The sequence below is a fragment of the Budorcas taxicolor genome, chromosome 19 (genome assembly GCF_023091745.1).
Source record: "Budorcas taxicolor isolate Tak-1 chromosome 19, Takin1.1, whole genome shotgun sequence".
NCBI classification, from domain to species: Eukaryota; Metazoa; Chordata; class Mammalia; order Artiodactyla; family Bovidae; genus Budorcas; species Budorcas taxicolor.
Genome location: NC_068928.1, coordinates 41,321,955 through 41,389,989, shown reverse-complemented (window position 1 = coordinate 41,389,989; position 68,035 = coordinate 41,321,955). Strand labels below are relative to the sequence as shown.

The 68,035-nt window shown below is 51.5% G+C and overlaps 5 protein-coding genes across 5 annotated transcripts in view; all 5 read left to right on the top strand.

Annotated features, from left to right (window-relative positions):
* KRT15 (keratin 15) overlaps positions 1-3,726 on the top strand; it is a 4,201-nt gene extending 475 nt beyond the window's left edge. Inside the window, exons 1-8 of the mRNA XM_052657055.1 lie at positions 1-17; positions 810-892; positions 976-1,132; positions 1,618-1,779; positions 1,865-1,990; positions 2,193-2,413; positions 2,846-2,871; positions 3,632-3,726. The exon at positions 1-17 is cut by the window's left edge and continues 475 nt beyond it. Coding sequence (XP_052513015.1) covers positions 1-17; positions 810-892; positions 976-1,132; positions 1,618-1,779; positions 1,865-1,990; positions 2,193-2,413; positions 2,846-2,871; positions 3,632-3,726 — 887 coding nt within the window. The remainder of the gene's footprint in view (positions 18-809; positions 893-975; positions 1,133-1,617; positions 1,780-1,864; positions 1,991-2,192; positions 2,414-2,845; positions 2,872-3,631) is intronic.
* Positions 3,727-12,459: 8,733 nt separating this feature from the next.
* KRT13 (keratin 13) lies at positions 12,460-16,824 on the top strand. The gene is made up of 8 exons (XM_052657148.1): positions 12,460-12,954; positions 14,196-14,278; positions 14,595-14,751; positions 14,940-15,101; positions 15,191-15,316; positions 15,411-15,631; positions 16,247-16,269; positions 16,612-16,824. Exons 1-8 carry the CDS (start codon positions 12,460-12,462, stop codon positions 16,662-16,664), a joined length of 1,320 nt encoding a protein of 439 aa, XP_052513108.1. The 3' UTR covers positions 16,665-16,824.
* A 13,903-nt stretch (positions 16,825-30,727) lies between these two features.
* Positions 30,728-34,477, top strand: KRT36 (keratin 36). The gene is made up of 7 exons (XM_052658907.1): positions 30,728-31,186; positions 32,073-32,155; positions 32,423-32,579; positions 33,130-33,291; positions 33,393-33,518; positions 33,686-33,906; positions 34,306-34,477. The coding sequence occupies exons 1-7, from the start codon at positions 30,728-30,730 to the stop codon at positions 34,475-34,477; spliced, it is 1,380 nt and encodes a 459-aa protein (XP_052514867.1).
* An 8,177-nt stretch (positions 34,478-42,654) lies between these two features.
* On the top strand, positions 42,655-46,615 carry KRT35 (keratin 35). The gene is made up of 7 exons (XM_052657086.1): positions 42,655-43,125; positions 43,935-44,017; positions 44,212-44,368; positions 44,672-44,833; positions 45,125-45,250; positions 45,670-45,890; positions 46,468-46,615. Exons 1-7 carry the CDS (start codon positions 42,655-42,657, stop codon positions 46,613-46,615), a joined length of 1,368 nt encoding a protein of 455 aa, XP_052513046.1.
* A 4,207-nt stretch (positions 46,616-50,822) lies between these two features.
* Positions 50,823-58,385, top strand: KRT32 (keratin 32). Its single transcript, XM_052657580.1, has 7 exons — positions 50,823-51,197; positions 51,762-51,844; positions 52,029-52,185; positions 53,709-53,870; positions 53,951-54,076; positions 55,666-55,886; positions 58,256-58,385. Exons 1-7 carry the CDS (start codon positions 50,859-50,861, stop codon positions 58,383-58,385), a joined length of 1,218 nt encoding a protein of 405 aa, XP_052513540.1. The 5' UTR covers positions 50,823-50,858.
* Positions 58,386-68,035: the final 9,650 nt, after the last annotated feature.

Sequence of the window (68,035 nt, the reverse complement as noted above, 5' to 3'; positions counted from 1 at the left end):
ATGAACTCCGTGACAAGGTAAGGCCTCTGGTTTTAGGGAGAGGGGAGCAGGTAGCTGGTACCAGCTGCCCCGGGGGAAATCCTTTTCTGCCCAGGCAATGATGTGTAACCTTGGCAAGTGGGGGGAATGCGTTCCAGATGTGGATGGGGGCACACTTTGCTCAGCCTGGCAGTGCTGGGGATCCTGTGAATCTGGTCTGGACCAGTAGGGGCTGAGATGAGAGCACTGCTCACACCTGTGGGGCTCTGTCTAGAGCGTTCCTTTGCTTCTTTTGCAAGAGTAAGAGTGCAGAGATGAAACTCTGGTCCTAGGAGTCCTGAACGCCAGGACCGCCTGCCTCACCCTCTGAATGTCTTGGGTGGCAAAAGCTTTAGGAGACCTGGGACTGGGCATGGACTCTGCCAGCTCCTCACTCACCCTTCACTCACTTGCACCAGTTTCCGCAGCTGCCCTCCAGGTTCCCACTGACTGGAATGTTCTATAGATGCATGGCTGTGTTAAGGTGTGCAGGAGGCCAGCGACCATGAGTTGTCCACAGGGGAGGCTGGTGGAGCACCCCAAGAGGTCACCCTGTTCCTGGCCAGGCAGTTCCCACAGGGCATTCCCTGCCACCCTCCTTGGTCTTTCCTGTCCCAGAGACCAGGAGGGTGGCATGGGATGGCTGGATTCTGCCTGGGGACCCTACAGCCTACTGTTGCTGGTATCCAAGGGGAGATGGTCAGTGAGGGGTCCCATGTGAGGTGCACGGCAGGGGGAGCAGCAGGGAAGAGGGAGGGGCCCTCTTGACACCAGCTCCCTTTATCCTGCAGATCCTGGCGGCTGCCATCGACAACTCTCGGGTCATTCTGGAGATTGACAATGCCAGGCTGGCTGCAGACGACTTCAGACTCAAGTACGCTCCTTCCTCATTGTCCCCCAGCTCAAGTGGTCCAGACCCCTTAACCCTCCTCACTTGGGTTTCCTCTTCCTTTCCAGGTATGAGAACGAGATGGCCCTGCGCCAGAGCGTGGAGGCCGACATCAACGGCCTGCGCAGGGTGCTGGATGAGCTAACCCTGACCAAGACCGATCTGGAGATGCAGATTGAGAGCCTGAACGAGGAGCTGGCCTACCTGAAGAAGAACCACGAGGAGGTGAGGATCAGGCAGGGGGTGGGGCTGGTGGGAGGCAAAGTGGGGCCACTGGGGACTCTTCTTAGTTGGCTGAAGAGCTGAGTGGTTTTGATATGCACCCGCCAACACAGAGGTCCCCATGGAAGGAAGGATCACTGATGACCCAGACTCCTTATCTTCTCTGATACGTCGCCAGGCCAGGTGGCTGGTGGGTGCTTCTGTCCTGATCTGTTTCATGAGCTCATAGAAGGGCCCTACTGTCTGAGGTCCTCCCTTGGCAGGACCAGAGACTAGAGAGGAGGAGAGACCCTCAGAGCTGAGAGGCCTGTGTGATCAAACCTCTTCATGTGGCATGGGAAACAGAGGCCAGGGTGGGTATGGGGCAGAACTGAGGTCATGTGGTGCGTTAGTGGTTAGTGATGGAGCCGGGATTGGCACGTGGGACCCCAGACTTAGCTCTGGCTCCCGCCCTCTGTCTCTGAATGCCGACCCTCCCTCCCCTGAAGGAGATGAAGGAGTTCAGCAACCAGCTGGCTGGCCAGGTCAACGTGGAGATGGACGCAGCACCAGGCGTGGACCTGACCCGCATACTGTCAGAAATGAGGGAGCAGTACGAGGCCATGGCGGAGAAGAACCGCCGGGATGCCGAGGCCTGGTTCTTCAGCAAGGTGGGTCTGACTGGTGGGCCTCTCCTCAGCTTCCTGAGCCCCTGGGAGGCTCATGGAGCTCACTTCTCTTGTGTGTGACCTATAGACGGAGGAGCTGAATAAGGAGGTGGCCTCCAACACAGAGATGATCCAGACCAGCAAGTCGGAGATCACAGACCTGAGACGCACGATACAGGGGCTGGAGATCGAGCTGCAATCCCAGCTCAGCATGGTCTGGCTCCCTGCTATGCCCCTCTTCCTCCTGCCAAGCCTCCCCCTCCCCACCTCTGCCATCCTTCATGGCTGCTTTAAGCATTGGAGTTCCCAAGCTCCATCCGGGGGAGGTTCCATGCAATCCATTTGGCCTGTCTCCCCAAGCCCTCGATGGCTTCCTGGCTAGCCTGATGTGGTGTCTCTGGTCTGCTGCCCACTAGAAAGCCGGGTTGGAGAGCACGCTGGCAGAGACGGAGTGCCGCTACGCCGCGCAGCTGCAGCAGATTCAGGGCCTCATCAGCAGCATCGAGGCCCAGCTGAGCGAGCTCCGCAGTGAGATGGAGGCGCAGAACCAGGAGTACAAGATGCTGCTGGACATCAAGACGCGACTGGAACAGGAGATTGCCACCTACCGCAGCCTGCTGGAGGGCCAGGATGCCAGGCAGGGGCTGGGGTGAAGAGGGGGAGTGAGGGGTTAGGGTGGAGAATCATCTTAAGGGCACAGCAGTGTGTACAGTGAAAAGAGAGCAGAACATGGAGTCAGAGGTTCTGGACTCTGTGCTCTGGTCATCGGCTATTATCTTGGGCAGGTCATGTCACCTCTCTGGTCCTGTGTGCCTTCTGTAAATGATACAGCTGGGCTAGTAGTCTTGGATTTGATGCTGGTTCCACTTCCTAAAGGAAATGGATGGGTGTTATTAAAGATTAGAATCTATCTGCTTAGGGGTGGCAGGTCTGGAGGGCTTGCAGGATGGCCCAGCCTTTAGAGAAGTCAGATATGGGGGTAGGGGTGGAGAAGCCTGCTTAGCTGTCTCCCTGTAGGCAGACCTGAGCTTCTGTCCTTTGCTTACATCTGCTTCCATCGCTCTTGCAGGATGGCTGGCATTGGTACCGGAGAAGGTAAGAGGCTTAATTCTTTCTGATTTGAGCGGGGAGAGAAACTGTTGAAGTCACAAATACCCTTGGAATGGGGAGGAAGGAGAAAGAGACCAAGCATCCAAGTAGGGTGGGGAGATGCCCATTCCAATAGGTACTTCTTCCTCCAGTGGGACCTCTGTCAGTCCCTGGTAGGGCTGGGGTTGAATATTTATGGAGAATCTTCCAGGATGAGCAAACTTTATCCAGGGCATAGTCCCTGCCTAGGCCCCACCTTCATGTACTTTTGGATGCATGCACGCTAAGTCGTGTCAGTCATGTACGATTCTTTGCGACCCTACGGACTGTAGCCTGCCAGGCTCTTCTTGTCCATAGGCAAGGATACTGGAGTGGGTTTCCATGCCCTCCTCCAAGAGGTCTTCACGACCCAGGAATCAAACCCATGTCTTTTATGTCTCTTGCACTGGCAGGCATGTTCTTTACCACTAGTGCCACCTGGGAAGCCCCGTACTTATGGATAGATGTCCATGGTTACTTCCTGTTTACGTGCAGCGTAAAAGCTCTGACATTCTTGCTCACTGCAGGGCATACCTGCCGCTGCTCCCGTCCATCTCTTTGATGAGTAATTCAGCAGCAGTCGTCCTGGCAGCTCTGAAAGGATTGGCCGATGGCCATTCTCAGGGGTGCTGTCCAGTCTTCTCAGAGCTCAGACGAGGCCCTGGCCCCCTTGGGAAGGAGTACAGGGAGCGTCTCCCACTCTTAAACTTGCCCCTTCTTTCTACAGCCTCCCTGGGAGGTGGCGGTGGCGGCAAGGTCCGCATCAACGTTGAGGAGTCTGTGGACGGGAAGGTGGTTTCTTCCAGAAAGAGAGAAATCTAACACCCCAGTGCAGGGGAGATGCCCCTGCCACCCCTGCCCTTCCCAGGCTGAGCAGAAAGCTGGCCAGAGGGACCGGAAAAGCAAATTCCAGGCTCTGCCTTCAGAGGGTCTGGTCCAAGGGGTCCTTCGTTTCTTAGTTGGGTGCTTCCTGAGCTCTCCCCTCCCCCCTCCAGCTATCCTGCCTCCAATAGAGCAGGGAGGTGCAAGAAACAGCTCTGTTGTGTAACAAGCTCATGGTCTGTACCATGTCCATGCAATAAAGACTTGCTTTTCCTTTTGCAAATATCCCTCAGTAGTATGTCCAGTTTTTCTTGTTGGTGGCCTCTGAGAAAGGCCAAGGCCCCCCTGCTGCCATCTCTCCCCAACTTTGACCTCTTCCCTGCACAGTCACTCTTTGGGGTGTCTGGGTCGCCTCGGACAAGCCAGGCTGATTGGATGACTTGTTGTCTGGCTGACCCCATTTAGTGATCATGGAAGCAGGAAACAGGGTTCCTTAGAGTGGTGTGGTGTACTTAACACGAAGTAAACACATCGAGACATTGATTAATCAGTTACTGGATGATTGACTGCGTAGATGGCTCTGGTTCACCACTGTATGGTTGGCACTGGGCTAGGCACACCCACTCACGGGTCTCATTTAATACAACTGCTGGTGGTCAGGCCTTATTATGCCATCTTAGAGATGAGGAAACTTAGAGTTGAGACGGGAAACTTACAAATGAGGTGGTCAGGCTGATGATTAGTCCAGTGGCCTCATGGCTGGACGGTAAGTAGTAGGGCTGGGGCTGGGCCCCACACCTGTATGACTCCAAGTTCACGGCTTATTCTCGGATCCCAGGCCCTGGTTCTTCACAGCCAATTGCCAGGACCTTCCCCCTTGCTTCCAGCTCTCACCACATATGCTCCCTAATTTCCCCTCTTTCCCAGCTGGGCACACCTGACCTCTAGAATGGCTGAGCCACTTCCCATCTCTGTCCCCCTGCAAACCTGGCTCCCATCCCTCCATAGATGCCATCTCCCTACAAGGCACTGAAAGTGCCGAGAGGGAGAGACACCAGCTCCAGGAAGCCCTCCCTGATTTCTCTAATTCCAAGTCCAAAGCAACTCCAGCCCTTACTACCCTTCTTCATCCAAATCCTGCTCGCCTGTCCCCAGTTTCTACCTAAGGGCTCATTAGAGCAGCGGCATCCGCACACACCTGATTTGCTGCCTCTGCTCTGGGGCTGCTCCTCTGGAATCCGTAGCCCCTGCTGTGCTTGTGCTTAGTCACTCGGTTGTGTCTGACGCTGTGCAGCCCCATGGACTGCAACCCTCCAGGCTTCTCTGTCCATGGGGATTCTCCAGGCAAGAATTCTAGAGTGGGTTGCCATCTCCTCCTCCAGGGGATCTTCCCAACCCAGGGATCAAACTCAGATCTCCCACATTGCAGCAGATTCTTTACCATCTGAGCCACCAGGGAAGCCCAAGAATACTGGAGTGGGTAGCCTAACCCTTCTCCAGGGGATCTTCCCAACCCAGGAATCAGACCAGGGTCTCCTGCATTGCAGAAGAATTCTTTACCAGCTGAGCTACCAGGGAAGCCCCTAGCCCCTGATAGAGGGCAGGGAATGAGGAAGCAGAGAACTCTGGGCCCTGGTTGGACTGGGCTCAGGAGAGGATTGAGGGGAGAGGGGGAGGGGAGGGAGAACCGGTTTCTTTGTCCTGCTGGGAAGATCACATGGGAGGTGCTGCTGTTCTCCTGAGAATCAGATCATTTGTGAGGAGGGCCAGGCCTTCTGAGAGGCACCCCGTGGGTCTCACTGGGTGAAACTGCTCTTCCAGCAACCCTAGCTGGAAAGAAGGTGGCATCCACTCTTTCTGAGGGGGATTTAATCTAGAATGTGTCTCCTGAGTGCACAGATTTCCCTGGGGCTGGGGGGGAGGAAAGGGATTTTATTAGTGTCTGTACACTCCCATGGTAAGGAATCTGCTTGCAATGAAGGAAACCCGGGTCAGATCCCTGGGTCGGGAAGATCCCCTGGAGAAGGGAATGACTACCCACTCCAGTACTCTTGCCTGGCGAATTCCATGGACAGAGGAGCCTGACGGGCTACAGTCCAGGTGGTGGCAGAGTCGGACGCCGCTGAGCAACTGACACTGCACCCTGCCAGGCTCTGGACAGGGCATTCAGTGGATGGTGTCTCATTTCCTCTCCCAAAAGCTTTTGAAATTGAGGCCAGACTTGAGCAGCAGTTTTCAGAAGAGGAAACTGAGGCCCATGGAAGCTAAACCACAGGCATGAAGCCACAAGCTAGGGGACAGTGACGCTGGGTCTGGAGCTTTCTCTCTAATTCCAGACCCTTGCTTTTCCCTTGATGCCAGGGGGTGGGGGGTGGTGTGTGACAGAAGCTGGCGACACCTTCCTTAGAGGATGTGCTGGTCTAAAACTCATTTCTTGACCTCTAGGGGCAAACTGTTCAAGTGTCACACAGCCAATACAGTCAGAAAGATTGTCCTTACAAGGCACCTTGGTCTCTCATGCTGCGGTTCAAGCCCAGAGCACTGGGTGCCGTGTCTCTGACATCCTGGGGCTCAGCCAGGCTCCTTTGGGACACTCTCCCCCGCCACTGTTGAGGCTGGTAGCTGAGCTACTGCTCTTGCATCACTGATATCCAGGTCTCTTTTGAGAGGTCTCAGGCCTAAACAGCCACAGAAGAGTCTTCTTTGCAAAAATAACCACGTCTGCAAAAGTGCAGGGCAGAATGGGACTCAGCTGTCCCTCATCGAGTGAGCCTCCTCTAGAGACCAGACTCTAAGCTAGGGGGGAGAAGCCTGCTTCTCTCTTCTTGGAGCACCCCTGCCTGCTCTGCTGGCCTGCTCTGCTGGGATTCAGTGACGGGCTATAAGAGAGGCCCTTGCAACTTGCCAAGTTCTGTCCCCTGCCTGACCCTGAAGTGAGATGCCCACTCCCAGGGAGAGTGCATGCCTGGCTGAGCCCTTAAATTGTCTCCGGACATAGACAGCCACCTCCTGCCTGTCCCTGGATGGAGGTTGGGCTAAGTTTCCAGCCAATCCGGGAAGCAGGCAGCAGGCCTCCCTCTGCTGCTGAGAGGGCAGCTTTGGGACTAGGGATTAGGGCTCTGGGTGTGTCCTGGGTTCAGGCTGGCCTTCCCAGAGCAGGCATGGGGCATGCCCACCTTTCTCACTGAGGACTCTGAGTCCCTGTCCCCCTCTGGGTCTCAGTCTCCCCATCTTTACATGGAAGATTCTGATTGGACGAGATGATCTTGAGGTTCTCGATGCTGAGACCTCAGGGGGGAGCCTGACCTGGGAGACCTGTGGCAGCAGGGGCAGTGTCTGCTCCATGTACAGCTGAGTCCTCAGCGGGGCCTCTCAGTAAATATTTATTGCCTGAGTACATGACCTTTTTTCTCTTTTGCTTCTTCCTGCTATAGGCATGGCTCTGGACATTCCCTGGTGTCTTGGGCGTGTGCCCACCTAGGGGTCACCTGTCCCTCCATGGGCAACTGGCTGCACGAAGGAAAATAAAATGATGCCAGCTTTTCCCATGAGATTTGGAGCTGGGGTGACCTCACTGGATACCATTTCTGCTAGACATTCCTTCTCATTTAAAGCCAGCAGACAACGTGTCTCTGAAACAACTTTTCAGGCAGTTAGCCAGCACTGGCCTCTGCCAGGAAAGGTATTCAGAGGTATATTTGACAAAGCCCCTGTCTTCAGGGAATGTAGACTGAGTGGGGGAAATAAGACCAGAATGCCACCAGCTGTTACTTGTCTGGCTGCTGCAGGTGCCATGCTGGTGCAAGAACCAGAGAAGGAGAAGAAGCAATGAGTTGGCACAGGACGGAGGACCGAAGAATATTCTGATGGGTCATCTAACAATGAGAAGCTTGCATTTCCTCATTTGTAACAGGGAGGGGAGAGGAACCTTCCGCCTGCTGGGAGCTCCGGGGTGTCAGGTGCTTCTCAGATACTCACTCGTCTGACGCTTGTTTTTCTGTTATGGCCACCGAGACACTGAAAGGTTGAGTAACTTTCCCAAGGTCACACAGCCAGTCTATGGCAGACGTAGGGTTGGAACTCAGGTCCACTTAATTCAAAGCCTATACTGGCCTCTATGGGTTTCTGGAGAACTCGGGTGGTAATAACAGGGATTTTAGAAAGCTGAGCATGTAGAAATATAAAGCCCTGAGACTTTGAGGCTAATCTGAAGAAGGCTCCTGAGGACTGCTGTGTCAAGCAGGTGTCTCTGAGGATGCAGAGTGCCCAGAAAGCCTGGGTCCACCATCTGGGCAGGGGCTGCCTTTTACAAGGTGACTCTCTCCTGTCGGGGAACCTTAAGACCCGTTGGGAGGTCGTCAACCAGGCTGGGGGCTTCCCAGGCGGCTCAGTGAGTAAAGAATCTGCCTGCAGTGCAGGAGACACAGGAGACATGGGTTCGATCCCTGGGTCAGGAAGATCTCCTGGAGGAGGGCGTGGCAACACATTCCAGTATTCTTGCCTAGAGAATCCTATGGACAGAGGATGTTGGCAGACTACAGTCCGTGGGCTCACAGCGAGTCAGACGTGACTGAAGTGACTGAGCGAGCACATGCGTGCACAGCCAGTCTGGGCTCCAGACCCCTTGTGGTCCAGGGAGAGAGAGGAGGAGGCAGGAGCCTGATCCGAGATTCAAGCAAGGAACCCTGGTGAGGAGCTGGAAGCAGGGTTTAGGCCTCAGATCTACAGATGAACAGTCTGGTGACTCTGGCTAAACCTTTGAGAACCAGAGCCCCACAGGGCATTGCTGAAGGAAACTTAGAAGTCATCTCAGTGGAAGGCCCCCAATGAATCAGCGGTCGACCTAGAAATCCATGTATTTCTCTTCCTTTCCCATTGCCCTGGGTCTCTGCATTCCAAGTCTCAGTTTCCTCCACGTGTGAAATGAGGGGGTTGAATGGGAAATTTTCTACTGCCATTTAGGTTTTGACATTCTGCACTGAGTGAGTGCCCCGGAAATCCCCCGAAGTACCTGAGAAATCAGGTCAGACAGCAGACAGGCTGAGCACCCGGCCATCAATGCACAGGCCTAACCTCTGTGGGCTGCAGGACCATCCACCAGGTGGGTCTTGGGTGAGAGGAGGCCTGAGAATGGCGAGGGCAACAGGGGCTGGTCTCTGGATGGGACAGTGCTAGCACTGGCCCGAAAAGGATTAACCAGGCAGTGGTTAAAGGTGCAGACCCTAGAGCCAGAGGTTTGAATCTTGGCTCCGACATAGTCAGGTTTGGGCAATGCCGTCAGCCTGTCTGGGTCTTCATTCCTCATCTGCAAAAAGGATATGATTAAAATAGTAGAGTTGTTAAAAGGACCAAATAAAGTCATGCATGTAATGTGTTTCACAGAGTGTTCAAGATGTTAGCTAGTGTTATTTTTATTGTTTTTTAACATATACGGAATGGGATACTCAGAGATCAGACACTGAGTTTGCAGCAAGGATTGGTGACACCAACCGGTAGGGTAGTGAGAGCCAGATGCCAGCTTAAATCTTGACTTCACGGCAACCTTGGACTAGTGACTTAGTCTCCCTCAGCTGCTTTGTCTATAAAATGGGGCCAAATAAAACCCCTCACCTGTTGTGCAGACTCAGTGACAACTTGTCAAGACGAGCCTCTTCTGCAGGGTTACTCATACTTGGGGATTTCCCTCCCCCTCCCTGGAAACGTTATAGAGGAGGGGACTAAATCTGTAGTTTTGCCAGAAAGCAAAGAAGGGAGCTTTAGGCCCAGGAGCAGGGCCTCAGCCCCATCACTGGGTCCTGTCCCATCTGACCCAGGGCTGAGAGAGGAGAAACAGGGTCCCCCATACGGCTCTCTGCCCAGGTCCCTCTAGGAGGGCTGGCAGGTGTCCCCGGCTCTGTGGGTCCTGGGGTTCACTTTGTGGTCAGAGGAAGGCATTCCTGTGTCAAGGCATCACATACCCTCCTCGGGAGGGGTGGGGAGGGGCTGTGCCCTGAGCCTGTGAGAGAGGCATGTTCTGGCCACCGTGGGCCTCCAGAGGACCTGTGATTATTGTTCCTCTGAGGGGCGTTGGCTGAACCTGCTCTTCAGCCCCAGGAGGATCATCATTCCAGGCCTGGCAGGTTCCATTAATCACCTTCTTGTCTGTTTTGATCCCCACTGAGAGAGAGAGAGGGCTCCTGCTTTGGGCTGAATCACACCTTTTCAGCGAGAGAGCTGAGCCATCAGTTTGGAGCAGGAGAGCTGGGCAGGGTCAGGGGTAAGGCCAAATCCCTGGTCTCACCAGGTTTTGGAGCACCGTGGCCCACCCTGGCTCTCTCCCTGATGCTGACACCTGCGAAGGGAGATGCAGGCCCACTTCCCCACCTGAAGAAAACAAAGGCCAAGAAAGCCCTGACTCAGAACCTTCCTTTCTGGTATTGCAGAATCAGCAAAAGGGTTTCCAGGACAACCTCAACTCACCTCTCCCCAGCCCCTGGCCTATCCCACCAAGCCCTTCAGGCTGTTGTGGGCAGAGGGCAGCTCCCAGCAGGCCATTCACGGCCACCCATGGCCTCCTTGGTAAGTGGAAACTGGAAGCCTGAGTCCTGGGTCCACCATTCTCAGCCCTGGAAACTCTATTCTGGGCTTCTGAGAGGCCAGCTCAAGGCCCTTTACTTTTGGCTCGAGAAGGAAATGGCAACCCACTCCAGTATTCTTTCCCGGAGAATCCCGTGGACAGAGGAGCCTGTTGGGCTGCAGTCCATGGGGTGGCAAAGAGTTGGACATGACCGAGTGACTAGGCATGAAGGTGAGGCCTCTTCTGGTGGGCTTCCTAAGTGGACCCTGAGTCTCAGGCACATCCCAGGCTCCTCGGCAGGGACCCTGGCCTCAGGCCCTAGGTCATATCCTCTATGTGGCCTCTTGGTCAAACATGCACAAGCTGAGTCAGGCATCACGTGGTTGTGGGACTAGAAAGAGCTAGGTATTACAAGACTTCCTTTTTGGAACTGGCTATGCCTCTGAGGGTGCTGCTGTAATGAAATCATTAAATCCATGGGTCAGGCTGACCTAGGGCTTCTCAACCTGGACACAATTGACCTTCTGGGCTGGAGGATTCTTGGTGGCAGGGGCTGTCCTGTGCACTGTAGGGTATTCAGCAGTATCTCTGGTCTCTGTCCTCCAGACACCAGTAGTATCCCTTTGGTGTGATGAACAAAATGTCTCCAGACACTATGAAGTGTCCCTTGGGAAGCAGAATAGCCCCTGACTGAGAACCTCTAGATTCATCTATGGTGACAGAGTTGGAATTATTGTTATATTAGGGGAATGGGGGATATGGATGGCAATTGACCAGGAAAAGGTACAATGAGATTTATAGGAAGTTGGAAATGTTCTGAGTGGTGGCTTAAAGTTTCATAGCTGAGGATCCCACATTAAGATCCCCACAACTAGATCCCACATTAAGCCTGATGCTTATAATTTGTCTATTTTGCTGTAGGAAAAAATATGCCTAAAGAATGAGTCTAGTCTGATTCAGGTCAATGTATGGCAAAAACCACTACAGTATTGTAAAGTAATTAGCCTCCAATTAAAATAAATAAATTAATTAAATTAAAAAAAAAAAAAAAAAAAAAGAATGAGCCTAGCGTCAGACAGATCCAGACTTGGGTTTCAGTCCTGACTCTGCCCTTAAGGCTTAGTTTCCTTCTCTGTAAAATGAGGATAAGAGTAGGGTCAACCTTCCTGGGCCACTGCAAAGATTAAACAAGGTGTGCGTGCTTAGTTGCTAAGTCATGTCTGATTCTTTGAGAACCCATGGACTGTAGCCGAGGAGGCTCCTCTGTCCATGGGATTTCCCAGGCAAGAATACTAGAGTGGGTTGCCATCTCCTTCTCTAGGGGATCTTCCCTACCCAGGGATCGAACACAAGTCTCCTGCATTGGCAGGAGAATGGATCCTTTACCACTGAGCCACCAGGAAAGCCCCTTAAACAAGGCAGTCATTATAAAGTTCTTAGCCCAGTGCCTGCATATGGCAAGGGATCTGAGGGTGTTAGCTCTTACCAGGTGTGGGTCCCCTTGCCCTTTCTCCACCTCCTGTTCCCCAGCTGTGTCAGATGGTCCCTAAGGTCCCTTTCCACCGTGACTTTATCTGATGGTCTTGGAGCCACTTTTTTTCTCAGCCTAAACACCTTCAAGGTCATTGATTCTACAGGACCTTGCTGGAAGCAATGGAGTAGATGAAGTGCCAAGAAGCACACAGAACATCTCAGTCAGACTTTTTCGAAATAGGATGAAGGGAGGCGGAGGGCCACTTTGCCCCTTCCTTCCCTCTGCAGAGGCTCCCTGGCAGGCAGGTGCAGCTCAGTCCCCGTTCTAACATTGGGTGGGGCTGATGGGAGTGAGTTCCCTAAGCGGAGAGGTGAGACAGAATTCAGTTGTCAAAGGGTAGTCTCAAGGAGAACACAGTTCCCTCTGAATCATCCCTTTCGTTAAGGATTAAAAAAAAAAAAAAAAAGGCCCCTTCCCCCAGAGGCACAACCCACCCTGGAGAACGGAGGTAACTGAGCTTGTGGGAAACATACGTGCAGTTGGCACCAGTCAGAGGGTGGGGAAGGGAGGAGAGAAGAGAGTGCCACTGTCCAACCCCTTGGAAGGTGTATAAAAGGCATCCACTCCGGAGGAGAGCCACAGTCCTCGGCCAGACCAAGCCAAGCTCCTGCCGCACCTGCTCTCTGCCCATCTCACTCTCACCATGAGCTGTCGCCTGCAGAGTTCCTCCGCCAGCTATGGAGGTGGCTTTGGGGCTGGCTCTTGCCAGCTTGGAGGAGGTCGCAGTATCTCTACCTGCTCAACCCGGTTTGTCTCTGGGGGATCTGCTGGGGGCTTTGGGGGTGGTGTGAGCTGCGGCTTTGGTGGAGGGGCTGGTAGCGGCTATGGGGGTGGCTTTGGAGGCAGCTTCGGAGGTGGCTTCGGAGGTGGCTTCGGAGGTGGCTTTGGTGGGGGTTTTGGTGGAGGCTTCGGTGACTTCGGTGGTGGAGATGGCGGCCTCCTCTCCGGGAACGAGAAGATCACCATGCAGAATCTCAACGACCGCCTGGCCTCCTACCTGGAGAAGGTGCGTGCGCTGGAGGAGGCCAACGCTGACCTGGAGGTGAAGATCCGAGACTGGCACCTGAAGCAGACCCCGACCAGCCCGGAGCGTGACTACAGTCCCTACTTCAAGACCATAGATGAACTCCGGGAAAAGGTGAGCCCTTGCAGGTTGAGCAGGGTTCTCTTGCGAGCAGGGCAGAGACTCGATGGCCACGAAATGCAGGGTCTCCAGGGACCAGCAGATGCAGTGTGGATGGAGTTCTCACCCTTCCTTTGGGTGAAAATCTAGGCTTTTACTGCCTATCAAGCCTCTCTTTTGTGTTCCAACACCTCTCTGCATGGTCTTTCTCATGCTACGCATTTTCTCTCATTATTCATTTTTATTGTTCTTACTCATGCCAACTTTTTCTTTTTTTTTTTTTACTGCTTTCCAAACAGTTATGTTGTTAGCGACTTGATCTCTATAATCCTAACCCACTGGGTTATTTGGAAACCGTGACAGCTTTAAAAGCCACTAAGAATGGATAAAATCAACAGAGAAAGGAATACATGTTCATTCATTGGTCTGGGAACACTGGTTTGTTTTGTAGGGGCCCCCTCTAAACTGGTGTTCTCAACTGGCCTCAAGCAGGTGGGGGAGATGCAGGCAGTGCTAAGCTGAGATTCTCTCACTCTGTGAGGCCAGCTTGTTGGAACAGAAATCCACCTGCCTGGGCTGGGTCCCAGCTATGTGGGGTGGATTTTAAGTGCTTTGGAACACAAAAGTTGAGACAGGAAATTCAAATGGATGGGGATATTTATTGAAATTCCACTCTGCTCAGTGGGGAGGCCAGCTCCAGTGAAGTTATGAACTGTAGGGAGCGAGGCTGATTCTTTCCTGATTTTTAAAAATTAGGTAATTAATTAGGCAGGTCCCAGTTGCAGCACAGGGGATTTTTAAATTGTGACTTATGGGATCCAGTTCCCCGACCAGGGACTGAACCCAACTTCCCCTGGGAGCTCAGATTCCTAACCACTGGACCACCAGGGAAGTCCCCTCTCCTGATCTTAAGGAGAAGGAAGGGGCTCACCACAGTGACCTTATCAGATTGCTAGTGTGGCTGTGGAGAATGACTAACCACAGACATCCCTGATGGGGTGGCTCCCCTGCAATGCACATACAGATCACCATGACCAGACACAGAACTCTGGAGTGACAGAATGAACTGGGGGGACCTATCTCATCCTTCACTTTACAGAGAGGAACTGAGGCCCAAAGAGAAGTGCCTTGTCCCAGCCCGCAGGGGCAGGGAGCAAGCAGGCAGAGCTGCACGGCCACCCGTCCAGCCCATGTTTCCTCAGTCCTCCCTCCCTGAGCTCGTGGACCCTCCAATGGTCACCTTCTCTATTTTGCAGATCTTGGCGGCCACCATTGACAACAACCGGATCATCCTGGAGATTGACAATGCCCGGCTGGCTGCCGATGACTTCAGGCTCAAGTGAGTTTTATTTCCCTCCTCCCGCTTTCTCAGCAGTTCTTGTTTTAGACGAATGTTCCTCTGATCAATGTAATCCTAGCATCCCAGCAGTAAAGGTCTTGGGGAAGGAGCAGAGTTCAGAGGAGGGTAGGGGTGTCTCCAATTTCATTTCTTTCCCTTTCTCTCTCTCTCCCTCTGTTTCTTTCATTTTTTTTTTTAAAATTTGAGCAGAGAAAGGTTTATTGCAGAGCCAAGCAAGGACTATGTGTGACTTCTGCTTAAAACCTTCAATTCCTAATACCATTTCTGTGTTGCTTTTCATTAAAAAAAATATTAGGTATGAGAACGAGCTGACTCTGCGCCAAAGTGTGGAGGCCGACATCAATGGCCTGCGCAGGGTGCTGGACGAGCTGACCCTGACCAAGACCGATCTGGAGATGCAGATTGAGAGCCTGAACGAGGAGCTGGCCTACCTGAAGAAGAACCACGAGGAGGTGAGGGGGGGAGCTGGGCCTGCTGTGGCTGAATCACCTCCAGCAAGAATGGGGAGCCCTCTGCTGAGGTCAGACTCAGCTCTCCACAGTGGAACCTCGAAGCACTTTCTGGAACATTCAGGTAGCATTCAGAGCCGAGGAAAGGCAGGCTGAGGAGTTTCACGTGTCTTCCTTTCCCATCCTCACAGGAGATGAAGGAGTTCAGCAACCAGATGGTCGGCCAGGTCAACGTGGAGATGGACGCCACCCCGGGCATTGACCTGACCCGCGTGCTGGCAGAGATGAGGGAGCAGTACGAGGCCATGGCGGAGAAGAACCGCCGGGATGCCGAGGCCTGGTTCCACAGCAAGGTACCTGGCTGTCTCACCCAGCCGAGCCAGAGGGTGCCTGGGCCATCCAGCTGGGCTCCTCCGTCACCTCCGTCCTGCTTGAATTCCAGAGTGCCGAGCTGAACAAGGAGGTGTCTTCCAGCACGGCCATGATCCAGACCAGCAAGACAGAGATCACCGAGCTCAGGCGCACGCTCCAGGGCCTGGAGATCGAGCTGCAGTCCCAGCTGAGCATGGTACACCGGCCGCCCTCTGCCCTGTGGCTGCCCCCTCGAGGCCCCTCCCCCAGGCCTGGCATCCCTCAGACCTTCTCCTCTGCTGTCCAACCAGAAAGCCGGGCTGGAGAGCACGTTGGCGGAGACGGAATGCCGCTACGCCCTGCAGCTGCAGCAGATCCAGGGTCTCATCAGCAGCATCGAGGCCCAGCTGAGCGAGCTCCGCAGTGAGATGGAGTGCCAGAACCAGGAGTACAAGATGCTGCTGGATATCAAGACGCGACTGGAACAGGAGATCGCCACCTACCGCAGCCTGCTGGAGGGCCAGGATGCCAAGTAGGTCCCACAGGAAAGGGACTGGGGGACTCTGTGCTTTCAGAACAGGCAGGGTCTTAGGGATCGGGTCTGGCAGGGGAGGGCATCTGTCTGCACTCTAACAGCTTGGACCAAAATCCAGGACCAGAGCTTCTTCCTTGTCCCCTGGCATCAGACTGTGGGGGCGTTTCCCTTAACCTTCTCATCTGGGCTTCTGGATTAGACTTGGCAGGGCTAGGGACCATGGAGAAAATATCTCATGCTGGAAAAGTATGAGCTTGGATTCAGGACAGCCCAACAAATCTGTTAATCTAGAGATTGAACTGCCTTCAGACTATTTGCAGGGGCCAGGCCATCGTTGTAGGCTCAAGGAAAGGGTAGAGGGTCCAGTGAAACAAAAGGAGGACAAAATTCCCAGCAAATGCTCAATAACATCTTCTGAGGCTTCACAGACAGACAGACAGACAGGACAGGTCTGGGTTCACCTGGTGCTGCTGCCCTGTGGCCTGGGGGCACAGCTGGGAAAAGAGCCCAACTCAGGGGCTCCAAGGGCTCCTGAGAAGCTCCAGGTGAGGACAGGTAAGCGGCCGCTCTTGGTTGCCTCCCGTTCACGGCTGCCTCTCTCCTCTCTCCCAGGTTGATCGGTTTCACCACAGGAGGTAAGAAAATAACCCAGTGGGAGAGGTGATCAGGCTCCTATTCATCGGCCTGGGGTGGGGGTAGGGGGCAGGCAGGAGGCAGGGCTGGGCTCCCCTGTGTAGGGAGGGAGATGGGGCTGGAGCAGTGGTGGTCACCTGCTCCTCCGTTTTCCTTGCTGCCCTACAGACGCATGGGGCTGTTGTGGAGAGAGTCCCTCAGACAGTAACATAGAATCCCCATCACCTACCCCTGCCCCTGACCTCCTGACCTATTTGGAGTTTGGGGCCCTCCTGTGGGGGGCCAGGCTGGCCTGAGGTGGGTCTCCTCCAGCCTGAAGGTCTTTTGCCTCCTTCCTTTTCCAGGAACCTCCGGCAGCAACTCCGGTCGCCGGGTTCCAGAAAACAGTAGGCCTTAATTCTGCCAGGCGGTCCCTCCCTCTGTCTTCAGCACCCAGAGGAGGAGAGAGCGGATGGCTCCCTGCAGGAGAGAGGGAGGCATTGCAAGGCGCCTCGGCCACTCTGCGCCCGGCCACTGCCCTTCCTGAGGGAGGCCGCTCGCTCCCTGCCCTGCCCTGCCCCCACCCCCAGGTCTGCTTCCTCTCCTCGCTGACCTGGCTCCTTTCTGATTCCTCTGCTTCTCCACTGAAAAGAAAAGCTAATTCAATAAAATTTCCCGGCTTCTTGCAAACGTATTTTTGATTCTGGCCTGGTTTCTGGGGGTGGCGCCTGCCAAGGCCCTGGCTGGGGATGGTGGGGCGAGGGGCTGGTGTGGTCCGGCTGAGTGGCCCACCCTGAGGAGGCTCGGCCCAGAGAGCTCTGAGCTGGGAAGGACACAAGGCACCCGGGCCGACCGTCAGCCACAGGTGGGATGCTGACAGACACAGGGACGCAGGTGGTTCGTGGGTGACGGCATCCTGTAAACATGGAGTTGCGGGGGCACTCGGGCCAGTTCAGTACCCTATAGGACATCTGGTAATAAGGAAGTGATGGGGTTCTGGTAAAGTCAGGTGATGGCGTGATGCGGGAAGAAGTATGCAGGGTTTGGGGCAGGGTGCAAGGGGCTAGGGCTGATGTAGGGAGAAGGAGACCGAGGACAAGCACTCCAGCTCCAACCACTGCCTCCCTGCTTCCCACAGAGAGAGCTTCCTTTGAGATTATGGGTGCCCAGGCCTGAAGTCCCCCCACCTCTTGGCTTGCCCCAAGTTCCTGCCATTCCAAGTCACAACTCAAGGAGGGACCTCAGTCCGTGCTGATACTGACCCTCCTCCCCCTGCTTCTCTGGTTGTCCCGGCTCAGACAAGCAGCCTCCACTGGCTGCACTTAACTCCTTCCTGGCACTGGTCACCTGGATTCTGATGTAGGCACTCTTCTCTTTTTCTTCTTCACCCCTCTGCCCCTTGGGGCATCTGGAACACGTCCGCAGTCGCAGTGTGTCCTGCTGACTCTCCAGAGAGGCCCCTCCTCTCTGTTCCTGTCTCACATGCCCAAATGAGTTGGCCATCGCCTCGTTGGATGCACTTGATGAAGGAGCACCCCTCCTTCTCCCAATTCTGGGCCTTTCCGCTCCTCCATCCCAGAGGACCCGGAGACCCAAACCATGGGCCTGGGAGTCCTCTTGGTTCCCTCTTTCCTTCACCTCCTTCACAAGTCCATCCCTGCTTTACTTGTAATGTTCTCATCACCTGTCTGATCTTAACTTGCTGGGCAGGTTGCTTTGGCCTCCCTGCCTCTGGTTTGAGCTCCCCCTTCATCCATGCTCCACACACCAGCTGGGGCGATTGCTGGAAATGAAAAGCCCTCCTGGCTCAGAGATGCTGCAAGAGCTCCCCGTGGGTCACTGAGGAAAGCCTAGACTCTTCACCAGCCAAGAGGTCACCTGGCTCTGGCCGCTTCTGGCCTCTCTCTGACCTTGAAATCCACACTAGCCTCCCCCTTGTCCACCCAGAGGTCCTGCCACTCCAAACTGCTCTCAGTGACCCAGCCATGTGGCTGGACCTCTCGGGCCCTTGTTCAGTGAGGGATCTCGGTGTAATCTGATCTTCTAGCTCTGTGCTCTATTATTGGAGACCAGGTGGCCCTAGTGGTGAAGAACCCCCTTGCCAGTGCAGGAGACATAAGAGACGTGGGTTCCATCCCTGGGTCAGGAAGATCCCCTGGAGAAGAGCGTGGCAACCCACTGGAGTGGGAAATTCCATGGACAGAGGAGCCTGGTGGGCTACAGTCCATAGGATTGCAAAGAGTCAGACACGACTGAAATGACTTAGCATGACATGACCAGGTTTTTTATTCAGCATTCTGATGGGGATGGCCACCCCCTCCTCTGCGGTGCAGGGAGAGAGTGGGGTGTACTCAGGTGTTTGCGCATCTGCACCCCCTCCACCCCGCCCCAGTGTTGACTGTTGACTGCATGTGCCGAGGGGCAGGCTGTGTCCAGCCAACTGCTGGGGCTTGGCCAATGCTTACTGAAGGGAGAGGCCAGTGAATGAACTGGGGGAATGCCTCTTAGATGCTGTCTGAGTTTCGTCGTGAGGTTGTAGGCCAGAAGGTACGGGTGCTCAGCACTCGTGCCAACTGCCCGTTCTCTGCTTCCTCTTTATTTTCTCCCTCACCTCCCCTCCTCCCATAGTCACTGCTCTCATTCATCAGCGTCTCCCTCCTCCTTCACCCCGAGCCTGTCTGAGCTCCGGCCGGTTGGTTGAATCCACAGTGGTCATTCAGAGGTGACCCGCCCAGCTTGTTAAGCCAGGGGAAAGCTGTGGCTGTCCACTCATCCCAGATCCCACTCCCACCCCCCCCGCCCCACCCTGTGGAATGAAGTGTGGTTCCGTTCTCTTCCACACACCCAGAGCAGTCCTGGGAGCTCAGACATCAAAGAGGAAGAGGACATGACCTCTACTCCCAAAACTCGGCTACTTTTTTTGTTAATTTATTTCATCAGCAGCTGCTTATGAAGTGCACCATGTACCAGATGCTATACTGGATCCAGCAGAGAGAAAGATACACACATATTTCCATCTTCAAAGCTTAGTTCAGGGTTCAGCTTCTGCCACAGATCTCCGCTCTTTCCCCACCACTGCCAGCCTCCCGGGTGTATCCCAAGGCTCCCTGGACTGATGGACACCACGGTCCTTTCAGGAGAGCAGGCCGTGACGTCCACAGGCTCTGGAGCCACACTCTTCTGGCAGGCGTCCTGACTGTTGCCGGCTCCATGTGTAACCCTGGCCAAGTCACTTACCCCTGTGGGCTCACTTTCCTCCCTGCTCAGTACTCCCTCGGAAGCTATGAAAGTCAAATGCTTAGAACAGTCCTGGCAAGTAGTAAGTGCTCAATAAATTAAGCTTTGTCATCCTCTTCCCTTCAGGGCAGGGATGGTTTCCTCCTCCTCCTTCTCCTCCTAACTAGGATGTTATAGGAGCTCAGTAAATGTGCTGGATGGAGAAATGAGGGCTGAATGAAGATAGGCTTTGGGAGATAAAGAGGTAGGCAAGCATTCTGTCCTGCAGGCATGAGGAAGGGGCTTGGACCAGATGAGATACTCAGAGCTGAGCCCCATCGCTGGTGCAGGGGCCCCTGGGGTCCATATCCCAGGTTTGCTGGGCTTGGAGCAGCCCCTCTCCCCGAGACCCAGACCAAGGATGCATGGGGGCAGCCTCCTCCTTTTCTAAGCCAGTGCTGGGTGGTCTGGTGGGGTGTGGGGTTAGTTGTCCATGTGAAACAGTGAAATGAGCTGGACGCTGGGCCTGGCAGGGGCTCCGGCCCGACCATTTCATCCAGACCCCAGGGAGGAGATTGAGAAGCTGGGCTCCATCCAAGGACCTCTGTGGCCAAATCAGAAATCCTGAGGAAGCTGAGAGGCAGGTCGGGGGAGGGGGCTTGAAGGGAGGGGGAGGGGTGTTAGTGTCAAAGCTGACTCGAGAGCCTTCCTGAGCTGGACAGGAATAGTCACCCCAGGGCTCTGGCCTGAGATGTGGGAGAGGCTTGGGGGTGTAAGTGTGCTAAGCCCCTTCAGTTGTGTCTGAGTCTGTGTGACTCTATGGACTGTAACACGCCAGGCTCCTCTGTCCATGGGGATTCTCCAGGCAAGAATCGTGGAAAGATTTGCTGTGCCTTCCTCTAGGGGATTCCTGACCCAAGGATCGAACCTGCGCCTGTTACATCTACCTGCATTGGCAGACAGATTCTTTACCACTGAGATGTGGGAGAAGCTTGGGGGAGGGGAGGGCAATCTGCTCTTTGTATCCAGGACTCATTTCATCCCCTCAGTCATTTGCATGGGGTGACCACTCAAGGGAGGTCAGTTTTATCAGGCCTGCTTAGTCGATACTGCCCCTTCCAGGGATTAGCCAGGTGCCCACCTGTCCCATCACTCCCCCAGGCTCACATCCTGCTTCCCAGAGCTGTGGCTGTGAGGAACAGCCCTATCTGAGGGAGCCTGACTGACCTCTTTGTCAGTGATTGGCAGTGAACACAGTTAATACAAAAGATGCCAAAACAGAGAGGATGCTAATAAAGGAGAAAGTAATAATGTGTCCAGCGTTTGTCTAAGGCTCCTTTTTAACCTTTGTTTTGTTTCATCTTTACAAAAACCTGAGTTGGCCCAATTGTACCCATTTTATACCTCTGCAGACTGAGGCTCAGACTGGTTAAGGGACCTACTCATCAGGGTAGCTGGGATCCATGTTCCAACATGCTTTCTGAGACTATGGCTGACCGTTTGTTAAAGTCAAGCACTCAGGTCTGGAATCTGGGGCAGAAGCCAAACTCTCACCTAAGCCCCAACACTTAGGGGTCAAAGATGTCTCGTGGAATGTGCCCGTGGCATGCCAGTGCCTCAGAGCTTGGAAAGGATGCACCTCCCCATGGCGGTGATGCACAAAGGTGGCTAATTGCTGCATGACTCTAGGCTGTACAGTCACATCCCCAGCGAGAGGTGCCTCCCTCTCCCAAAGGCTCTGCCCTGGGTGGAGGGACCAGTGCACTTTTGCCCTCCCTAATACCTCGCACTCCCTAATGGGGTTGTGCATCCTGCCTGGGCCCTGCAGGGGGCAGGCTCACTCCAGAAAGCTGGCCATGCCACTTTGGCCACTGGCTGGGACACAGAGTGGAGGGTCAGGGCACTTGACCTGATCCCAGCATGAGACCCTACCCATTCTCTACCCTTAGTGGAGCAGTTGGCCAGCAAGGCATGGCTGAGGGTAGAGCTGCAACCCCAAGACCCTTGGGTACCTGTTGTCCTTCTGTTTGGGAGGGTAGCCTTGAGGCTCCACAGAAGACCCTGAATATGAGATGAGGGTGTCCAGGGCTTCCTAGCAAGGGGAATCTCACTTGAGGGAAGTGGGGGAAGAGATGTCATGGGAGGGCTGTGGTTCACGGAGTGTGATGATGCACTGTCCCAGCTTCCCCATATCAATGACTGGTCCCTTCTTTCCTCCTGGCCTGGGTCAGTGCATCTCGGGATGGCTGGGACCTGCCGCCTGCTGGAAGGTGTTCCTGGGGCTGTTGAGGGCTGGAGTGGAGAAGGATATGCAGGATGCCTCACTCTGAGCAGCTTGTTTTGGGGGAAGGCCTCTCACACTGCTGAGCACACATCAGACTTTTCATCCTCCTGCAGAGCTTGGGAAGGATCAGGTGGGTGGGCACCTGTTGGTGGGGGGAGGGTTTGGGGGAGTTGGCAAAAAGCTGATATTCACGCTTCTGGCCCATTTTTATGAACAACCGTAATAACTCTGTGGCTTCTTTCATCTGAGGATCTCAGATGAGTTTGAAAGTAGAACCCCCAGTATAAAGCTTGGTTAATTACTGCCTGGAGCCCGCAGTCTGTTTTGCAGACACGCTGTTAGCAGGAAGAGAGTGAGGCCGACTGCACATCAGCCCCTGTAAATGCAGACGCTGGAATCCAATCAAACAGGGTGTTTGAAGAATTCGCTTTGTGGTCCAGTTAAGTGGTATCTGAATCAAGGGGACGCAGGAGACTGCAGTAGCAGCATCTCTTCCATTGGGTTTGGCTCTGTGTCTCCCACAAACCACAGATTCTTTAAGGACTTCAGGGAGAGCAGTGACAGCTCTGGAATTCTCCATAAAAGCTGGGTGGGGGGAGTTAGGGACTGAGTGGATTTGAGCGAGAGGCTCTGGACTCTTCCAGACAGGAACGGTCAGCCAGTGCAGCCGTGCGGGAAGAGCTGGCCCGTGGGCAAGATGGAAATGGCCTGGGATGCGGAAGGCAGAGCTTGGTGTGAGAGAACTGGAGAGGTATGGCTTAAGATCTGGGTCAGGGAGACTCTCTGAGCCTCCCGCAGGGCAAGAGCAGTTTGGAGCAGACTCCTAGACAATTGTTAAAACCATATTCCAGGGCAAGAGAAAGTACTTTTGTATTTTGGGGGAGATGCAAGTTCCAACATGAGACCCTGTCCAGTCTCCAGCCCTCAGGGAGGCAGTAGGGCAGCAGGGAGTCTGAGGGCAGAGTTACAGCCCTGAGACCCCCTTGGGTGCCTTCTGTCCCTCTGTTTTTGGGGGCAGCCTTAAGGGTCCACAGAAGACCCTGAGTATGAGATGAGGGTGTCTGGGGCTGTTCCAGGGTGATTCTGGGCCTGGTAACAGGATTGGGTCCTGGCCCAGTGGGTATTCAGAATCATCCACAGAGCGGCATGTTGGGAAGTTGGGTGCCCAGGAGCCTGGCAGAGCCCTAAGTCTGGGGAGGAACCAAGAGTCACTTCGCCTGCTCGTAGCACAGGCTCCGGGCCCTGGAGAGGGGCGGCCAGGGGGTGGGGATGACCTCCATGGTCCCTGATCCTGTGCACTGAGTCTGGTGAGGCCTGGAGACAGCAGGGGGTATGTACAAGTTTGGGGCACAGGCCGGGGGAGCAGGAACTGATCTTAGAGAGGGACTGAGCAGAGAGGGACTTGCCAAATCTTGCCGAGGAAGGTCTGAGTCAGCTGGTTGAAGGCAGTTGCCATCAGGTGGAATGTCACTGAGGTGGCCATGAGGGTGAAAAGACACCTTAGCTCTCCTCTTCTGAGTCCTGCTCACCAGGCTAGTGAAGGCAAAAATGGCAGCCATTGAGACTGGGGTACACAGGAGAGAGAGTCACGATTTTCCAGGGGAAGCTGGATATGCCTGTTCCTGAGACCAGCCAGTCATGGTGACAAGTCACAGGGGGAGGAGGGAAGGAACAGCTGTGTTTTGTTGGGTCAAAGTTCTCCACCAGTGATGCTTCCTTATGGAGGATTACCAGAGAAAATGCAGGACACCTAGTTAAACTGGAATTGTAAATAGACATGAATAATACTTTAGTATAAGCATGTCTTAAATGTTGCATGTATTTTGATTTGCTGAATCTAGCAACCCTACCCTCAGCAGGCTTGCTAACTGCCCTGAGTCTTCCACCATCAAAACCAAAGAGGCAAGACCTTTCTCTGATTCTTTGGACAAATTAAATTGGTGGCTAAAATGTCATAATTGAAGGTTTCCACCCCTTCTCTCATAATGCTTCCTCCAGCTTTGTGGACCTGTCCCTGCCTGTCTGTACTAGAATCTAACATCAGCTGGCAGCAGATTTGGCAGGAGCTTTTGATGTGGTTACTTGGCAGAATATATAGTCACCCTGCTTTTCAGAGGAGCCGGGAATCCTGAGTACTTGGTCGCTGGAACAAATTCTTTGTTCCAAGGAAAAAGCACTTGTGTTGAGGGGGATGAGATCAGTGGGGGTGTCCCTGTTTCTGGGTGGGTTCTGGGTAGGAGTCTAAAGAGGTGAACACGCGGACCGGGTCAGCCTTTTTTAGATGCCTCTTATGGTGGGAAATTTGTAGGACTTGAGTGTGTGGATGCCAAAGATGGGATAGGGAGCAGGAGAAAACCAGGAAGATGAAGCCTAGGCTACCAGGACACTCTGAGAAAGACACTGGGCTTTTCGAGTGGTCTCATTGCCCCTGGCTGCCCAGTGAGCTGGCTGCCCATGTGGTCCACTGTTCTGCTCCTGCCGTTGCCGCTGGAGCATTGCTGGCCCTGGCACTTCTGACACCAGCTCAGAGCAGCAGGGCTCCTTGGGTACACTGTGCCAGGTGGTGCCTTCTCTGTCAAAGGGACAGGTCAGAGCTGGGTAGAGGAGACTCAGGCTTGATTTCGTGGGTCTCTGCCCACAGAGAACCTTAGCTTTCAAATGGAGGCTCATTTGAGGGTGGAGATCTCGTCTCACCAAAGAAGGAGCCACAACTCAACCATTGATTTTGAAGTTGGTGCTGTCCAAGGTGGGCTTGGGGAAAGTGGAGGCATTTTCTGTTCCCACAGAGGCATCGTCCCTCTTCCCCTTGCCCCCCAGACTAGGGTCATGGTGGTCAGGGAGCATCCTGTTAGCTCTGTAGCCCCCAAGCTGGCATTTGTGCCTGCAGTAGTGGGTCAGGGGGCTTTTAGGAGTTTCTAGAGTAGAGGTTCCCTGGTAGCTCAGCTGGTAAAGAATCTGCCTGCAATGCAGGAGACCCTAGTTCGAGTCCCTGGGTTGGGAAGATCCCCTGGAGAAGCAACAGGCTACCCACTCCAGTATTCTTAGGCTTTCCTGGTGGCTCAGATGGTAAAGAATCCACCTGCAATGAGGGAGACCTGGGTTCAATCCCTGGGTTGGTAAGATCCCAGGAGGAGGGCATGGCAACCCACTCTAGTATTCTTGCATGGAGAATCCCTATGGACAGAGAAGCCTGGTGGACTACATACAGTCCATGTGGTCACAAAGAGTCGAACACGACTGGGCAACTAAATACAGCACACAGAGTAGGGCTCAGAGGCCAGAGAGTCTGGCAAGAATAGGGCTCTGGTAGCTCTGGACACAGTCCCAGCCACAAGCTCTCTCTTTCTCTTTTGTTTTTTTTGGAGGCACTGTGGGGCATTTGCAGATCCCTCACCAGGGATTGAAATCCTGCCGCTGGCAGTGGAAGCATGGAGTCCTAACCATTGGACCGCCAGGGAAATCCCTCAGCCCTAACCTTTTTAGGTGGCTGTCTTTCCTTGCAGAGCTGGGCTAGGCCTCTGAATCAGTATTCTATGAAACCAGAGTGAGCGGTTTGTGCCCTGGAAATAGCGTTCATCTGAGGCTCAGACCACATGGGATATAAGAAGAGTTTTGATCTTTTAAAATCCGTGAAGTGACTTCCTGTTTATCAAGCATGTTTCAATTTAGTTATCACAGTCCTGTGAATGTGGCATTATGAGCGTCATTCACCTTTTAGGAAAATGGAGGCTCCAAGGAATTAAGGAGCTGGAACCATGGTCTGGCTGAGCCCAGGCCCAGGGCTGCTGCTGTCCAGCCTGACTCCCTTCTTCTGCAAAGCCAAGACTCAGTTGGCTTTGTTAGCCAGCAATGTCATTTCAGCCTGGACATGCTGGGAGGCCTGACAAACGTCCTGGGGACCCTGCACTCTGAATGGGCCCTTCTGGCTACCGTCTGGGGACATGGGTTTGTGTTGCCTTTGCCTATGAAGGGAGACTGGGAGGAAGCCAAGCAGCTGTGCTCTCCTGGTTTTCAGGGTGGTGAAGAACGGCAGGAAGGAAACGTTCCTACCAAACTGAAAAGGCATCTTGAGACCAAAAAACGAGGCAGGCAGCTCCATGTAATCAATGGATCAGTTTATAACAGGGTAGCTTACTCACAGCATGGGATGGGGCTGACAGCCATCTGGAAGCATCTGCAGCTATATTCCATACTACTGAGGGGCCACTGGACAATTTTATAGTTTACTTAGGGCATGGGGGGCAGTGCTCAGAGACAGGATGGGCATGCATAAGTCAAGATTTATGAATGGGTAACGTCTTATGGACGCTGGGAATAGGTTTTCATCATTGAGGTCACCTGGTTCAAATGATTATTAAACAGTAGCTATTAGCTACAAAGTCCTTGACCACAGAGAAGTGATTTAGTGTCCACTACAGCCCTGGGTAGGGTCAGCGGGAGGACAGGAGGACCTGTAAGGGCCCAAGATGGCATCAGTTATGTTCACAGCCATAGAGAAGACCTGGAGGCGAAGTGAGACTGAGGTCCACGCAGGCTTGCAAAGAAGAGAAAATCCAATTGTGTTATGGGCTGAACCTCTGTAACTTGTCTTTGTTCTGTGGCCAGTGACAGAGAGGGGACAGTGGTTGGTGAATGAGTCACAGACATGTCCGGGTGACTCTTGGCTGGCTCCATAGGAAACACTCCTCAACACCCACACTGTCTGAGACAGAATGGTCTTGAGTTCATGTTGTCCAGGCTCTTCCTGTTCAGACTGGGACTCTGGAGCCCAGAGAGTTTGAGGCAGAGCTCAATCTGGAGTCCAGGCTCCCTGACACTTAGCCCAGTAAATTTTCAGAAACTGATTAATAATGTTGTGATAGTTTCAGGTGAACAGCAAAGGGACTCAGCCATACATACACTTGTATTCATTCTCCCCTGAACCCCTCTCCCATCCAGGCTGCCACATAACATTGAGCAGATTTCCCTGTGCTATACAGTAGGTCCTTGTCCGTTATCCATTTTAAATATAGCAGTGTGTACATGTCCATCCCAAACTCCCTAACTATCTTTTCCCTCCACCAGCAACCGTAAGTTCGTTCTCTAAGTCTGTGAGTCTGTTTCCGTTTTGTAAGCAAGTTCATTTGTATCATTTCTTTTTAGATTCCACATATCAGTTCAGTTCAGTTCAGTCGCTCAGTCATGTCCAACTCTTCGCGACACCATGAATCACAGCATGCCAGGCCTCCCTGTCTATCACCAACTCCTGGAGTTCACCCAAACCCATGTCCATCGAGTCAGTGATGCCATCCAGCCATCTCATCCTCTGTCGTCCCCTTCTCCTCCTGCCCCCAATCCCTCCCAGCATCAGGGTCTTTTCCAGTGAGTCAACTCTTCGCATGAGGTGGCCAAAGTACTGGAGTTTCAGCTTCGGCATCAGTACTTCACAGGGGGTGTTATATGCTATTTCTTCTCTGACTTACTTTGCTGAGTATGAATCTCTAGCTGCATCCATGCTGCTGCAAATGGTCTTATTTCATTCTATTTAATTAGCCAGTGCATTTTTGATTCAGGTTGGAAAGGATAGTCTCAGAATAGAACCTTATTTTGAAATAACACTTGGTGCCGGGGCACCCCTGATGTTCTTAACATTGTGCAGCTGAATTTTCTCCAGGGCTGGGCCACCATGGGAAGGGGTGAGCCGAGGTGGCTTCAGGAGATGAACAGACCTGTGAGTCCTGGCTTCTCTCCTTTGGTACAGGAAGAACGTTTTTTCCAGTGGGGCCTCAATCCATTCCGTGGTGGTCCAGACTTCTGAGGTGAAAGAGAGCAGAGGAGTTCCTCCCATGAGACCCCCTCCACACTTCCTTCTGAGAGGTGTCCTTGCTGCCTACACCATGGGGAAAGGCAGGGGACCAAGGGCTTCCAAAAGACTTTCTCTGGGCAGCTTGTTACCCACTCCAGGAGAGGTCCGTGCCACCCCTTGCAGCCCTGGAGACACCTGCCTGGACTCTGGCCCACAGTGGCCCTCTGGATGGGGACACAGCCAGAACAGCAGAAACATGCTCATTCAGTTGTCCTGAGAAAAACCTAGAATCAGCTTCAGATATGGATTGCACAGTGGAGGGATTAAAAAAAAGCACATGAGAACATTGACTTCAGATGTCCAGCAGACAGAGACCCCAGTCAGAGATGAGCTATGTTGGGGCAGGGGAGCAGCTGCCTTCTGGACAAGCATACTGTGTCACAAATGAGGTGAGTTGAGTCATGTGTGCATCAAGGACCTGCCTGAACGGGCCCTACGGTGACAGCCAGACTCTGCACTCGTCATCTCAGAAGACAAAGGAGGGGCTGCCAGGAGGTCTGGTCACAGCCTCAGTCCCTATCCTAATAGTCCAGTGGGTGTCAACTGGGAGCAGTTTTTCCATCAGGAGACATTGGGCAGTGTTGGGAGAGTTTCATATTGTCACGACTGGAGGAGGAGTTGCTACTGGCATCTGCCCAGGGATGCCGGTAATACTGTATGGTACACAGGAGGCCCCCACGCTAGGAATTATGTAGTCTATGATGTCCACAGTGCTGAGCTTGAGAAACCCTGAGACAGCCCCATCCTGGGCCCTGCAGGGAAGGTGGGCAGCCCGAAGGCACCACTGCTGGGCAGTCGAGCTCTGGAGGCCTGCTGCCCTTGCTGTCTCTCCCAGGAGGGGCTGCACAGCAAGTGTACCCCTGGGAGTCCATCAGGTGGCTCTTGGGCATCCCATCTGGGTATCCACTGGACCAGGCAAGAATGTGCACCACAGCCAACCCTCCTGAGTAATTTCACAGAGAAGCTTATAAAGTGTTTTAAGAGGTTGGTAAATTACAACTTCAGACGCATATAAATGCTTCTATAAACGCCAGCCTTGCCGTGTGTGTCTGCATGGACGAAAAGTGAGCAGGTTGCTCAAGCCTTGGGAAAACCCAGGTTGAGGGTGGAAGGCTGAGTTTACCTTTGTTCCTTAATCCTCAGGCTCTCCTCTTGGGTTGCTTAACTCTCTGTAGTGTCTCATCTAATCCTCTTATTCCTTCTCTGTCCTAAGGGTCTGCACAGACTGTTTCTGTACCCCGTTTAGGCACCAGACCGTTTCTGTACCCCGTTTAGGCACCAGTAAAGCTTAAAACTAAGATCATGGCATCTGGTCCCATCACTGCATGGCAAATAGATGGGAAAACAATGGAACCAGTAACAGGCTTTATTTTTTGGGGCTCCAAAATCACTTCAGATGGTGACTGCAGCCATGAAATTAAGAGACGCTTGCTCCTTGGAAGAAAAGCTATGAACAATCTAGATAGCATATTAAAAAGCAGAGACATTACTTTGCCAACAAAGGCCCATCTAGTCAAAGCTATGGTTTTTCCAGTGGTCATGTATGGATGTGAGAGTTGGACTATAAAGAAAGCTGAGTGCCGAAGAATTGATGCTTTTGAACTGTGGTGTGGGAGAAGACTCTCAAGAGTCCCTTGGACTGCAAGGAGATCAAACCAGTCAATCCTAAAGGAAATCAGTCCCAAATATTCCTTGGAAGGACTGATGCTGAAGCTGAAACTCTAATACTTTGGTCACCTGATGCAGAGAAGTAACTCATTGGAAAAGACCCTGATGCTGGGAAAGATTCAAGGTAGGAGGAGAAGGGGATGACAGAAGATGCGATGGTTGGATGGCATAACTGACTTGATGGACATGAGATTGAGCAAGATCCAGAAGTTGGTGAAGGACAGGGAAGCCTGGCATGCTGCAGCCCGTGGGGTTGCAAAGAGCTGGACACGACTGAGTGACTGAACTGAACTGAGGGCAGGGGTGGGGCTGGGGCTGGGGCAAGGGGACTGCCCAGGGTCCTGATTATTCTACCCTCTTAGGTTCAGGGAACTAGAGGCCACAAAAGAAATTGCCCTTCAAAGCAGTTCCACCTGAGGGCTCACAGCCACAACCCTTTGCCAGTCACAGCCACAACCCTTTGCCAGTCACAGCCACAACCCTTTGCCAGTCACAGCCACAAACCATCACCAAAGACTGTCCTCTTAGCTCAACCAACATTTCTACAGCACCTGAGGTGTTTCAAACCACGTTTACTTCTGTCCTGGTTTCGATCCTCCTTGGATCTGCAAGAAGCAGGCCCGTGAGTACACTGAGGATGCCCAGGATGGAGTGATGTGCTCAGCGTCACAGGACAGATCAACAGCAGAGCCGGAGTTTGAACCTAGGTCTTCCGTCCCCAAATTCTGGGTGCCTGCACTTGACCTTGGTTGTGTTGGAGAAGCAATGGGACGAGAGTGTGGCATTTGGGGTCCCAGAGCCCTGGTTTCCGATTCTTTGTACTCACTACCTGTTCATCTCAAGCAAGCTTTCTCTTTCTTTCCTTTTTTCTTCCTTTCTTTCTTTCAACCATTCGGAGCCTTAGTTTCCACACTGGTAAAACGGAGATGATACTGGCCATCTCCCAGGACTGTTGTGAGGTGTCCATGAAATAACTATAAGCCTGGCACATGATAGGTGTTCTGTGAATTTTACTTCCTTTTGCTCCCTTCTTAGCATCCCTGAGGTGAGCAGCTATGGTGGGTAGGGGTAGTGGTCAGAGGTGACAGGTGAGCAGCCTGGGCACCTGGAAGAAGGCTCGCAGAGAGGGCAGGTACCAGATGTCATTCGTGAGGCCACTCCCAATTTATGGGTGCTGGTGCAAGGACTTTGAAGAGGCAATAAAATTAATATTCTACCAGGAAATGACAACAGCTGACAGCCCTGACTTAGCAAATGAAATTCTACATTCTTTTTAATTTTTACAAGGTAAGGGATTTTGGATGTGTAGCAAAAGTCACATTCTAATGAGATTCTCCTGGAATAGGAATGGGCTTTCCCAAGTGTAAGATGGCAACACCCCACAGGCAGTGTATATAAATGCCTCCGAGAGGCCATGAGAGCCAGAACCTGAGCTCCTTGCTAAGGTGCAACCTTCTTTGCTAGCATCATGGCCTCCCAGCTCTGCTCCCCGATCTTCTCCTCTGGGTCCCTCAGGGGCCACTGTGGCGCGACCAGCGGCATCTCTCGGGTGTCCTGTGTCCGCTCCGTGGGCTCCTGCAGGGGGTCCAGCCTTGCTGGTGTTTCGGGGTCAGCCTCCTCCATCAGGCTGGGCCTCTCCAGCCTTGGGAGCTGCTTGCCTGGTTCCTTCCTGTCCTCTGGGTTCCATTCCTCCGGCTTTGCCGGGGCCGGGGGCTGGCTCTGCGAGGGCTCCTTCAACGGCAACGAGAAGGAGACCATGCAGTTCCTGAACGATCGCCTGGCCAGCTACCTGGAGAAGGTGCGGCAGCTGGAGCGGGAGAACGCGGAGCTGGAGAGCCGCATCCGGGAATGGTACGAGTCTCAGGTCCCGTACATCTGCCCTGACTACCAGAGCTACTTCAAGACCATTGAGGAGCTCCAGCAGAAGGTACCTGGGGCCTGGCCCCGCTCCAGCCCAAACCCTGGGAGCGGTCCGTTTCATCCCACTGCAGATGAGGCTGTAGCTCTCAGAGGATTCTCTCTATTAGGGCCAGCTTTTCTCTCTAGGGGTTTGGCTTCTTGGGGGACCCAGACCTCTCTCTGCTTGTAAACTCCCCTCCTTTCCAGCCAGTCTCAGCTATAGGAAGAGCAGTCACACACACCATGCCCTTACTGGACACAAGCTCTGCGCCTAATGCCTTCCCTTCCTTGTTTGTATATTCCTCATCTTGGAGAGATGGACATTACTGGTTCCATCTAACAGATGTGGAAGTTGAATTTTAGGGAGGTTTGGCCACTTTCTCAAGATACCATAGTCTGTCGGTGATGGAGGTGGAATCTGAATCCAGGCTGGCCTGGTTCTCTCTGCTCACCTTGGTGTGTTCCACTGTGCCTTTGGGGCTGCAGGTGTCAGGGCTGATGGCCATTGTGATGCCCCTCCTGGGACTGTTGTTGCTGGTCATTCGTTAAGTCATGCCCGCCTCTTTGCAACCCCATGGACTATAGCACACCAGGATTCCCTGGCCCTCACTCTCTCCTGGAGTTTGCTCAAACTCATGTCCATTGAATTGGTGATGCCATCCAATCATATCCAGCCATCTCATCCTCTGTCATCCCCTTCTCCTCCAAGACAGGAGGAGAGTCTTTCCCAGCATCAGGGTCTTTTCTAGAGACTTTCTGGGACGGATGCTCCCTCTATACCTAGGCGAAGAGCTCAGGGCTGGAAATGCCAAAGGTATTTAGAAGTACGGCCTCTGAAAGCTGGGCTGTCCCCTCCCACCTGCTCCTACTCTGCTGGGCCTTCTCCAGCTCACAAGACGGCCCTGGTTCCCCAGATCCTGCTAACCAAGGCTGACAACGCCAGGCTGGTCCTGCAAATTGACAATGCCAAGCTGGCTGCCGACGACTTCCGGACCAAGTGAGTGGCCTGATCTGGGAAGGCAGTTCTGTGCTGCGCCCTTGCCTCTGTCCTCCGCCTCTGGGAGCTGGTAACGTGAGAGTGAGGCCAGATGCAGCTGTAAGTGGGAAGTGTGGCGTCAGTTCTAGATCCTTTCCGGGTCAAGGGAGAGAACCACAGTGGTGCTGACCCCAAATCAGCCACTGTAGCTGGAGCAGTCCACAGGCCGCGGGCCCTGCCTGGGAGTGGCTGCCCTGCCGCAGACTCAGCAGGGCTCTGTGCGTGCAGGTACGAGACAGAGCTGGGCGTGCGGCAGCTGGTGGAGGCTGACACCAATGGCCTGCGCCGGATCCTGGACGAGCTGACCCTGTGCAAGGCCGACCTGGAGATGCAGGTGGAGTCTCTGAAGGAGGAGCTGATCTGTCTCAAGAAGAACCATGAGGAGGTGAGGCTGGTCCCACATACCCTCCTGATGGCTCCCACCGAGAAGGGAGCCACTGCTGAACCTTGGGTGTAACAACGGTGGCAACCACTTCCATAGTAACCCCAGATGACATTTACTGATGGCCCACCGTGTGCCAAGAACTCGACAAAGCACTTTGTATTTCGTTCTTGTTTCATGTCATCCTCACGATAATTCCAGGAGGTAAATACTATTACAAGCTCCATTTTATAGATGAGGAAACTGAGGCACAGAAAGGTTAAGTCACTTGTCTAAGGTCACATGGATCCCACACTCCTGGGCATGATACTAAATCTCCATTTGGAGGGTAGTGCCTGATAATGATTCTACTTACCTGGTATTTGCATCATCTTCCAAATTTTCCAAGGAGGCAGGTCAGGGTGCATGAGGAGGCTGAAGCCCAGAGAAGTTGAGCATCCTGTTTAATGTCACACAGCTGACAACTGAAGGAGGAGGGTTTTTACCCAGGTCAGTCAAATTCACATCCAACATCCTTGTGACAACCTTATGCCATCTTGCCTGATCTCTGCAGGAAGTCAATACACTCCGATGCCAGCTTGGGGACCGGCTGAACGTGGAGGTGGATGCTGCTCCCCCGGTGGACCTCAACAAGATCCTGGACGAGATGAGATGCCAGTATGAGACCCTAGTGGAGAATAACCGCAGAGATGTGGAGGCCTGGTTCAACACCCAGGTGGGGCTGGGCCAGCCCTGGACAAGCTTGTGGGGTGGGGTCACCCTTGACAGTGGCTTAACTTGCTCTGACCATGCTCTGGGTCCTCTCACGCTTTTCAGACCGAGGAGTTGAACCAGCAAGTGGTGTCCAGTTCGGAGCAGCTGCAGTGCTGCCAGACAGAGATCATCGAGCTGAGACGCAACGTCAACGCCCTGGAGATCGAGCTGCAGGCTCAGCACAGCATGGTGAGTGGCCCCAGCCTGAGGGGCTGGCCCTGCTCGTGGCAGGTGGCCCGATCCACCAGCCTCGGTTATCACGGGTGGTGATAAGTAGTGGTATGGAGACACCCAGGGCTGTGGGTCTCTGAGGGCGATTCCCTCCCATTGGCAGTGTGTCCTCTTTCCCTTTGCAGCGCAATTCCCTAGAATGTACCCTGGCAGAGACGGAGGCCCGCTACAGCTCCCAGCTGGCCCAGATGCAGGGCCTGATCGGCAATGTGGAGGCTCAGCTGGCCGAGATCCGCTGTGACCTGGAGCGGCAGAACCAGGAGTACCAGGTGCTGCTGGATGTCAAGGCCCGGCTGGAGTCAGAGATCGCTACCTACCGCCGCCTGCTCGAGGGAGAAGACTGCAAGTGAGTGGCCATGGGTCCTGGGGGTCCAGGCTTGGGGAAAAGGCTCACCTGGACCCAACACTGAGTACCATGGTGAGGGTATCAGTCCTGAAGTGGTTATTGTGCAGATGAAGGGGGGGCTTGATCACAGCCTCTGGAGAGACATTCCTTCTAGCCCTGGGCTTTAAGCATTTGCAGGTGGACAAGCTGGCCCCACTCACCGTACTTCTGCATCTATTGGTTTTGGCTGGGAGTTTCTGATCTTTGTCTATGCAGCCCTCAAGGGATTTCAGAGAGGCACCATCTGAGCCATTTGTCGTGGTCCCCCACCCATCTCACTTGACCCTCATGTATGTTTGACATGCCAGTCAGTTCAACGGCCAATGGCAAACATGTCCTGACATTATCTCATTTCCTCAGGCTGCCTGCCAATCCTTGTGTCACAGAATGCAAGCCTGCTGTTAGAGTTTCTTACGTCTCAAGCGGTCCCTGTGCCCCGGCCCCCCAGCTCAGCACCCAGATCCGCACCATCACGGAGGAGATCAGAGATGGGAAGATCATTTCTTCCAGGGAGCACGTGCAGCCGCTGTAACTGGGCAGGCCCTGGCCCACAGGAAGGAGGACACCCCTGTGGGTCCCGGCTCTAAACGACCCCCACCTCTCCTTCCCTAGAGGGACTCCCCGCTCAGCAGATTTTTCTACCAAAAAACTTCTTGGATTGTGTTTCTGGCTTTGACTGCTTTTATGCCGTGTAAAACTGATCTTCCCTGGAAATTTACCCAATAAAGTGTGTTCTCTTGGCATAGAAATCTCGCCTCTGTCTATTCTCTATGGTTAGTTAGAGGGGTGTTTGATCGAGGCTTGTTGCAAAAGTGTGGATTTTGGTTTTGGGTCTGTCTCTTCTGGCTCTGAGTGGTAGAAAGTGACAGGGTGATTCAAAATATTTCATAACAGGGATACCTGGGGGCTTGGTCCCTGAGAACAGACACTGACCCAGTCTGGATGGCTGTAACCTACAGGCTTGGGCCTGCCCATGGGGACCACCTGGAGGTGACTCCAAAGAGGCCAAGGCACCCAACTGTCCTCACTATCCCTGCCCTGTCTGGTGGTTCTCTCTTCCCTTCAGTTTATCCTCCCTTGTCCAGCACCTGCTGTCACCCTGCTGGCTACCTCCAGGCCTGACATGGGATAGTCTAGGAGAGGGGGTGCCACCCAGAGAGGCAAGCTTCAAGCAGACACCCTGGGTCAGCCAGTGACAGAGGGGAGTTGGGTGAGCTGGGAGATGCAGGTGAGAGGGCTGGGAGAATCCAAACCCCTAACACTGGACACAGGGCTGAAGTGAAGTAGGGAAGGGGAGGGCATGGTAAGATGCAGAGCAGCGGGGAGGACAGCCAGACTTCACTGTGGAGCAGAGGTCAAAGTGCCCTGGATTCCACTGGCTGAACCATGCTCGTATGGGCATCAGGTCTAATAGTGCCAGACTCTGGATGCCCCTGTGATCAGAAAAGTACAACCTGGAGCAGTCTGAGGGCCCCATGCCTCCTTTGTCCCTGTGACTCCTTCTTCCTTTGAGAACATAAGCCCAGAGAAGGCAGTGACTTGACCCAGGTCACACAGCAGTGAGTGGCAGGGACCAGGCCATCGCTTAGCTATTCTGGGTCTAATCAGGTGCTCCTCCCAGCCCACCGGTTCTCTGTCTCTGTCTCCTCCCTTCCTCACCCCCCACCTGACCCCTTCCCTCTTTTCTCTGCCTCTGGGCTCTTACCTGAGCCCAAGATCCATGGGAAAAAACTGGTCCTGCTCCCTGTCACCAGGTGGGCATAGTCTCTGTCATGTCCGACTCTTTGTGACCCCATGGACTGTAGCCCACCAGTCTCCCCTGTCCATGGGGATTCTCCAGGCAAGAATACTGGAGTGGGTTGCCATGTCCTCCTCCAGGGGATCTTCCCCACCCAGGATCAAGCCCAGGTCTCCCTCGCAGGCAGATTCTTCACCGTCCGAAGCCCATGTCGCCAGGTATTAGTTGCTAAACATCCATCTTTGACCTACTGGACAAGCCACAGGTGCTTCAGATATCTCCTGGACTTTGGGTGAAGACATTCTCAGGCGAACTGGAACAGCTGGCACTGAACCTGGTTGTGAGCCCTAGCCATGTCACGTGACCTCTCTGGTCCCGCATCTTTGTAAAGGAGCTGTGGGAGACTCCAATGTGTGCACAGCGCCTGGGAAGTGGTAGCTCCAAGTGCTGGTGTTAAATGAAGAGTCCCCAGGCTGAATGGGGGCTGGGAAACCCTACGGTGTGGGCTCAGGCTCTTTGCTTGATTACACGATGGGACACCGGTGGGGCCAACACTGCTGGCCAGTAGCACCCTCAGAGCTGGACAGTGAACCCAGTGGGCTCAGCTTCAGACCCTTGCTCTGCCCAGGGCTCAGGTGATGAGAGGTGGGTAGCCGGGCATGCTCAGAGAGTGCACCACACTCTTGTGCGCTGCTCCATAGAAACAGTCAGGGGTCGGGAGTGGGCTGAACCTCCATTCCTGCCACGGCTCCAGCTGCTTGGCTCCTGCGTGGAAGCGGTAGACAAGACTGTGCAGGCTTGTGACCTGATGAATAATCATGTTGTCAGCTCCTCGAACCACACAGTGTGTGCCCTGTGCATGCAAACGCTACAGTTTGTAGAGTATTTTCACAGCCTCATCACATGCATTCAGACGGCCTGCGTGTCAGGGGTGCTTTACTTATGTAGCTTTGTCTAACACTTTATCAAATTGTTCAGAGCATCTGTGTTGGTTAAGGAACCCCTGCTCTCAACCTCAAATGCACACCCGTTACTGAGTCCAGTGTACCTCTCCAGCCGTTCACACTAAAGTTCAATGCTGTTTGGAGTGGGTATTTGCACAGCAAGTGGCAGACTCAGGATCCCTTCTCAAGTGTTTTCCATCAACAGAGAGATGATAGAAAGTCTTACATTTGATCAAATTTCCCCAGAGTGAACATAAAATTCATTTCAAGGCATCTGATCTTGTTTGCACTTTCTAGCTATGACATCTGGCTGTCTTTCTCATTCACATGTACTCAGATCAATTAACCCATTGACAGATAAGTGCTGAGCACCCTGTGCATGGAAGATGCTACTACAGGAGTTTATGTCAGGTAAGCTGGGGTGGGGGAAGCAGCTGGACCAAACAGTGGTTAATGGGCACTGCTTGATTGTTACTGATGTTCCTGATGTGAAGATACCACCCATGCACTGCCACACAGCTTCAGAGATGGAAGGTGTGGGTGAGGGACTGGTTTTCAAGTTCTTAGGAGCAGGGAGATCATTAAGAGCTGGGGAGTCCAGGGAAGGCTTTAGAAGAGATTCAGAATTGATAAGGAACCTTGAAGGATGGGCAGCAGTAGCAGGAAGGAGGGAAAAGGGCATTTGAGGACATGGCCAAGTGTCTTCATGGTATATGGTGGGGACAGCACGGACTCCAACTGAGCAGGGTGCAAAAGTCCTGTGGAGAAAGTTACTAGGATACTTGCTAAAGAATCATTAGCTCTTGCTAATGAGGTTCTAAGTAATTATTTTGTTGTATTAAAAAGAATGCTAAGAAAAGTGGAAATAGATCAGAACAATTTCATAGCTTTAAAAATATTGCTGCTCAAGAGATACATGCACCCCAATGTTCGTTGCCACACTATTTCCACAGCCAGGACATGGAAGCAACCTAAATGTACATTGACGGGGAAATGAATAAAGAAGGTGCGGTACATATACACAATGGAATACTACTCAGCCATAAAGAGGAATGAAACTGGGCCATTTGCAAAGAGGTAGATGGACCTAGAGACAGTCATACAGAATAAAGTAAGTGAGAAAAAGAAATACAAATATTGTATATTTATGCATATATGCGAAATCTAGAAAAATGGTACAGATGAACTTATCTGCAAAGCAGGAATAAAGTCATGGACGTAGAGGACAAGCATATGGATGTCAAAGTGGGAAGGGGAGATAGGATGGATTGGGAGATTGGGATTGGCATACATACACCACTATGTGTATAATAGATTAATGAGAACTGATGGAGAAGGAAATAGCAACCCACTCCAGTGCTCTTGCCTGGAGATTCCAATAGACAGAGGAGCCTGGCAGGCTGCAGTCCATGGGGTTGCAAAAGTTGGATACGACTTAGGGTCTAAACCACCAAATGGGAAAGAAATCCAAGGAAAAGGGGATATATGTGTATGTGTGGCTGATTCATTTTGCTGTGTGGCAGAAATTAACACAACATAGTAAAGCAATTATACTCCAATCCAATCAAAACAAAACAAAAATATTGCAGCTCAAGGCATCAAATAACAAGATGGAAGAGAAGGGGGTTGCTGGGTGAACAGTGTAAAAACACTTTTCCTTATACAAATATTACTGATATGTTTTATAAAATTATCTAAACACACCGATCAAGAATTCTTAGTCACACCTTTGGCACCGGGTTGGCTTATGGGCTTGCCTCCCTCTGGCTTTTGGCCGAGAGAACACCTTGCTCTTTGCTGAAGGGCTGGTCACTCTGGGCAGGTGCTGCACCTCCACAGGAATGCTTGATCTCTAGCCATCCTGAGCCTCAGTTTCCCCATCTGTCAGAGTAGGGATAGTAAGGCTGACTCTGGAAGTATCTTTCACTCCCTGTTCTCTACTCACTTTTTATCTTCTTCCTTCTTCTTTCTTTCCCTTTCTGTGTTCCCTTCCTCTCAAAAAAATAAAATTCTTTCTTTGCTTCCTTATTTAGCACAATTCACCAAATGGAAAGCACCCATCCATCCATTTGCTATGAAACATCTGGAAGCCCAGTGCTTGACACTATGGAGGTTTCATGAGAAGTACGAGGTCAGCCTTGGCCTCCAAGTGCTTATGGTCTCCCTAGGCAGAGAGGTTGGAACATGAAACAATTAGAAGATATCAATGAAAGTGGAAACAGTGACAGATTTTATTTTCTTGGGCTCCAAAATCACTTCAGACAGTGAATGAAGCCATAAAATTAAAAGACGCTTGCTCCTTGGAAGAAAAGCAAAGACAAACTTAGACAGTGTATTAAAAAGCAGAGACATCACTTTGCTGAGAAAGGTCTGTATAGTTAAAGCTGTGGTTTTCCAGTAGTCATGTACCGATGTGAGAATCAGACCATAAAGAAGGCTGAGAGCCGAAAGTGGTACTGGAGAGGACTCTTGAGAATCTCCTGGACAGCAAGGAGATCAAACCAGTCAATCCTAAAGGATATCAACCCTGGATATTCATTGGAAGGACTGATTCTGATTCTGAAACTGAAGCTCCAATACTTTGGCCACTTGATGCGAAGAGCTGACTCATTGGAAAAGACCCTGATGCTGAGAAAGAGTGAGGGCAAGAGGTAAAGAGGGCAACAGAGGGTGAGATGGCTGGATGTCATCAGTGACTCAATGGGCATGAGTTTGAGCAAGCTCTGGGAGATAGTGAAGGCTGGGGAAGGCTGGCGTGCTGTAGTCCATGGGGTCACAGAGTCGGACATGACTTAGCAACTGAACAGCAACAAGTGAATGGAGGGCTAGTAGGTCAACCACTGGCCACTGCCTTGGGTGATCAGAGCCGGGAGGCACTGTGGGGCTGGGGTAAGGGGTGGGCTCTACGGGGAAGGTCAGGCTGGGGCTGGGTCCCCAGTGGCAATGGAATGGGCCTCGGTCTGGAGCCAGAAGGCTTGGGCTTCAGTCTCCCTGGGAAGAAGACTGTACTAATGTTGGCAAGCAACCCCTGCCCTGGAAGTCAGTGTCTTCCTGTGCTGCAGGGTGTGTGGGGGCTTAAAGGAAAGATGCACCTGGAATGCCTGTACGAATGCTAGTTCTCAGTTGCTCACCAGCTGTGGGACCTCAGGTTGGCTCCTGGAACATTCCAAGCCTCAGTTTACTCAACTGCGAAAGGGGGATATTGGTGATGCCATCTCATGAGGCTGTTGAGAGGTTGAGCAAAGAGAGTTTGGTGAACAATGGCTGGTCCCTTTAGCCTCATTAATAACAGGGCTGGCTGGGCAAAGGAACCCTTTCCAGGCAGCACAGCTGTGGGGCCCTGCCTGGGAAGCCATGTGGCCCTCAAACTGTGTAAACAGCCTGAGGCTTCCCAGGCCTTGGCAGCTGTAGCTTCTCTGGGTCCTCTGGTGGCCCTCGCTGAGCCAGAGCACGTCCTCAGGAGGTTGGGGCTTAGGAGGGCTTGGGTGGGGCCTTACACCCCCATGGGTGGGAAAGGCAAACACCTAAGGAGGTGCAGCCAGGGTTCCAGCTCAGCTGCGTCCTTTGCACTGGAGCATGGATTTCCAAGAAGGAGAGGCTGAGGCAGCCAATGGGATCCTGGGGTTGTGCCGGGCGGGTGCTGGTCACACCAGGCCCTTGGATGTGGGAAGGGCACAGTGACTCATGGGCGCTCTACACCTGAGGGCCCCAAACACACACACCTGGCCCGTGGGATGGTGGCCTGTGTCCTCAGAACCTGTCCATACTCCCCCATGACATGAGCTTAGCATCACTGGTCTGAGGATAAGACTGCACCCACGTGGGGACAGGCAGTCTTAGCAGCTGCTGTCACTGAGAACCTACTATGCACAGGGACTGTTCTAGTTCTTTAAACTCATGTAGTCCTGACAGCAGCCCTAGGAAGTGGGTATATTTTCCTCCTCCCATTTCACAGAGAAGGAAATGGAGGGGTGGAGAGAAGTGAAGGCAAGCGATTGGGGACGTGGTGGGGCTGGGATCTGAACCCACAGGATCTATATGTAACCTCAATGCTGTGCTGCTTCCCCAGGGACAACGGAGGCTGCTGACCATCCCTATGTGAAGGCCACTCCGCTCTGTCCTTTCCATTCTGCATGAGCCCGACCATGTTCAGTAGCTGGTTCTAGAGCAGAGGTGCAGGCGGGCAGCGTAGTGGAGAGGGCTCAGCCGGACTCAGATTGGCAGATTGGCTTTGTAGCTGGAGGCCCTCAGGTGAGCTCTAATTAACTCTGGGTCTTGGTTTTCACAGCTTCAAGATGGAGATGATACACTGGGGCTCACAAGGCAATGTGAGGACGAATGCAGTGCTTGGCTGATGGTCACTCTCCTGATGGGAAGAATTATATGTCCTTAGAAGCGTGAGTGGGCTTTTCAGGTGGCTCAGTGATAAAGAGTCCACCTGGCAATACAGGAGATGCAGGTTTGATCCCTGGGTCAGGAAGATCCCCTGGAGAGGGTAATGGCAATCCACTCTAGTGTTCTTGCCTGGAAAATCCCCATGGACAGAGGAGCCTGGTGGACTATAGTAGGTGGGGTTGCAAACAGAGTTGGACACGACTGAGTGACTAAACAATAACAAGAGTGAGCAGGAACCAAGACTGCAGGGCCACCCAGGGGGCAAGTCCTGCAGAGCTCTTCCTGATACTCCCAAACTGACTCAGTTCCTGGTCCCTCTTATGGGTCTCTCTTGCTTGCAGATCGGATCTGCTGAAAAGTAACCCACTCTTGTCGAGCTCTCAGCATCCGTCCAGACAACTATGAAATGAAGTGAAGTGCAAGTTGCTCAGTTGTGTCCAACTCTTTGCGACCCCATGGACTATACAGCTTATGGAATTCTCTAGGCCAGAATACTGGAGTGGGTAGCCTTTCCCTTCTCTAGGGGATCTTCCCAAGCCAGGGATCAAACCCAGGTCTCCTGCATTGTGGGCAGATTCTTTACCAGCTGAGCCACCAGGGAAGACCAAGAATACTGGAGTGGGTAGCCTATCCCTTCTCCAGGGGATCTTCCCAACCCAGGAATTGAACTGGGGTCTCGTGCATCACAGGCAGATTCTTTACCAACTGAGCCATCAGGGAAATAGACAACTATAGCAGAGATAAAATCAATAGCCAAGCTCTAAGCGCTTCTGAGGGGCTGTGAACAAGACCACTCCCCTGTCCCCAGGCAACCAGGAGAGAAGCCTTCTCCATTATTTACCCAGGGCCTGGAAAGGCATGCCTTCCTACACATGGGAGGTGTCACCATGGGGAGGTGCTCGGTTAGCCTCCCTTTAGTGGTTTTGGCTAGCACTGAGGCTACACAACTGGAGGAGATTTCCTGACAAGAAAAGGAGCAGGGATGTGTCTCTCGAGGCTCTGCTGTATCTGGGGTGACGAGTTGTCCCATTTTGCCCAGGATTAAGGGGTTCCTGGCACGTGGGACTTTATCACAGAAACCAGAACAATCCTGGAGAAACTGGGAGAGTTGGTCACCAGAGCCATATTTCCCAGCCCACTCTACAGCCTTCCGTGTCTCCCTAGGCACTAGGTCCCCATCTTTCTGCAACCATCAGGCTTGCTCGTCCATCTCCCAGAAGCCAGCCCGAGACCTCCTCTATGCCCTAGGGCTCATCAAAGGAGACCCTGCGGGAGAAAGTTGAGACAGCGGCTGGACTCCCACACCTCTGGAGGCTGATGACAGGCTCCTTTGAAGAACAGATGAAGACTTGGTCCTCCGGGGGACATGGGGAGCTGGAGATGAGTCTTGACGTAGCCCCTGGTCCAACGGGGCTCTTTTTCTTTTATGAGGCCGGGAAATGTTCATGGGAAGCTAAACATGAGGTTAATGAGGGGTTCTGATGGAAAGTGGTATTAACTTTAACAAGGAGAAAACACTTTGTAAAGAACAACGCCCACTGGGGTGGAGATATAAACCTGGGCATAAGGAGCTGTTTCTCTGTTTCAGGGGGTTTCCGGGCTCGAAGCTCCATCACGTGTGCTGTCCAAGTCATGGCTTCCAAATGCCTCAAGGCCAGCTTCTCATCGGGGTCTCTCAAGGTCCCAGGAGGGGCTGGTGGGGGCTCAGCTCGCGTGTCCACAATATTCTCCAGCAGCTCTTGCAAGCTCCCCGGCTTGTCCCGGGGGCCCCGGAGTTTCTCTGCCTGTTCAGTCGGGCTGGGCAAGAGCAGCTGCAGGGCCGCCAGCTGCCTCCCTGCTCTCTGCCTCCCCTCCGGAGGCTTTGCTACCAGCTACGGCGTGGCCGGGGGCTGGTTCGGCGAGGGCATCCTTACAGGCAATGAGAAGGAGACCATGCAGTTCCTGAACGACCGGCTGGCCAGCTACCTGGAGAAGGTGCGGCAGCTGGAGCGGGAGAACGCGGAGCTGGAGAGCCGCATCCGCGACTGGTGTGAGCAACAGGTGCCCTACCTGTGCCCCGACTACCAGTCTTACTTCCAGACCATCGAGGAGCTCCAGAAGAAGGTGAGGGGGTCTGAGACGGAGCCCGGGGCCACCAGCACTAGCCTGGTAACTCTGTTCCCACGGGACGCTTCAGAGGTCATAAAGCTTGGTCACATCTGCAGCCTCCGTTGCTCCTTCCAAGGCGGTATCATTTGGCCATTTTACAGATGAGAACACTGAGGCTCAGGCTGGCTAATTGACTGATCCAGGGGGTGGTTAGTGGAGTCTGAGCTTGAGTACAAACTCTATGAACTAACTGGTTGTGAGACCTTTAATGTAATCCCACAAGCCACCTCTCTGGGTTTGAATTTATTTTTTTCTCTCTTTTCTAAGGTGAGGGGATTGGGTCTGAAGTGTTTGGTGCAGACCAGGTTTCATATAACTAACTCTGGGAGAGACTGTCAGAAGTTTCCTTCTTGCCCAGCCCACATACCCAGAAAGTCCTAGCCAACTCCTGGAAGGGAGCATTTGTGTCCAGGGAATCATAGAGTAGCTTCTTGCTAATGACCTGCTGAGAGCCCCTTCCAGTCCTGGGAGACAGGAAGACAGGAAGAAGCCGCCATGTCAGGTCTTCCCTGCAGCATTTCCCTGCCTCTAACCCAGGTTACAGGTCTGAGATGCCCTGTGTTGCTAGGGACCTTAGGGTTTCCCGCTCTGATCCCTACAGCACGCCCATAAGCTTCATGGAGCCTCAGCTGCCAAGAACCCAGGGTTGGGTGACCCTCTCCCTCCAAAGACAGCCCATGCCAGCTGAGCTGGGCAGCAGAATGGGGAGCTCCTGCCAGCAGAATGTCTTTTCTTTCCCTGAAGTCACTTCCTTATTTCCCCAGATCCTGTGCACCAAGTCTGAGAACGCCAGGCTGGTGGTGCAGATTGACAATGCCAAGCTGGCTGCAGACGACTTCAGGACCAAGTGAGTTGTCCCATTTGCCCTTTGGCTGGGGCTGGTACAGCTGGACATGGGTGGCGTCCAGACTCAGGTTTTGGGTCACCCTGAATCACTGAGGCATAAGGCAGGATGCACAGCACCAGGCCAGTCTGGGGTGGGATCTGACACAGATAAAGAAAGAAAAAACAGCTTCAGGCGCCCTGCTATGTGCCTACCAGGTACGAGACCGAGGTAACTATGAGGCAGCTGGTGGAGTCGGACATGAACGGCCTACGTAGGATCCTGGATGATCTGACCCTGTGCAAGGCCGACCTGGAGGCCCAGGTGGAGTCCCTGAAGGAGGAGCTGCTCTGCCTCAAGAAGAATCATGAGGAGGTGAGCATGGGGGCAGGTGAGCATGGGGAGCCAGGGTAGGCATGGGGAGGAGGTGAAGCTGGGGGAGGAGGTGAAGCTGGGGGAGGAGGTGAAGCTGGGGGAGAAGGTGAGGCTGGGGGACAGGCAAGCATGGAGAATAGAAGAGCATGGGGGGCAGGTGAGCATGAGGAACAGGTGAAACTGGGAGAGAAGGTGAGGATGGGGGGTAGGTGAGCACGGGGAGCAAGTGAACATGGGGAGCAGGTAGGCATGGGGGAGGCATCCATCTGGGAAAGTTAGTGCTGACCCTGGTCTGTGCCACAGGAAGTGAACTCACTGCGCTGCCAGCTCGGTGATCGACTCAACGTCGAGGTGGACGCTGCCCCGCCCGTTGACCTGAACCGTGTTCTGAATGAGATGAGGTGCCAGTATGAGACCCTGGTGGAAAATAACCGCCGGGAGGCTGAGGACTGGTTCAACACCCAGGTAGGTACCTGGGAACCGTCAGTGCAATAGAGACACATGGTAGGTCACAGAAGTGACCTTGAGGCTCTGAATCAAAAACCGGAGTTTGAGTCCCAGCCCTGTCTCAACCTCACTGTTCACCTTGGGCATATCGCTATCCTGAAGGCGACAGTGATCTCAAGGGTGAGATGAATGGAGTGGACGGGGTGATCTGGACAGTCCTTCTTGGCTCATGATTCTAAGCAGCTTCTGTCGACTTCTGAAGCTGAGTCCCCGGTATTTCTGACTGGGTCCCATGTGTGTGTGTTTCAGACAGAGGAACTGAACCAGCAGGTGGTGTCCAGCTCGGAGCAGCTGCAGTCCTACCAGGCAGAGATCATTGAGCTGAGACGTACGGTCAACGCCCTGGAGATTGAGCTGCAGGCCCAGCACAGCATGGTGAGCCCGAGCCTGGCTTGGGGCCGTGGTTGGACCAAGCCTAGCAGTGCAGGGGCCTGCCCACCCCAGCCTCCATGCTCTGACCAGGTGGGCAGGTTCCAGAGGGTCAAGTTATTGAGTGTCAGGGATTTTCTGTGCAGAGAAGAGGAAGAAGGGCCCAACTCCCATTCACCAAGGTCCCAGGGGTAAAAGACAGGTAACTAGTAGCACTCGGCCTGTCCTGGCAGCATCTCCTGTATTTGTGAGAACAGATTCATTCTGAGTAATTATCAGTGACTCAGAGATACCATTAACAGGGGAGCTCCTCTCTAGATCAGGAAGCTAAAGGGCTAATTGACTCATCTCAGATGAGATATCTGATTGTGGCTCATCCAGGCTTGAAGTGATTCTTCCTTCCTACACAATCCTTGCCCTCACAGAGAGATGCTTTGGAATCCACCCTGGCGGAGACGGAGGCCCGCTACAGCTCCCAGCTGGCCCAGATGCAAGGCCTGATCGGCAACGTGGAGTCGCAGCTGGCGGAGATCCGCTGTGACCTGGAACGGCAGAACCAGGAGTACCAGGTGCTGCTGGACGTGCGGGCCCGGCTGGAGTGTGAGATCAGCACGTACCGGGGGCTGCTGGACAGCGAGGACTGCAAGTGAGTTCCCTGCATGCTCTCTCATCTACGAAGCCTTGGAGAGACAGCGTGGTGGCCTGGGAAGAGCCTGATATTTGAATTCAGTGGCCCTGGGTTTTGGTTTAGGTCTTGTTATATAGTCATCCTTTGACCTTGGCAAGTTCCTTTACTCTCTGGGCCTCTGTTTCCTCGCTGGTCAAATGAGGGGGCAGGATTAGAAGACCATTTTTTTTCCTCATTCATTAACTTGAAAAAAATTATTAATTCTTGAATGTAATTTATTATTATGTATTTCATTTTGTTAAATCAATATTTAAAGTTTTCATCATTATGACATCATTGTATTTTTCATAGCTGAACTACATGATGCATTATAATTGCTTCTTTCTTTGATTAAGTGTGATTGAATGCAAGTTCAAGGCAAAACATCAGAGTCAGGAGCAGAGAAAGGTTAATTGCAGGGCCCAGCAAGGAGAACAGGTGGCTCATGTGCAAAATCCCTGAGCAGCAGGACTTGAGGGATTTTTAAGGGGCTCTGGGTTATTGAAAAACAGCAATTGGAAAATCATAGTGATCTGACTTTCTTTTTTTCTCCTAGGCTCCCTTGTAACCCGTGTGCCCCGGACCACTCGCCCTCTAAGTCTTGCCTCCCCTGTCTTCCTGCGGCCTCCTGTGGGCCTGGCACAGCCCACACCACCTGTAGCCCCCGCCCCATCTGCGTGTCCTGCCCGGGAAGCCGGTTCTGAGAGTGACTAGTCCAGAAAGCCAAGGCCATTGTATCCAGGGCTTGGACTTGGCCTCAATTCAACTGTAACCCTAAAGCCCAATCCCCTGTAACTTTGTGCCTAGCCCAGGCCCAGACAATTACACACTTTATCTTTCTCAAAGCCTGCCACTAGGGTCGGAGGCCTTAGTGGCAATAAGACCTCGAAGGCCTCAGCTCCTCATCATTTTGATGGGGGCCAGAGCCTCTGTTCTCAGGCTGCCTCCTGGGTCAGGTTTTCCTACTGGGTGCTGTTTCAGTGGTGTCTGAAATGCAGCAAAGGGCTTCTATTGTAAAAACAATAAAGCACGTTTGCTCTGGTTCTCTAAGCCTAACCAGCTCTGTTCTGATATTGTTGGTTTGGGTCTCTGTTGGTTTGGGTGAAGAGGGGTGACTCTTAGGCAGATGAATGGGGGAGGTTGGCCATGTATGACCCTGGGGATGACAGGGTCCCTATGTCTCTCTTTGGGGTGGTTAGCGGTCTACAGTGGGATGTTTAGCTCAGTTTTCCTGTTTAAGACCCTTCTCCAAGGGCTTCTCTGATAGCTCAGTTGGAAAAGAGTCTGCCTGCAGTGCAGGAGACCTGGGTTCGATCCCTGGGTCAGGAAGATCCTCCGGAGAAGGAAATGGCAAACCACTCCAGTATTCTTGCCTGGAAAATCCCATGGATAGAGGAGCCTGGTGGGCTGCAGTCCATGAGATCCCAAAGAGTTGGGCACGACTGAGCAACTAACATTGTCTTTCCAAGGTTCTACTGTGGTGACATGTGTTACAAGCCCCTCCTACCCCCTTAGTATTCATGGTCGACTTGGGGTTCCAGGGGAAGATGGTTAACACTGAGATCAGTAGAATGTGAAGCATTTTAGGCCACTTCATTAGTTTCATGCCTGTGGTTCTTATAGGAGCAGCAGTATGGAATCTCACACCTGGGGGACTCCATTAAAGCCCCATGCTTTAGAAATGTGTTATCTTCAATCCCTCACACAACCCTTCCAGTTCAGCATCTCTCTTAAAACCCCACAGCCTAGGGACTTCCCTGGTGGTCCAGTGGCTAAGACTCTGTGCTTCCAGTGCAGGGAGTCTGGGTTTGATCCCTGGTCAGGGATCTAGATCCCACCTCCCGCATGCTGCAACAAAGATCAGAGATCCTGAGTGCCACAACTAATATTCCGTATAGCCAAATAAATCAATAAACAAAAAACCAAACCAAACCCCACAGCTCATCCAAAGCAGGAGACGGGGGAGTGAGCCCCGTCTGCTTCCTCCTGCAGTTCAGAGAGTCTTGTTCCTAAGAGACTCATCATGTTCTGGAGTTCTCTTGACCTCTGATGAGGTACATGGTACCTTTGGGAAGTGGGAGCTCTCAGTCTCTTGGACCAAAGACTCATTTGTGCCCAGAATGTCCTTTTTCAACAGACCAGGCAAATTGCAAGCGCTTCCAATCCCAGTTGGAAATGGAGAAGGATGAAAGCTAAACTCCTTGAGACAGAAAGGAAGAAAAGTTGTCCCCAGATAGCCACATGCTCTCCAAAAGATGTGAAGAGCACCACTAAGGAACTTCACTGATGTCAAGAGACATCACTTGTGACAGCGCTGGAGGTGGAGAACAGTTTGATGAAAGATGACTGAGGTGATGCTGAGACGCCCCCAGCCCTTGAGAGGACCCAGTCGAGTTCCCTCGTGCTGTGTGTGCGTGCTAAGTCACTTTAGTTGTGTCCGACTCTGCGACCTGATGGACTCTAGCCCGCCAGGCTCCTCTGTCCATGGGATTCTCCAGGCAAGAATACTGGAGTGGGTTGCCATGTCCTCCTCTGGGGGATCTTCCCAACCCAGGGATCGAACCCACATCTCTTATGTCTTTTGCCTTGGCAGGTGGGTTCTTTAGCACCACTTGGGAAGCCCCACACATAGTACCAGCAAGGACATTTCTGAAGTGAGCATTTTTGACACCTATGCGCTTCCCAAGCTGGATGTGGAATTACATTACCTTGTGAGTTGCGCCATTCACACCAAGGTAGTCAGGAATCATTTCTTGTGAAAGCTGGAAGGACCAAGCACCTCACTCCCATTTAGACCTGTGGAGCTAAGCTGAGCCCTCAAAGATGGAAGAAACACTGTTCTCTGAAAAAACAATAAAATGGAAATTATACTTAAAAAAAATTAGAGATATTTATGCTCCAATCACTCAGTGGTTCTCAAAACCACCTGGAGGATTGTTAAACACGGATGACTGGGTGCCGTTCTCAGAATTTCTGATTCAGCTGGTCTGGGATGAACTCGAGAAACTGCACCATTAACCTGTAACCTGTTGATTGCTGTGGTCTGAGACTAACCCTGCAATATCTTCAGGGTATAACTATATCTTATATTTTGAGAATGAGGACTTTTAAAAAGAGTTTTTTGATGTGGACCATTTTTAAAGTCTTTATTGAATTCATTACAATATTGCTTCTGTTTTATGTTAGCACTTTTTGAAAACTATATTTACAGTTTTTGGCTTTTTGGCTGCAAGGCATGTGGGATCTTAGCTCTCTGACTAGGGATTGAACCAGGATTGACCAGGGATGTGTCTCCGCATTGGAAGGTAAACTATTAACCAGTGGGCCACCACAGAAGTCCTGGGGGGTGAGGATTAGATGGACAGTTTAATGCCAAACTCCCAGCACAGTACCTGGTACTTGTACACATTCCGTAAGCACTGGTGATGATCTTGAAGGCTGGTCTGATGTGTCTCATTCCATGTAGTTTGTATTCATATCACTCTTCCTTCTGTCTTCTTGAACTAGAATTTATGGTTGTTGCAAAAAATTAAACTGAGGGATGATTTAATCTAACGCTTTCAATTTGCTGGAGGGAACTGAAGCCCAGAGAGGTGGGGTGACTTTCCCAAGTCACACAGGGAGATAGGTTTCTATCTTGATTTTTCTTAAGCAACATATTTCAGGGAATAGGACAGGGTGGCATTTTTCCTTCCCTGCCCCTTCACGAACTCTTCTAGAAATACATGAAAAATAAGACAACTATTTATACTTCCATATTATATTGAGAAGGTGCATGAATAAAACGTGACTACATAACACACACATATTAAACACAAAGTGTGTGAGCCCACGAGTTCTGCACTCAGGCCTAAAAACCACTGGTCTCTCCTCAGGTTGCTTTCTTGGGAAGTGCTCAAGGACTTCTAGAATCAGAGACACCTGCTCCTGGTCTCCCGGCTCCACTCATCCTGGTGCTGCCGTGTCATTTCTTGAGAGAGCTGATTCACTCTGCCTCTGGTCTCTGAGGTCCCAAAGTAAACCACCCCACCACCTGTCCAGCTTTTGCAGAAAGTGAGAGCAGAAGCTGTTTCAGCCTCTTCAATAAACATTAATCGAACTCTCTGTATGTGGAGCAGTGAGAAACGAAGGGGAGGATCCAGAGAAGGTCTAAATTGAGCTTCTGCTCACAGAGGTACTCATGACATTGACCTCCTTTCCCAAGAGTAGGGTTCTCATCTCTTTCTTCCTCAGTAGTGTCCAGCTGAAATGATGTCCCTGTGTTGTTTGTTTTCTCTCCTCTAATTTTTTTCTTCCCCTGGGAGGAAGATGATGCTCATGAATGAGGCTCAGAGGCTGTTTTTCCTTCCCCCTGGATTTATACCACTGCCAGGATCCTGCAGCTTCTGTCACCCACACATCTCCTCCTTAAGGGGCCAGGCTTCCTCTTCCCACAAAGGATGCTCTCATTAAAAGCAGGTGCCTCTGCCCCAGAACTGTGGCCTGTCTCTGGGCTGGAGAAGGCAGGGGCGCAGGGGACAAGGTCACTGGCAGCCCAGGGTCAGGCCCGGCAGCCCTGGCCTGGAAATGAGGGCCTGGGCTTGGAGTTGGTCCTTTGAAGATGTATCCTGGAGCTCTCTCCCCTGATCAATGACAGAAGACCAGAGTCCCGCGTTACCCAAATGACAAGCTTGGCCTCTTTTATGAGGAAAGGAACTCCTTATTGGAAACCAAATTACAAATTAATTAGCAGCTTCCTCTGGGATTGAGTCTAAACATCAACACCCCTCCACAATGATTTGGTAGCAAAAGGCACCTCACTCCATGAGTATAAAAAGGCTCGAGCAGAATGCAGTTGGCAGACCACATTGCAATTCAGGTAGCTGCAGCCTTTCCGACACGCCATTTGACTGCTTCCCAGCCCCCATCAAGAGCTGACCCTGATCCTCCTCTGTCAGCTCCAGCTGCATGAGCTGCCGGCCAGAGCGGTGTCTGGGTTACATCTGCCAGCCTGGGACGTGTGTACCTTCTCTCTGTGTGTCCACCACCTACCACCCAACTAGCCGCATCTTCAGCTCCATGGGTTCCTGCAGTTTGTACTATGAAAGTGTCTTCAACAGCAACGAGAAGGAGACCCTGCAGTTCCTGAACAACCGCCTGGCTGCCTACCTGGAGAGGGTGAGGCAGCTGGAGCGGGAGAATGTGGAGCTGGAGAGACGACTCCAAGAGGCCTGTGACTTTCAAGAGCCCACTGTGGGACCTAACTACCTGTGTTGTTTCAAGACCATTGAGGAGCTCCAGCAGAAGGTAAGGGCAAGTGGTGAACAGACTCCCTGGGAGGGCAACTCGAAGAGCTGAGATCCAGATTTGAATCTCATTCATTTCTTTAGCTACATTCAGGGAAAAGAAACTTCCCTAGGGCACAGCATTTTCTCATAATTCGAGTACTCAGCCAGAGTCCTTCATGTGGAAAGAGGCTTGGGATCTAGTCTCAATTCTGACATTGCTTCATTACCTGACTCTAGGAGGTCCCGTCCCTGGGCCTCGGGTTCCTCATCTGGAAAATGGGAATAATAAAGGTCCTTATGTCTAGAAGATTCTATGGGCAAATATAGGTAAAGTACTTAGCGTAGCCCTTGATACATGGTGAGTTTTCAGTAAACACGAAGGCTTGTTAAGGACCCTTCTAATGTCATGTCTAATAAAGTCTATCCTTCCATGTTGCTTATTGCCTCCAAAACAAGGCATTTAGATTCAATGACTATCCCCCAGAGTTCCAGGGGTTTTGGCAGGGGTGGCTGCAGGACTCACTTGGGTTCTTTCTGCTTCTTCTTGTCCTGGACCGATCCCTTCTGTGTGCCGTGGCCCCAGATTCTGTACTCAAAGGCAGAGAATGCCAGGATAGTCGTGCAAATTGACAACACCAAGCTGGCTGCAGATGACTTTAGGAGCAAGTGAGTTTGGTCCAGGGGGTGGCGTGGGGTGTGGGGCAGGGGGAGAGCCCTCTCTCCTGGCAGGTGCTTGGGGACAGCATTCTCTTATTTTCCTAGACAGTTGGAAAAGTGCCAGTGGCTCCAGGTCGTCCCTGGGTCTGGTATTCAGTTTCAGCTCTCAGTGGCTGACCGTGTTCTTACACAGGTATGAGACAGAGCTGGGTTTGCGGCAGCTGGTAGAGGCCGATACCAATGGCCTGCGCCAGATCCTGGACGAGCTGACCCTGTGCAAGGCCGACCTGGAGATGCAGGTGGAGTCCCTGAAGGAGGAGCTGATGTGTCTCAAGAAGAACCACGAGGAGGTGAGGCCTGAAGTCCAACCAAGGTGGCTCTGGGGAGCCCAGTGGGGAGAACCTGGGGTTTGGGGTTGGCTAGACATGGGTTGAAATTCCCTGGCTGGCCACAGATTGTATCTGTGACTTTGCCCAGTTTATTAAAACTTTCTGAGCGTCCTTATCTGTAAAATGGGGCTGGCTCTATCAACAAGGCTGCTGTGAGAGTTTCTGTGAGGTTATGGGTCTTAAGGGCTTCCCAGCTGGCGCTGGGAAGAACCAGCCTGCCAGTGCAGGAGACTGAGGAGACGCAGGTTTGATCTCTGGGTCGGGAAGATCCCCTGGAGGAGTACTTGGCAAACCACTTCAGTATTCTTGCCTGGAGAGTTCCGTGGACAGAGAAGCCTGGTGCGCTACAGTTCACAGCGTTGCAAAGAGTCGGACATGATTGAAGTGACTTCGAACACACGCACAGGTTCTCAAACGCCTGTCCCTTGGCTGGTGCTCAGAAATGCTAACAACCTTCCCTTCTGCATTTCTTGGGCTTCTGTGATTGCCAAGTGCTTGTGGTGGCTTGTTTTCTCACGAGAACTACATCCCGGGAGTAGAGTGGCCCAGTAGGGATGAGGAGGGGTTATTTTCCAGAATTGACATGAAATGGCTGTCTGTCTCTGCTAGGCTGGACTGTGAGGTGGCCCCCACCTCTTCTAAGGGAGAGGCAGTGGTTTTCTTCTGCTTTCTCTCCCCATCCTTGTTCTTCTTCCTTTCATCTGTTTGTACAGAATATACTTCATCCAAAAGGCATGGGTCGACCCTCTGCTTTCTGACTTTTCCTCATCTAATGTAGGTCCTTGGTATGCAACCCCTCTGCCCTGGGCACCCGTGTGCTGCGAAGCTCACCTGAGCTCTGGTGTTTTCTTCCCTCATTCCCTGGGTTGACACTCAACCTCTTGACTTGGGATTTGAAAGCACAAGTGTCTCTGAATCCTGCTAGGTTTCCTAGGCTGAAGTGAAAAGTAACCATCAGTTACCACATACTCACCGAATGCTTGAAGGCACCTGACTCATTCCATCTAAATCAGAGAACTGGGAGCTGCCCCAAGAGGCTGCTAATAAGGAGCTATCACCGAGTCTTGGCAGCCTCAGCGACAACTTTCTCTCCTTGGCTGCCAAGCCCGGGAGGCGCCTGCTGTAAGTGGGGCCTTGAACGAAGTAAAGCCAGGCTCCTGTTGCTCTCCTTCCCAGACAAATGCAGGCTGGGATGGTGGCAGGGGAGACAGGGCACAGCTGTCCAGTTTTAGTCCAAATGGATCAGGCAAACCCTCATGCTGCTCTCGGCTTCTGCCAAAGCAACAGGAAGCCTCTCCTATCACAGGGAGGTCCAGGTGGAGCTGAACAACCCTTGGGATGCTGAAGAGTGGCTGCAGCCCTCATAGGGCCCCTCTAACGTGGAGATTTTTAGCATCCTTTGCTTCATCTTCTCACATCTCCCTGGGTAGATGAGCCAGGATCACGTGACTTCATATTTGCCTGGTGCTCTTGCCTCTTTTCAGGAAGTTGGTGCTCTCCGATGCCAGCTTGGGGACCGCCTTAACATTGAGGTTGATGCTGTGTCCCCAGTGGACTTGAACACGGTGCTGGAAGAGATGCGATGTCGGTATGAGGCTCTGGTGGAGACCAATCGCAGGGACGTGGAGGAATGGTTCACCAGGCAGGTGGGTCTCTCGCAGGGGGGCTGGCTTCCCCAGGGTCCCCGAGAGGTACTCCCAGCCTTCTCCTGTCTCCCTCACTGCAGATGGAAGAGCTTAACCAGCAAGTGGTCATGAGCTCTGAGCAGCTTCAGAGCTACCAGTCAGATATCATTGATCTGAGACGAACGGTCAACACCCTGGAGATAGAGCTGCAGACCCAGCACAGCCTGGTGAGTGTGCTGATGGGCTCCTCTCCCCCAGCTCTGGATGCCAGGCAGCATGGAGAGTGGGTGCAGGCTTCCAGGAAGGAGGAGGGGGAGGAGTCGGAGGAGGAGGAGGAGAGGAGGATGGGGAGGAGGTCCAGATTCAGCTACCACTGCTGCTTGCCCAGCTGACCTCTCCTGGAGGAATGTTTCTCCCAAGACCCAGCTCAGAGATAAATGGGCCATGGTTCATATCTGATGTGGGCTAAGTGACCACTGTCAACTACTCTTCCCAAGAAGGCTTGATCTCTGCTTAGCCTGCCCTTCCAAACCCATGCTTTTCACCCTTACCTGTAGAGCTTTAAAGGTGCTCCCTGCCCAAGTTCCTCCCCAGGTAAATTTAATCAGAGTCTCTGGAGGTAGGGCCTGGGCCTGGGTGCTTTTTAGAGGCTCCCATGTGGACTCTAATGTGCAGCCAGGGTTGAAGACCACTGATTTCAGTGATGCTTGTAGGGGAGGAGCCTGGTGAACCTCAGATCTAAGGCCTGAAGCTTAAGGTTGAAGAAGGAATATGGTATTTAGGGTCACATGAACCTGAGTTCAAATCCTGGTCTGTCACCAGCTGTCTAACCTTGAACAAGCCCCTTGACCTTTCTGGGTTTCAGTTTCTTCAGTTCTGCAGAACGTCCCTGCCCAGGTTCTCCCTGGCTCTTTCTTTCTTTCTTTCTTTTTAATTGAATGGAAGTTTCTTTAAATTCTATAGTGCTTTTCAATTTTCAATAGTTTCACACACATGATTTCATATAATCCTATAATAATCTTTTTTTCCCCTACCCTTGTATTGCCCCTCACTCTTTTCTTCTCCCCGCTGGTAACCACTAGTTTGCTGTCTGTATCTGTGATTCCTCTTTGTTTTTGTTTTATTCACTAGCTTATTGTATTTTTCAGATTCCACATATAAGTGATATGGGCTTTCCAGGTGGCACTAGTGGTAAAGAACCTACCTGCCAATGCAGGAGACATAAGAGATGTGGTTTGGATCCCTGGGTTGGGAAGATCCCCTAGAGGAGGGCATGGCAACCCACTTCAGTAGTCTTGCCTGGAGAATCCCATGGACAGAGGAGCCTGCAGGGCTACAGTCCATGGGGTCACAAGGGGTCGGACAAGAGTGAAGTGACTTCGCATGCACACATAAGTGATGTCATACAGTATCTGACATATGACTTAGCCTAATGCTCTTCACGTCCATCTGCGGTGCTGCAGAGGGCATTATTTTATTATTTTTTTATAGGTGAGCAGTATTCCATTGTATATATGGACCGCATCTTCTCTCTCCATTCATCTGTCGATGAACACTTAGGTTACTTCGTCTTGGCTATTATATGTAATGCTGCTGTAAACACTGGGGTCCATGTATCTTTCTGAATTAGTGTTTTTGTTTTCTTCAGATATATACCCAGGAGTGAAACTGCTGGGTCATATGGTAGTTCTCTTTTTAGTTGTTTGGGAAACTTCCATGCTGTCTTTCACAGTGACTGCTTCTTGGTTCTTTCTGAGCCAGGCCATGGAGAATAGGCCCATTCTTATTAGTTATTTTGTCTTTCCCTTTGCCTTAGAGAGACTCCCTGGAGAACACCCTGACAGAGACGGAGGCCCGATACGCCTCCCAGCTGGCCCAGATGCAGGGCCTGGTCACCAACATAGAGTCCCAGCTGGCTGAGATCCGCTGTGACCTGGAGCGGCAGAACCAGGAGTACCGGGTGCTGCTGGATGTGAGGGCCCGGCTGGAGGCAGAGATCAACACGTACCAGGGGCTGCTGGACAGCGAGGACTGCAAGTACGTGGCATGTGTGAGGTTTGGGAGAGGTTACAGGAAGTAATTGCCTATAAGATAGAGCCATGATTAAGAAGTGATTAGGAAGCTGGCATGATCCGGAGAAGTCAGGCAGGTACTCATGGTGCCATCTCACCCCTGGCCCACTGGGACCGTTCTGCTCCAAGCTGACAAACTCCTTCCAAGTGCCCACATGTGCCAGGCAGCACGGGGGAACGGAGATGGATGATGCCAGAGAGTCTATTCTCAGGTCGTTTCCATCTCCAGGGAGACAGACAGGCCACTGGAGATCACACGGGTGTGTGTGGGGGGATGTCTTTGACACTTGGGAGGATGATGTAACTTCATGTGATAAGCTGCGGAGGGAGGGAGGACAGGAAAGGTCAACTGGGCCTCATTCAGTGGAGAACCACTAAGGTCCATGCTGGGGAGGGAGGATTTTATTTAATAGACTGTTGGGAGGCCTTACTTTTTTTGAGGAGGAAAGGATAAAATTTGCTTAACTGACTAACTCCCTTGAACTCAAAGACAAGAGAAAAAAAAACTTGTTTTTTGATGCTTATTTTTATTTATTTGTTTTTGACTGTGCTGGGTCTTTGTTGCGGTGGAGGCTTTCCTCTGCGGCGAGCGGGGTGACTCGCTAGTTGCAGCGTGCAAGGCTTCTCATTGCACTGGCTTCTCTTGCTGTGGCTCCCAGACTCCGGAGCACAGGCTCAGTAGTTGAGGCTCACAGGCTTAGCTGCCCTGTGGCATGTGGGATCTTCCCCAGTTAGGGATGGAACCCATGTCTCCTGCACTGGCAGTGGAATCTTTACTACTGAGTCACCAGGGAAGCCCAGGAGAAGATATTTTCCTTCCCTGTACCTGGTATCTGGTATAGTGAATGCTCAGAAAATGATCAAGGCAATGAGAGCTCAACACTACTTTTCAAGAAGATGGCAGCAGAAAGGACGGAGTGGAAAGAAGGAAGGAGGAGGATTAGGCAGGGGAGCCATTCAGGAGGCCCTGGGTGTGGTCTAGGTAACAAGAAATGGGGAGGGTCTGAATCCAGGCAGTGGAGGCATCCACTCTCAGCCGCGGTACAGGTAGAACTGGGAGGGTTGGTGGCTGTCTGGAGGCAGGATATCTCTGGGCCTTGGATAGCAGGTGGCTGATGACTGTAGGTAGACATTCAGCCCTGCTTTTCTATCATTTATAATCCTGTCCTCCACAGCAAAGAGTTGCAGAGTCAAATCTTTTTCAAGGACCAGGCCAAGAACATACTGGAGTGATGTGGGTCACTGAGGGATGGTGGAGAACCAGGGAGCTCTGTCCTGTCCAATGAGAATGGTGCTGCCCCCTCAGGGCCATTTCTACCATGTGAGATGAAGATTCAGTATTGTTGGGTCTTCCCATTATTCAAGGGAAGCTTGTTTTCTTTTAAATGTTAAGTCCTCATGATTTTTAAATATTTTCAACAAATTAAAAAAAAATCCAGTGCTTTCAAATTAAAAAAAAAAAAAAAATCCAGGCCAAATGGAACACAATTCACGCTGGATGTGGTCCTTAGGCTGCCTATCCAGTCTCTGGGCTACTTGGCCTCCATCCTATGTCCAGGGTGTTGTTGCTGGTTTTGAACCCACACCTGTCAGTCTCTGAGATCCTCCTTTTGTATTCCTTCTCTAACAATTGATGAATTCATCTTATTCAAAACATTCTTATCAAGTGCCAGCTCTAGGCCAGGTATGCAGGGTGGGTACAGGGACTGCTGATCTCTCTGGCTAGTGGGGAGACAGACCAGAGTAGAACAATGACAGAAAACTCTGGAAGGAGGGACATGGTGCCCTGCGGGCATCTGACAGAAATCATAGGAGGCTTCAGGGAGGCTGTGGCAGTTGAGTTGAAGGAAGCTGCTCTTCCTCCTGGCACAAGGGGGAGCCACTAAGGTTTTGGACAGAGATAGTTGTGCAGTCGCTAAGGCCTGTTTGATATCCCTTGAACTGAAACATGCCGGGTTTCCTTGTCCTCCACTATCTCTGAGTTTGCTCAAACTCATGTCCACTGAGTCAGTGATGCTATCTAACCATCTCATCCTCTGTCTACCCCCTCTCCTTGGTCAGGGGAGGGGACATGCTAGAAGGTCACTCTGGCTAAGGAACTGAGGATGCTTGGATGGTTAGGAGGGGTAAGAGAGGGGTTGGGGAGACCAGTTAAGAAGCCGCTGGGCTCACATAGGTGAAGACAATGAAGTTACGACAGGGAAAACAGTGGAGATGGTGGCCACTGGGAGCCTTTGGAAAGCACAAAGATGGGGGTGGGGGATGCAGAATTGACAGGACTTGTTGGCGAGCTGGGCTTCTTTCTAAACCTCTCCACATGCCTTTCTTCCACAGGTTGCCGTGTAACCCATGCTCCACTCCCTCCCAGCCCACTTGCGCGCCCTCCTCCAGTGTGCCCCGGACCATCTGCGTGCCCCGCACCGTCTGTGTGCCTTGTGTCCCCTGCCACCCGAGCTGCCACTGAAATCCCTCAGCGATGCTGGATCCTGAGGGATGCGAACTGGGTGGCTGGTGCTTCCTGAGCTGCGCCTGCCTGCAGTTCAGCGGCCACCAAAAGAGCAGGGCCAACCCCTGGGAGCAAGGAAGGCCACTAGCAGTACCAGAAAGTGAGCTGTCAGCAACTGCGCTCTGATACTGCAGGGGGCGCTCTAGCTCCCGCTTCTTAGAAATGGCTGCTCGTATTTCTTTCTTCGCGGGTGTTTCTGGCTGTCCGGGCTGCGCTTTGGAGCACTGTTCTCAGTTAGCTAGTAAATAAAGCCTCATCCAGGGTCCTGCACACCTGTCTCCCTCTCCTCGTCACGTATGCTGCTGTATCCACCAGCCAATGCTGCTCAGTTGGGGTCCAGAAGAATGTGGCCAAATTTTATTTTATTTTTATGCCCTTTCTGCTTCAATAGAGACTTGAGGGGGAATTTACTAAAACGACCTGCATGCCACAAACGAGTTAAAACCAGGCCATCCATCCAGAGCCAAGTAATAAAAGAATAAAGAGAAGGGGGTGGTTATGATGCCAGAATCCTATGCCAGACTACTGTTAATTGAGTATCTGATAACCCCACCCCCAAATCTCATTATACTTGGTACAATGGGATCATTCATTCATTCATTCAAAAAACCTTCATGCAGGTTCCATATTAGGGGCTGACAAACCCACTGTGGTAGTCCTCCAGAACCTTGTTAACACTTCATTTAACCCTTGAAACAGTCTGTGAAAAATGTACCATTATTGAGGCCAGAGAGATTAAGAAACTTGCCCAAGGTTACACAGCTTGTACGTTGTGCACCCAGGACTCAAATATAGACTTTCAGGTCCCAGAGATACTCAAATAATTCATATTCTCTGTCCCCACTAATCACAAACACAGCTGAGTGCAGGGGATACCAAAAAATGCAAGCAAAGCAATTTTCACAGTCCAGACACTTACAATTAGAGAGAGCTTACCAGTGTGTGTAAGGCCACACTCCTTCCACAATGAACCAATAAAAAAAAAAAAAACAAACTATTACTACCAGTTATTGAACACTTATATTGCCCCTGGTGGGCTTTGCTGGTGGCTCAGTTCAGTTCAGTTCAGTTCAGTCACTCAGTTGTGTCCGACTCTTTGCGACCCCATGGACTGCAGCACGCCAGGCTTCCCTGTCCATCACCAACTCCTGGAGCTTCCCTGTCCATTACCAACTCATGTCCATTGAGTCGGTGATGCCATCCAACCATCTCATCTTCTGTTGTCCCCTTCACCTCCCGCTAGTGGTAAGAATTCACCTGCCAATGCAGGAGTTGCAGGAAATGTGGGTTTGATCCCTGAGTCAGGAAGATCCCCTGGAGTAGGAAATGGCAACTCATTCTAGTACTCTTGCCTGAAAAATCCCATGGACAGAGGAGCCTGGCTTGTTAGTCTGTGGGGTCACAAAGAGTTGGACATGACTGAGCATGCACAATACATGCATGCACGCACAATGCACCTGGTATTCTGTGGAGCACCTTGAGTAAATGGATTTATGCAGTTTTCACAAACACTCTGTAAGGTAGGCATCAGGCATCATGTTCATTTTACAGATGGGAGACGGAGGCTCAGAGAGTGGTTTAGTCAGCTGCCCCAGGCTATAGGCACGATCAGAGATTTGAGCCCGGCTCCACTGCAGCCCTATTCTAGCCACTCTGCCACACCCCCAAATCCCTACCTAGAAAGACAGAGATTGGGAGAAGTACTAGCTTGAGGGAGAGCAGAAGGGCTTCATGTAGCCTGCGGTGTTTGAGACGGGCCTGGAAAGTTGACGAGGATGTCTACAGAGCAAAGGACAGGAATAGGTATTTGGGGTCTGTAGGAAAACAGAAATCAGGCCCAGGAGGCTTTGAATGGACCTGTTGACTGAAGCAGCAGGCTCATGGGAAAGACTGGTGGGAATAAAGTTCAAATGGTAGGAAGGCATCAGCCCTTGGGAGGCCTCAGGTAGCCTATGAAGAGCCTGGACTCTATTCTGAAGGCAGGGGGAGGGCTGCAGGATTTGGGCCCCTGGATGACATGACTGGAGTGGTATTTTAGAAAGTTCCACCAAGGGGTATAAAGAAGGTGGCTGAGAGGCAGGGAGAAAGTGAGTGGAAGAAACTCACAGGGTCTTGACTAAGGAAATGACAGTGGGAATGGAAAAATGAAGGGTCAATCTGAGCAACTCAGTGAAGGAGCCAAGTAGGCAACAGATTGGCCATGGCAGATGAAGAGGAGAGAGCTGGAACCTTGAATACCTGTCTGAACCTCAACTTCCAAATACACAGTCCTTCTTTAATGAGCTGAGGTGATAGTTCTATTAAGGATCTGCCCTCGAGACTTGCCAAGAAGTGATGAGAAATGGATTGGATCCTGAAGCTGCCTGGGACTCTCCGGACATGATCCTGCACGCATGCCTGATGGACTGGGTCATGAGCCTGGCAGGAGACACAAACACACTGCTTAGCTAGCTGTGGTTACTGGTTGGAGTAACTTCAGTGAGCTGCAATGTCAAGGGACAGGGGCTTCTCATTGGATGCTCCAATAACTGAGTGCAAACAAGACTTCCTTCTGACTTTCCGTGTGTGCGTGCTAAATCGTTTTAGTCATGTCCGAGTCTTTGCTACCCCATGGACTATAGCCCACCAGTCTCCTCTGTCCATGGGATTCTCTAGGCAAGAATACTGGAGTGGGTTGCCATGCCCTCCTCCAGGGGCTCTTCTGGACCCAGGGATTGAACTTGCATCCCTTACATCTCCTGCCTTGGCAAGTGGGTTCTTTACCACTGCTATCACCTGGGAGGCCCTTTTACTTGCTCTCGCTGTGCAAAATTTGTCTAGAATGTGCTTATCTTGATAAACACAACAGACTGAACAGAACCAAATCTTCATTCAGTTCTAGAATCCTGGGCCTTTGCTTTCCAATACTGTAGCCACTACCTCCATGTGGCTATTTAAGTTTTAATGAAATAAAATGGAAAAATTCAATTCCTCAGTTGTACTAGCTACATTTCAAGTGCCCAATACCTATATGTGGCTGGTGGTACCACATAGTGCAGAAAATAGAATATTTCCACTATTGTAGAAAGTTCTACTGGTTGCCACAGTCCTGAACTGTCAGAATCACAAAGAGCCTTACAGATGAACGGGTCCAGTCTCTCCCATGTACAGACAGGGAGTCTAAGGCCTAGGGAAATGGAAAGATGTACTCACAGATACACAACCAACAGGTGGAAACTGGAACCAAAGGTTTTGCCACCAAGCCTAGCAGGTCTCTCTGAGCTCTGTATGTTTTCTCCAAGCGCTAAGGTTTTAAAATAAAAATAAAATAAAAACCTAAAAACAAATTTTATTATTTTTTCAAGTTAATAAATATTTTCCCCTTTCTCCTACTTTTACATCTCTAAGAATAGAGACTTTTATTTCCCCCTGAGATGCTGAAACTCTTTCCCGGGAATATAATTCTCCTTTCAAAACGAGCTAGCAACTACCTGAGACTTCTCTTGCAGTCCAGTGGTTAGAACTCCACGCTTTCACTTACGAGGCCGTGGGTTTGATCTTTGGTAGGGAAATTAAGATTCTGCAAGCTGTGAAGAACAGCCAAAAATTAAAACAAACAAAGAAACCACCAAACCCAGAATCTCCTCATCCTTTTTAAAAATTAATTCATTTTTTTATTGAAGGATAATTGCTTTACAGACTTTTGTTGTTTTCTGTCTCTCCTCATCCTTTTAACATTTGACTCAGTAGGTGCCTGGACCTTAGGCTGTAGCCAGTGCTGCAGCAGACGTAATCACACGGGGAGTTGAGGACCAGGAGTCCAGGCCCCTAGACATTTTTGGGGGCCTCTGTAGGTTCCTTGCTCCCCATCACATATTGTTTAATCTGACCTGGTCATTGTTTCCACACTTGTGTGTCACTCTGACTTGCAAAAACCTGTCTGACCACTCAAATGCTCATTCAAGCTTTTTAATATGAAACCAAGCCACACAGCCCAGGGCCGGGAGTGCTATCCCCTGCTGGCCACAGATGGCCACCATCTTTTGTGTTCGGATGGTCCTTCCAATGGGCTTGCCTGGTGGCTCAGATGGTAAAAAATCTGCCTGTCCTGTGGGAGACCTGGGTTTGATTACTGGGTTGGGAAGATTCCCTGGCGAAGGGCATGGCAACCCACTCCAGTATTCTTGCCTGGAGAATCCCATGGACAGAGGCTACAGTCTATGGGGTCACACAGACACGACTGAGGAACTAACGCTTTGAATTTCCAAGTTAGAAACACCACAAGGGATCCTCCCACCCAACCCATCTCTCTTGTCTGATGGATGAGGAAGCCTCAGGCATAAACTCTGGAAAGGCTTTTTGCCCACCAGCACCAGGACCTCCTGGAGACTGGACCCAATGCTACACATGTGGGGGTTCTCAGAGGAACTCATATCAAAGTCTCTGGATTTAATTAACTCAGGTTTATAGGAGAACCTTGGCAGGGCCACAGCAAAGTAATAAAGCCTCTGGCATAATTGATGTTTAGGAGAAACTCCCACGGGTAGCAGGATACTCCCTGAGTGGGGATTAGGAAAGAAAGGACCTGTGTTTCAAAGATGCAACTTTCCCTGAGAATATTAAGGAGACTGGGCCTCACATCTGCCACCACTCATGGTCCTAGCGCAAGGCCTCCTTATGGGGTGGGAGTGGGGGCCCACTGGGGCAAAGGAGCCATTCAAGAAGCATGGCCAGAAGGTGATACTTGCAGAGAGAAGGGCCCAGGAGTTAGACACAGTGATGAAGAGGCCGGGTGATTTGTGGACTGAATTATGCTTAATGGTACCCTCCCTACTTTGTTAAGAAAGCTTTCACAATATGATCAAAACAAGATATGCCACGTGAGAACTGGGAGAATCATTCACAACGAAACATTTCTCTTTTGGGGTTTCATAAATTTTAGTCTATGAATGCAATGATCTCAGTTTGGCAAAACAGGAAGTTCCTACGATTGTTTGATGTCTATCTTCTTGAATAATTGGTTGAGACAAGTGTATTTCCAAATAGACCTCTTCTTTAGCCATCAATAAGTAACCAGACAGACACACAAACTAGAATCTTGCCATAATGGAAATAATCAGTGACTTTGGCTTTAGAAAACCTGGGCTAGAGTTCGAATTCTATTACTAACGTGCTGTGTGATTTTGGCAGATGGCCTAACTGTGCATCTCTGTCTCCTCCCCTGTGGTACTGGGGATAATTCTACCTCCTTCACAGAGTTTTTGGGATAGAATGCATATGAAAATGCCTATCAGGATGCCTGGCACAGGGTAAGTGCTTGGTAAGTGTTGATTAAAGAAAATCTGCTTTGCTTTTATATAGAGAGTGGATAAACAACAAGGTCCTACTGTATAGCATAGAGAACCGTATTTAATATCCTATGATATGGCTTTCCCTGCTGGTCCAGTGGTTAAGAATCTGCCTTGCAATGCAGGAGATGTAGGTTCGATCCCTGATCGGGGAACTTAGATCCCACATGCCAAAGAGCAACTCAGCCTGCGCATCATAACTACTACACCTGGGCATCGCAGCTGGAGAGTCTGTGTGCTCCAATGAAACGTCCCGCATGACGCAATGAGTATTCCGCGTGCTGCAACTAAGACCCCACACAGCCAAATAAATAAATATTAACAAATTATTCCTGTAGAATTAAAATAAAATATCCTATGATAAATCATAATGAAAAGAATATTAAAAATAATGCATAAATATATGTATATGTATAACTGGATCTCTGCTAGATAGCAGAAATTAGCTGTCTGCTTGGCCCTGCTTGGCCCTGGTCACTAACCTGCAGCTGGGCTTTCTAGGACCATGGCTTCTAGAAAGCAGGAACCCCTGCTCTTCAGGCTCTGTGAAAAGCTGTCTTTACTGCAGGGAGGCTGGGGCAGGTGCCTGCCCCAGAAAGGCTAAGATCCAGGGAGACCTTCAGCCTCCAGCATTACATGGGGCCTACATGAGAGAGTAACAAACCTAGTAGGGATCTTCCCAGAGCCTGCAATTTATGGCCAGGTCTGCCTGGTCCTTCTAATGGTCACCCAGGGGTTGGTGGGGACTCTCCTGTCACTGTAGATGAGAGTAGGGTGGGAAGCAACTGAAGCCAATTTCACAAGTGGCTCATCCCTGATGGGGGACAAGAGGGGATTCCCTGTGGCTTGGCTTGATTTTCAAGCTTTCTTAGTGGGGCCACTTTCTTTCTGCAGCATATGGGGAGCTGCGTCTCTCTCTTCTGGATCCTAGCTGATAAATGAAATGAAAAATTTAGTGAGGTTGCATGTTGAATCTGAATCTACCATTGTTGGGTTGTTTCACTGAGTTACAGTGGGCACTGGTCCAGTGTTTTTTAAATGATGGCTGTGAGTGATTGATGGTCTATGAAGTCATTTTACTGGTTTTCAATCAGCTTGAGATACACACACACACATACACACAGACTGAAATGAAACAATAGAAATTAGAAAAGAAGCATTTTTAAGGGAAATTGAATCTTTATGTATATGTACATAGTCTTGGGTTGCAAAACGTACAGTGTAATTCTTCCTTGATTTGTGCTCAGGAATTCAAGTCCATGGTCTGTTCCAGAACTTGGCTTTTCAGATGAGAAACCAGGGACCAGAGAGAGCTCACTGACTAGTTTGGGCCATCTGGCTAGTGTGTGACCTTGCTGGGAGCAGACCCTGTACAAAGATGTCTCCTATTTAGTGAGAACAAAACCCTAATCCTGCCCTGTCTGCCCTCGAAGGAGACTCTCCTCTGTGGGGAGAAGTGGCTGAGTGATTTGGTCGTGCCTGCCTGGGGGACTGTCACTAAGCGTCCCAAACAGGACTTGGACAAAGGACCCAGATTCCCCATTGCTGGTGGAGGGTGGTGGCTGAGAGGAGACTCAGGCCCACGCTGAGGATTAACAAAGGGGATCTATGGATCCCAAGCCTAGATAAGCTGGCTCGCTGCTGTCTTGTCCTAGTCACTTGGTCCTTCCAGGAAAACAAGCTTGTCTTAAGAGCTACCTTCTTCTAGCTCCCATTTCCTTCTGCGGGCAGGAAGCAATACCCAGCCCAAGATGTTCCCAGGAGCTCCGTTTCAGAAACAAGACTTCTGGGTGTCCAGAAACTGCCTCTTCTGTTTTGGGGAATGACCCTTCTCTGCAGGTGAGGATGTGTCAGGTGGGCCCCTTCATGCCACAGGTGTGGGTCTACAGTCACAGACTCACCCGCACGTCGGATTCGACACTCCAGTCCCCGGGGAATGAGAGTCAGCTCCTCACAGAGTCCCAGTGTCTGTGCTCCCATGCTGAGCTCTTTCTCCCTCACCTTTGATGGGGCGGGGGAGACCTTGTAAAACATGACTAATTCCTCCCTATGGAGGGTGTGGCTAGTGATACAAAGTGGGTTAAATGAACACCATATGAAGACAAGGGAGTTACGAGGAAACATCCAGTCTTCAGAATTTTTTAGATTTCAGAATTGCAGATAAGCTCTTTGTGCCTTTCTACTGTTTTAGGAAAAGTAGTTTTTGTATTTTAAAGATAATTTTTGTTTTTGTCCAATTAATACATTGCAAATAGTTGAAGACTTCAAATTACACTTCATCAATTTGTCTTCCCAGAAGCAACTGTTTTCAGCCTTTAGCTCTTTCTTCTGGTGTGTACATTTCTATAATGCTGAGTAATATGTGAATATGGTTAACTTTAGAGTCTTCAAGTTTAGATGCTATCTAGCCTTCCTGTTATGGTAAATAAGGAATTCGCTCTCTCTACTATACCATTATTTTCTCTGCTTCCCCTGAATTCTGCTTTCTGGGATATGATTCTTGCCCAGTAACTCTCAGGACAGATTTTATAATCTTCATTTCCTACAACAGAAAATGAAAGCTCTGTGGCTTAAAGTCAGAACCCACACTTCTGCTGGATTCCAAAGTGCTGGTTTTCATTATATCACACTTCCATGGTCTGTTTTCTTGTTCTTCCAAGTTACTGCTTCTCAACCTTGGCTACACATTGGAACCACCTGGAGAGCTTTAAAAAAATACCGATGTCCCTGTCATGTCCAGGGATTCTGAAGTTATTGATCTGGGTGTGGTCTGGGTATCAGAATTTCTATAAGTTTCCTAGAAGAAACTTATAGAAACTGTGCACTTAAGGTTAGAAGTTGTTCTTGATGGGATTTTAAGGGGGGAGACATTGCCCCAGATGTTTCTAGCTGCCACATTCAGGAGAGTTGCCCCTTCTTAGAGCAGTGGTTACCAGACTTGAGCATCCTTTGGAATCTCCTGGAGGGCTTTTGAAACAAAAATTGCTTGGCTCCAACCCCAGAGTTTTTGAATTCTGTGTATCTGGAGTTGGATCTGAAAATGTGTATCCTGACAAGTTCCCGGATGATCCTAATGCTGTTGGCCAGAGAACCAGACTTTGAGAACCACTGCCCTGGAGGCTGACAAAGCTAGGTTAGAAAATGTCCAGACCCTGTTTTTTTTTTTTTTTTTTAAGCACAGTGTGGAAACCAACATAACTCTGGAGCTTTTCTTATCAAAAAGCACCTCTCTGTGCTGGTGCATCCCTGCCTTACCCTTTCAAAGGCTCACTTAGGTTAGCACATTTCATGAGTCAGTGTCAGAATCTGAGAAATGAGAAGACGGCCCTTGCATAGAGCACATGGCACTATCAGAGCAAGGCTGTTCCTTGAGACACGCAAACCAACCAGTGGATTTTACCCTTTCCAGGCCCGGCTGGGACCTTGGACTCTCAGGGAAGGTTGGCACGTCAGTAGGTGATAAAGCAGTTGTAGCCGGCCCCATGGCTACACTGCCTTCTGCTTTTCTAAGGGCAGATCTGTTGAATGTGCATTCAATGTGATCTACCTTTGACTTCAATGTAGGTTTATACAATAAACGAATATGTAAGAAATATATTGTCATCAATTTGGGTTGGGCAAGTGGCATTGAGTGGAACATGGACTTGACTCCTATGGATTCTTCGCAGCTCCACATTCAAGGATATCATATGGGTACCTGATGTTGGCTATTATGGAAGTATTTACAGCACAGAAATTGGCATACATTATAAATAGAGGCTTCCTACCCCTCCCGGAAAGCTAATTTACTGGTGTACCCCTGGTTGGTGTATATGTTTTTCCACATTGTTTAAGAATCTCTGATTTTACTTCACTGGTTCAACATACAACTACCTTCGAGGGGTCACAGGATGTTTTTCATTCTCTACTCACTTAAATGCACATCGAAGGAGTACTTAGTCTCTTTGCAGACTCTAACCAGGCTCTGTGCTGGGCTCTGGGGATACAGAAATGAAGGAAGAGAAGCAACAAGATAGACTCCCTGACCTCAAGGATTTCCCCTCTCAGTAGTGGGGGGGACACACCTATAATTTTCACGGGAGGAGTGTGCCAGCAGGAGCTGTGCTACCTGCCTAGGAGGCTCAGGAAGGCTTCAGAGGGAGTGCAGTTGCGCCCACGAGCTCATTCATTTGTGACAGTCATTGCCCCTAGGTGTTTCAGACTCAGGATATCTAGTAATAATGGATCTATAATAAGCAAAATAAAGCCATTTCCAGTACCTTTCTATTTCCCACCATTGGA

What these genes read in the sequence shown, in the direction of transcription:
- KRT13 (XM_052657148.1), top strand. Translation starts at nt 12,460, where the DNA reads ATGAGCTGTCGCCTGCAGAGTTCCTCCGCCAGCTATGGAGGTGGCTTT. An exon ending in TAGATGAACTCCGGGAAAAG is followed by an intron (nt 12,955 to 14,195) that starts GTGAGCCCTTGC and finishes TCTATTTTGCAG; the next exon opens with ATCTTGGCGGCCACCATTGA. An exon ending in CTGGAGGGCCAGGATGCCAA is followed by an intron (nt 15,632 to 16,246) that starts GTAGGTCCCACA and finishes CCTCTCTCCCAG; the next exon opens with GTTGATCGGTTTCACCACAG.
- KRT36 (XM_052658907.1), top strand. Translation starts at nt 30,728, where the DNA reads ATGGCCTCCCAGCTCTGCTCCCCGATCTTCTCCTCTGGGTCCCTCAGG. An exon ending in GCCGACGACTTCCGGACCAA is followed by an intron (nt 32,156 to 32,422) that starts GTGAGTGGCCTG and finishes CTGTGCGTGCAG; the next exon opens with GTACGAGACAGAGCTGGGCG. An exon ending in TCAAGAAGAACCATGAGGAG is followed by an intron (nt 32,580 to 33,129) that starts GTGAGGCTGGTC and finishes TGATCTCTGCAG; the next exon opens with GAAGTCAATACACTCCGATG.
- KRT35 (XM_052657086.1), top strand. Translation starts at nt 42,655, where the DNA reads ATGGCTTCCAAATGCCTCAAGGCCAGCTTCTCATCGGGGTCTCTCAAG. An exon ending in TGCAGGCCCAGCACAGCATG is followed by an intron (nt 45,251 to 45,669) that starts GTGAGCCCGAGC and finishes TTGCCCTCACAG; the next exon opens with AGAGATGCTTTGGAATCCAC. An exon ending in CTGGACAGCGAGGACTGCAA is followed by an intron (nt 45,891 to 46,467) that starts GTGAGTTCCCTG and finishes TTTTTCTCCTAG; the next exon opens with GCTCCCTTGTAACCCGTGTG.
- KRT32 (XM_052657580.1), top strand. Translation starts at nt 50,859, where the DNA reads ATGAGCTGCCGGCCAGAGCGGTGTCTGGGTTACATCTGCCAGCCTGGG. An exon ending in TTGAGGAGCTCCAGCAGAAG is followed by an intron (nt 51,198 to 51,761) that starts GTAAGGGCAAGT and finishes CCGTGGCCCCAG; the next exon opens with ATTCTGTACTCAAAGGCAGA. An exon ending in TGCAGACCCAGCACAGCCTG is followed by an intron (nt 54,077 to 55,665) that starts GTGAGTGTGCTG and finishes CCTTTGCCTTAG; the next exon opens with AGAGACTCCCTGGAGAACAC.